Genomic DNA, 72,089 nt, shown 5'->3' on the forward strand with positions numbered 1-72,089 from the left:
GTATATATATATATATATATATATATATATATATATATAGGTAAACAGTAAAATTAAATACAGACATGGACAAGAACATGAAACACCACAGAGACGACACAAGAACCACAGGACGGGACATTCGAAGCCCTCAGTCATCAGTCAAGAACCAGATCATCTTAGCAATTTCGGCTGATTAATCTTGAGATTGCTCCGATATGGCCAGCCCGCCAAGGGAAATCTAAGCCAAGCGCATTAGATCCCCTGGAAGAAAGCTTCGAATGTATACAACGAAAGGACGGAAAACGATCGAAGTACACAAACAAAAATACAGAATACGTGACACCAATAAGAATACAAGAACGTAAAAACAATAACGGTAAAAATAAAAAATAAACAACAAAACAAAACCAGGACGTAGGACAAAGGTCTTTCGACAGGACGATTTGAGTAGGGGCTGGCTTGTGAGGTTGTGCCTAAAGGCCACGGGGAGACGAACAAATCCGTGTTGCTTCTGAGGCTGCTGAAAACGAAAAGAGCGCTCAACAGCGGCTAGCTGTCACGTGAGAACAAAAGACAGGAGAAAGGGACAGATGAAAAGGGAGAGAAGGTGGACGAGGGAGGAGAAGAAAGAGACAGATCGAGGGGGCTGGAGGTGAGAGAGATAGAGAAACGTAGAAAGGGGGGGGGACGGATGGAGAGGGAAAGAACGGAAGTGGAATAAGGGAGGAGGGAGAGAGAGAGAAAAAGAGACAGATTAAGAGTCGTATCAAAGCTTGAGAAAAAAATATACTTATCGTATAAGGACAATTGTGGATACGTAGCCGCCGATTATATAGGTAAACAGTAAAATTAAATACAGACATGGACAAGAACATGAAACACCACAGAGACGACACAAGAACCACAGGACGGGACATTCGAAGCCCTCAGTCATCAGTCAAGAACCAGATCATCTTAGCAATTTCGGCTGATTAATCTTGATTGATTGCTCCGATATGGCCAGCCCGCCAAGGGAAATCTAAGCCAAGCGCATTAGATCCCCTGGAAGAAAGCTTCGAATGTATACAACGAAAGGACGGAAAACGATCGAAGTACACAAACAAAAATACAGAATACGTGACACCAATAAGAATACAAAAACGTAAAAACAATAACGGTAAAAATAAAAAATAAACAACAAAACAAAACCAGGACGTAGGACAAAGGTCTTTCGACAGGACGATTTGAGTAGGGGCTGATAGCCTCAGGCCAACCAAAGCCATGTGTATATTTGTGTGTGTGTTTGTACCCCACCATTGCTTGACAACCGATGTTGTTGTGTTTACATTCCCATAGCTTAGCAGTTCAGCAAAAGACTCTGATAGAATAAATACTAGGCTTACAAAGAATAAATCCTGTGGTCAATTTGTTCAACCAACAGCGGTGCTCCAGCATGGCTGCAGTCACAACTATGCCATTTTAATCCCAAGCAAGGCCAGGTATCTCTGCTAGTTTATTATAAAATAAAACTTGTAAACCCAGGGTCTCATAAAGGAGGTCCTTGTAAATTGAGATATTACTGTATATGAATTATGCATAAAACTGTGGCACTACATGGTACTGAGGTATGGGTATTGAATGAGAAAGATGTGGAAACAAAGAAATGGTGATTGAGGCTTGTCTGTGTGGTGTTAATCAACATAACAGAGCACAATAGCTTTAAGAGAGGCAGCTGAGCATTAAAAATATCAGCTGAAGTATACAAAAGTGACAATATCATTGGTTGGAGCTTGCAAATGTGAATATGCAAGCAGTGCTAAGTCAAAATTTGTCATTTACTGGCAGTAGAGGATTGAAGTGGAAAAGGAAAACTGAGAAAGAAGTGATGAGCTCAGATTCCAAGACTGAATATCACAGAAAAATGGGCCAAGAGAAGATATACTACATAGCAAATCTATCCAAACCATGCTAAAATACTGATGATGACGAAAATATTTCTACTAAAATACAATACTCTTTACTCATTTTTACTTGTTTCAGTCATTTGACTGCGGCCATGCTGGAGCACCATCTTTTTAGTCAAGCAAATTGACCCCAGGACTTATTCTTTGTAAGCCCAGTACTTATTCTATCGGTCTCTTTTGCCGAACCGCTAAGTGACGGGGACATAAACACACCAGCATCGGTTGTCAAGCAATGCTAGGGGGACAAACACAGACACACAAACATACATGCACACACATATATACATATATACGACGGGCTTCTTTCAGTTTCCGTCTACCAAATCCACTCACAAGGCTTTGGTCGACCCGAGGCAATAGTAGAAGACACTTGCCCAAGATGCCACGCAGTGGGACTAAACCCGGAACCATGTGGTTGGTAAGCAAGCTACTTACCACACAGCCAATTCAATAAAATGTGTTTCAGGTTAACACTGAAAAAATAAATGGATAATTTGTTCCATCTCATCCATGCAAATGATACTTCACTTTAAAATCACTTTCATTTCATCAATAGAGCTTGAAATTCTAGTAAATATGAATAGCAGAAAAATCCACAAAGAGCATGACATTCTGAAATGTAACAAACAGGTATGAGAGTAAAAAGAAGGAATACTTACGAGAAACGACTGACCAAAGATATTCAAGGTAATGTTTGTAAGATTTCAGCAATGATTCTTCAAAACTGTGTAAAACTTTAAATTCTTTTGACATCTAAAATGAATAACTTTGAAGTTAGTCATGGCCGTAGAAAACTAAATTAACAAATATCATGAATAAGGAAAAGCAGTCAATTTTGGATTTATATGTGTGAATTGTAGGAATAAATACATTTACAACTGGTAGTGTTTTCAACCAAGTTTTAGTTCTTGTTTCCTCTGTGTGTGTGTGTGTGTGTGTGTGGAGGCGCAATGGCCCAGTGGTTAGGGCAGCGGACTCGCGGTCGTAGGATCGCGGTTTCGATTCCCAGACCGGGCGTTGTGAGTGTTTATTGAGCGAAAACACCTAAAGCTCCACGAGGCTCCGGCAGGGGATGGTGGTGATCCCTGCTGTACTCTTTCACCACAACTTTCTCTCACTCTTTCTTCCTGTTTCTGTTGTACCTGTATTTCAAAGGGCCGGCCTTGTCACTCTCTGTGTCACGCTGAATATCCCCGAGAACTATGTTAAGGGTACACGTGTCTGTGGAGTACTCAGCCACTTACACGTTAATTTCACAAGCAGGCTGTTCCATTGGTCGGATCAACCGGAACCCTCATCGTCGTAACCGACGGAGTGCTTCCTACACATGTGCATGCATATGTATACATGCATTTGTGTTTGCATCTATGGGTCTTCACAGTGACATTGCTTCAGCAGTGATGTTTATGTCTCCTATGCACAAAATGTCCAGCAACAGTTCAGTGTGTGAAGACATGGAATAAAAGTACCTTACATGTAAAACATGTAAGGGTGACATCAATAATTCAGATCCAACCAACAACAGCATAAGAAAAAAGGAGACACAAAAACGAAACGATAAGATCCTACAATGGGTACTACACATCAGTAATTGCCTAACTTACAATTTTTTTTAAAAATCAGTTAAATTATAAACAAGTCAAAGGTCAAATTATGTCATACTTCTTAGTTTTAGGTTCAGTCTCACTGCATAGCACTTTGGGCAAGTGTCTTCTACTATAGCTCCAGGTCTACCACTACCTTGTGAATAGATTTAGTAGACAGAAACTGAAGCATATTGTATATAAGTTTATATTTCCTTCACTGTTGCTGGTTTACAAACATGGCTTCTTGACAGTGTCATTAGTTTGCAGTCCACCATGAAAGCAGGCTTCTTGACATGTTGGAGCAAATTTTGTCAGCAAAGAGCTCATTCATACTGTGTCCATAGTTTCCAGTTTTTTGCATAAAACTTGTCCAGGCTGTTAGTAGAAACTCTGCCTCGATGTACTCTCATCTGACCCATGCAAATATGGGAAAATGGACGTTTAAATGACAGGGATATAGTGGAATAAGAAAGTTGCAATTGATTACACTAATAAAATGACAAACAATTGACAGGACATTTGAAATTCACAATAACTTCCATCTAAGCTTAGCTCTCAATACGCTTGTATCTTTAGCCGTAATGATATATCATGATAAGATACAATTCAATTTAATTCAATGCATCTGGTAGTGGCCTGCTTCTGGAGTTCCAGGGTTTTGAGGAATATGGAACCACCCCTTAGCCCCACTTCTTCCTAGGTCTACTCTAACCTGGAATTGTGGCACTTATCAGGGTCCCAGCTACGAGTTAAATAACGTGTAACCCGGCATGAGCCAAGAAATGCTGAAATCATGAAATGCAGAATGATGAATATGAATTATTTCAGAAGATGAATTTATTGAGTAGTCAGTATTACTAGATGCTGAGCAGATGAACAGATAACAGTCAACAGCCAGGGTCAAAAAGTTCAGTTAGCAAACTACTACTATCATCTGTAGCTGTGGTGTGTGCAGATGAGATATTTCAGCTAGCAAAAGGCCAATATAACTTATTGGTTCAGGCATGTTGCCTGATCGGATGATGTTGATGAGAGTCCTGTATAACTAACCGATAAATGCAGATATTCCTATAGGTCGACGGTCCACTCTGATTTACCTCCCTTGACATAGAACATTAAAGAATCGTCAGTGACGAATGATAATAAAATATTAATGTTATATTTACAAAAATATATAGAGTATATTTAAAGAACATTTACCTTTTGTTGCTGTTCTTTTTCAGTTAACTTCCGTATCTTATAGCCAGGAACGATATCTTTGAATATCTCCATGAGAGTAATCATACCAAGTTTGTTGATGGCAACATCCACGTCAGAGGAGGTGGGGTTTTGCAACATAAGCAGTAATTCTCGCAGCCGGGATATCTGAAATGTATATAAGCCGACAACCGAAACTGAGTCCCTGTTAACTCGAATTTTACAAGATTATAACAATTCTGTAGAAATAGCAGAATTTTCTCCCATGGTTTTATGTCGAAGAAACCTGTCTAAATAGGTTTAGCGTGGTGTGTGTGTGTGTAGTTTACATCCATACAATCACTCCAAATCAAAGAAAGTTGTAGTAGCAGCAATCTGTGCAAGAATCAATTTTTAAGGAAGAACACACAAGAAACAAGTTCTGCACAGAGCCCTTCAGTGAGGGCTGATGCCCCAACGTAAGATTAAAAAAACTGATTTTATTAAATAAAGATACAAGCAAAAACATGCTGCTGTGATTTAGAGGTAAGTCTATACCTATCAGTGATATTAAAAATGATCACTTAACAATATTTACCAACAATTTTAATGATAATTTAATGAGCTAATCTGAATGTCAGAACCTATATATAGTTAAATATGTTTACATAAACATGAAATTATTTTGTAGTTGGTTTTAACAATATCTAACTGCCAATAACAATTGCAACATGGAAGGTGTTTATAAGCCATTTAAAAACACACAGCACAGAATTTTGTCAGTGAACAGGTTGCTGTTTCAGAGTGACAAAGATATTCTGACAAATTAAATTCAAATGTTGAAGTGAATCAAACGGTTTTCGTGTGTTTTGAAATAGCTTATAAATACCTTCCACACTGTAACTGTTTTTGTTTCAGTACATGATCTCAGATCAAGTCACTTGCTATGCAAGTACATTTCCATAACTACCGACAATATTATTTAAAATCAATAAAATGCAGAAAAGTATATGATGATTGATGTGAAAGTATATTTTATAGAAACAAGGGCAGCAAATACACAAGATCTGCAGTTTTGGACAGAAAGGAATTAACATGATCCATTAGATGTGTAATTCAAACTTATAAGGGAAAGCTGACCACAAGTGAGATGTGAAAACTGTTGATAATATAAATGTATAAAGAACCTGCCTTAACTCTTTCAACTCAGAATTTTTTCTCAAGATTTGCATGCATTTTCTCTAAAATTTTGGTAAAACTATAAAGTGTAGATGCTTGTTAGACAGTTTATAATGGTGCCAATTATGTAGACACTATTTTTAGTCTGGTACATATTTGTATCATTTGGGTTTTCTAATCTACCATGCATGTACCATTGTATTTCGATGAAGTACTATGTATGTATCAGTTGTATCAAAATACTGCAGAAAAAAAAAATGAAAATTTCGAATATTATGGAGTAATACGAAGGTTTATCAAAATATTGATTCACAACAAAAGAAGCTTCTCAATAGAACAGTTTTATAACACAACTGATACAATCTTAGCTATACAACAGACTACAATGATACAAGTGTATGCCTATACAAAACCACAACGGTACAGGAGTGTACCAGTCAAAATTATTTACTTTTAGAAATATGTATTGCAACATTGTTGCAAGAATATTACTATCCAATGCTTAAAAACTATGCACAATATGTTTATGATTAAGTAAATACATTTACAGTGAAGAAAATGTTATAAACAACTTATCAAAGCATGAGAACCAATAATAAACACTTAAAACCAGAGCGGTACTATACTGCATCACATAGAATGGGAATTCTAAAGATTTTGGTTGTAAAACTTTTGACTGATACAAATATGTACCAACCGGGCCAAAAGGGTTTTAAGCTAATGGTACCAGGTAACTATAACAAATGCATAGGAAGAAAGTAGATTAGATATCAGAATATTAAAATTCAGAGATGAACTGTTGCAGAATTAGGTTGCATGGAGAGATGTTGTATGATAGTCACTGACCAATATTTTGGTTTGAGTTCTTTTTAACCAGTACTTTCTGGTTAACTTTTTAATGCTTCTTGTATCCTATATATTAACGCTAACTTAAATATTGTCTAATTTATGTCAACAATAAAAACGAAGGTTGTAAAAATGCAGTAATGATAAATGTATTGTGTCAGAAGGGAGCATTAGTTATGGTGAGTTACAGAATTGTACATGACTGAAATCATTGAACTACAAAAATGCAACGTATGTGCAGTCTAATTTCTTAAAATTGCTTTGACAATAGGTATATAAGGTGAGTATAGCAAACAAAAGTGTTATGCAATTAGAAAGAAATAAAAATGAGAATTACATGTTCATTAGGATTTTCGATAATGGAAAGAGCAAACAGGGCCATCTTTTGCTTGGCTTTTGTCAAATGTTCTTCTTTTACTAGCATCTGTTCAGCAGCACTAAGATTTGTAAAATCATCATCTTGGTGGTTAAATGCAAATTCTTCATCATCTACATCTTCATTCTGACTCTCAGAATCAGATTTATCTTCCTCTTCTTTAGAATCGAAATAAAATAGAAAATATCATATCAATTCCAAATGCACTGAGACAAGTTCTTCAATGGGAAAAAAGCAAATCTTGAAGTAACAAACAAGAAACATAAAATTAACCTGAGGGACCAATTTAAATACAAGTCAAAATCAGCCATCACCAGAATTTAAATAATTACACCTAAAAATATTCTTCACTAGACTTTTAAATCTTTAGTGCCACTTATTTGCAGTTTTTATACAATCTAATGCTGCTTGAACATTATGAAACTAAGATGTTTAAATCCTGGGGATATAAAAATATCATGTGCCACATCATTTTGTCATACCTACTGTATTTGCCAGCATATAAGTCAAATTTTTCAGACCAAAACTTACAGTAAAAAAAAAAATAAGTTGACAAATACAGCAATACAATTTTAGAGGACTGAAATTTCATGTAAAAAGCAGCAAGATTTGGAAAGATAGTGACAATGTTTGAATGTTTAACACTATTTGTTACATTGATTTGTATGCCTGTTTTAAAGCCATGTGAAACCAACAATGCCAAATGGATTTTCTGTTAAGAAAATTATATACAACAACAGGTTCTCGTATTTATGTGGATGATTCAGATCCTAAGCTGAAAGTAAGTCAATTACATCAAACTAATAAATTACACTAATTTCATAATGAAATTATGTTCTTTGTCTTGTCTATGCAATTCAATGTTTTATAATGCCTACCATTCAGCTCAGTTTGGTTAGCAATACTGTTTGCATGCTAATGTGGCTAAATTGTTAATAAAGCCTGCTTAAATAAAGCAACTTAGCATAAAATCAATAGAGAGAACTGAATTTGAGAAATCTGATTTTAAGATTGTGACAGTCACGATCTATCTTGCTAGGGAATGACAGCCAAATATAGTGGAACATAACAAACCCAATTAGAAAAGTAGATTAAACTTGTAAACAAACCAGATTTTGGAATGATTTCACGAGACTGTGGTATTATTTTATTCTTCATTTTGACTGGCAAAAGACGTTTATAAACTTTCTCATCGCCAGCAAAACTATTTCGGGGAGCTTTCTCATACGAACTTTCATCTCCCTCTTGCCATTTTCGTTTCTTTGCTTTCTTATTGATACCCCTGTATAAAAGAAAATCACAGTATGTATTATACAATCATAGTTATATAAAACATTAATTACCTGAATGTTGCATTATATTTGACTCTAACAATTGTAGACTTTATATATCATATTCTATGCATCCAACAACCATTACTGCATCACATTTCTTGCAAAGAGATTATTTCAAATAAACTGTTATTCATAAGGAGCACATCCTTTACACAAATCTTACCTATTATAGCAAGCCAATGCCAAAATGTCAATCTCCAACACAAATAATGTTACCTAAGTGAACATACTTTAACTTACAATAAAACATTTAAGAAGTTATCGGTTACTGGCAACTTGCAATACCAAAAGCAATATTTTGGTCTGGTGTGTGTTTTTTAACACATAACTGTAGTTTATATACTCTGAAGAGACATAAAGGCTATTATAGCTTTACTCTTGTGAACATACAACAAGAAGAATATTTGGGCTGGATATGTACTGAATCACTGAGAATGAGCTCATAAGTTCAAACTTAGAAAGATCATTGTGCTGTACATCTGGTCATAATGACTTCTAAATGTGACACAAGACCATAAAATGTTAGGGAAGGGCATATAATTTCAATTGACACCAATACTTGATCGGTACTTATTTTATAACACAAGAAGGATGTATGTTAAAATCAACCTCAAAGGAATTGAACTCAGAATGTAAAGTACTGTAGCCTAATACTGCAAATCTGTCCTAGGTAGAACCTACTGCCATAGGCAAGGCATACAATAACTTTCTATTAAAGGCACAAAGCCAGAAAATTTTGGGGTAGGAGGTTAGTTCATTACATCACTCTGATGCTCCACTGCTACATATTTCAAAGACCTTGAAAGGATGAAAAACAAAGTGATACCATCACCAGTGCTTATTACAGGGTACCAGCACCCACATCAAAGCGTTTTATGTGGCACCTCAATTGTGAAAAGCTGATTCCACCCTTCATAACAAAGAAAAATAAAATGTATTTTACACAAGTATACATAAAAAGAAAAAGGTATATACTGTGTGGTATTTATACTGACTTTTCATTTTTAAGGAATGAAATATTTGACAAGTTGTCTTGATAATATTGAAGATCTTCAGCATCAAGAGTATCTTCACACTCCACTTCACTCTCAGGTTGCGATTCAACTTCTGGAACCTGTTCTTTAGCTTGTTTACGTAGTTGCTTAGTTTTCTCTTTCATTTTAGCTTTCTTTTTCAATTTTGCTTGGTTTTTATTTGCAATTTTTACATTACTTGTTTTCCCTTTTCCCTTCTTTCTCATATTCTTTTTCGACTGAAAAATTAGTTAGAAAATGTTGATTAGAAAAATACATTTTTTTTCAGTTACTATAATGTATGAAACATCATTTGAAAAATCAATTTCTGAATGTTAAGATATAAAAATCTGAATACAGACATTGTTTTGCATTTTTGAAATGTTTACATTATTTTACCAAAAGAACTAATAAGAAAACAACATACTTTACAAGAGAGTTATGCATTACCTGCTAGTCTTGCAGGTGAAGTGAACTTCCAACAGATATTTGCCATACTAGCAAGGTACACTAAGCAAAACCCTCTTCATTATACTGATTTTTGCAACAATAATTTGCTTGTGACATGTCCCAGGGAGGGACCACTTTATGCACAAGTCACCTCCAACCCTAGACTGATGTTGGGTTGTACTGAGCAGGAAAGCATACTTCAACAACATACCTTGTTAATTAATATTTGATATCAACCTACCTTGGACTACATAATACAAATATCTCACTTTTTAAAAACCATCCAGCCTTACAGTTCAATTTTATGGAAGAACCTTATGTTCCAAAAACAAGCTTAACTGAGTCATTTCTACATCGTGATTCTTAAAAGGAATATAATGAAAGGAATTTTCTTTTCTAACAAGGAAAACAAATAGAAATTACCAACATTTTGGACAGCACAGATAAGCTTGTGGATGTTATATGCATATATGAATATGAATGTATATCCATCTGATTCTTTCACATTTGATTTGATATCTGAGATGTTAAGGCATTCACACCTGGACCACAGGTAAAATGTGAAATGTAGAGGAATTCATACCTTGCCTATCACAATAAGTTATAAAGGCATATCTGTTCTAATCAGAAGTCAATATAAACATTAACCCTTGTTAAATGATATGATAATCCAGTTTTAGCCCTTTAATATTCAGATAACTATCAAACGTTATTTATTCACATTAGTTTGAATTAATCATGCATTGTCTCATAGCTTTGAGATTTCAATGATGTGCTCTTATATTTTTGGAATGACCTTGTACAGTAGGTGAGAGAGACCAGATCTAACCAGTTTGAACATAAAACAAGAAGAATATTTGGGCTGGATATGGCTGATTTAAATGCTACATTCTCTGTTGCTATGCATTTCAGAATTGGTTGGTCATTGCCATTTGGTTAATTATACATATAATATATAACTAATATTTACTAGCTTGTTTTCCGATCATACTGTGTAGTCAGAGCACTAATCTCAAACTGACTAAAAAGCCACATCAAATTAAGAACTTAATCAACATTTTTATTAAAATGTATAAGAAACCTGTATATCCCCCTGTCCTGAGTCTGAAGAGACATAAAGGCTATTATAGCTTTGCTCTTGTGACATTAAATTAATATATAAACCTCTCCTCATGATAAAGGAATACTTGTCTATTGCAAGCATCATTCCCAGGGCATTGTAGTCCCCTGGCAGTGACCACTAAACCAAAAAGTGCAAACAGAACCAATGCCTTTGACAGCTAAATGAACTAAGGAAATAGTAACCATATCTCCTTTAAATTATAACTGCTACCATCTTAAAACATAACACAATATATAATATACTATGTCAAAAGAAAAAATGTAATTCTTAATCAGGGCTAACTTAAGATTGAAGAATTTATCCACTGACATTCAGAAAAAGAGAAAGAAAGACCATCATAGTAGTATAAAGTTGTCAAAAATTCAATTTTTTTTTGAAAGGAAAAGTATTTGGCTGAATTTAAAGAACAGTATAGTAGAGAGAAGCCTGGCATATTTCTGAGAAATAGGAAGTGTATAAGTTTAAAAAAACAAAAAGGAACGAAAAACAACTGTTATATGAAATACTGAAACAAAAGTCAAGTATTGTTAACTTCTATTTTAAGAGATTTTAAAATGTAATGAGTTGATGATTTTAAGGCATACCTATACAAGTATGCACCCCACCCCCACAAACTTTGTTTCCTCATAATGTCCCGAAAATGGATATTTTTTAATGCAATTGTTTTTTTACAAACATATTAGAAATTCTGAGTATATAGTTGGGAAAAAATGTTTTGAGTGTGGGGAGGAAAGTTTCTGAAAATTCACAAAAGTCGGTTTTGTTTCCTCATAACTTTCAGGAAAATAAGTATCTTTTTTTTTAATGAAATTTTCTACACAAATATTTTTCACAGTGTTGATTACAATTATATCGGAATTTAATACGAAAAAAAAAAAACACAAACTAAAACAAACTGGTGGGCTTTCTTTTCTAACTGACACACATCACATTTATGTTCAAGATTTCAAATTTCATTTTAGACGTATGTGAATATATGTGTGCGAGCCTACCAAATTTTTTTTTTTTTTGTCATATTAAATTTCAAGGCTAATGTTTACAAGTACACCGGCACGAAAAAAATCGAATTTTATCTTTTTTTTTCAATCTACGTGGGAAAATATGGATATTGAGAATATGGGGGGTGGGGATAATTAATTTCAAATTTTCTGAGGAAACTCCAAAATTGATTCACACACTCCTCACCACTCTATCCCGATTGGGAAAAAAAAAATTCGAAAATAATTAAAACTTGAGGCGGAGAGGAGGGAATTTAAAATTTTGTAAACGTGGTTTTTGGCTTATTCGAAAACAGGATTCCGTTTCAAAAAAAAAAAGAAAGGAAAGAAAAAACGTCGATTTTTTCGTGCCGGTGTACTTGTAAACATTAACCAATTTCAATATATAATTGTAATATACACCATTCGAAAGGTATTTATAGGAAATTCCATTAAAAATATCCAGTTAATAGGAAAGCCAACCCGAGAGAATTTTACGAAGCACTCCCCACCCTCGGAAAAACCTCTTCACAACAAATTCCGATATAATCGGTATCTAGACCATCTGATGCATATTGACTCTTTTACTGGTTTCAGCCAGAAGCTGAAGTCATGCTGGAGCACCACCTTCGAGTAAAGAATTCAGGTTCTGTAGAAAATTTCATGGTCAATATACAGTTTCATTAAAAAACAAAATCGATGGAGGGCACAAATGTGTAGGTATACCGATTTTAAAACCAATTATATAACGAGAAGTAAAAAAAAAGCATCGAAGCATAAAACGTAGGTTGTATTGATGCATAACTGTGAACAGATATTAAGGAAAGTGCAAGTTCTTGGTAGCCGCTTCATTTCGTTGCGCGACAGATTTTGAAACATAAACGACTGAAACACTCGAGTATAAGACATTCTTTAAATTTTTCTTCATGCGATTCCAAAAATATTCTATATTCAATGTGTGAATTATTATCTGGATCGACAAAATTCTCATTATATATAACAATTGAATAACAATTTTCAAATTTGTGCTCACTTCCATTGCGTAGTAACTTAGTAACCACAATAAATAAGTTACATTATGTTATTTAGGTTCCCATATGCTTAGAGACATTCCGTAAAAAGTCATTTATAAACATCATTATGATAACAGCAATTAATCAAATTGCAAATTAATGAGATATTCTATGCAAGTATATAAAAAGGTAAAATTTGTTTCAATAAAACGACTCAAGAGAAAAACACGTGTTTACTAACCGAGGCCGCCATGTTGAATTATGGAAGGGAGATAATTCCCACTCGATATCGTGTACATTCACAGAAAGAGTAAATGTTCCTTCGGTCAAAAACCGAGGACTCGGCGATCCTTCGGTATAAGTACCAGAAGTGGCTTTGTTTACATTTCTGAGGATAACAGAAACCTTTTTCTCCCACCCCTAACACAAACCCTACCCCCCACCATATATATATTTAAAAAAACCACTTTCTTGAAATGTATCCGGTACCTATACCGAAGTTACGCCCAATATCTCTTATCAATACATGGGAAAGTGTTAGATATATCCGATATTTCCCGTTGTTTCTTTGGTTTTACTTTTTATTCTATTGAGGAGGAGGATTCTTAAAACTTTTTCCAGTATCGCTTGTCACCTTAAGTATTATTATTTCCTTCTACAAAGCCTGGAAATTTGGGAGAAGTGGGATGGTCGATTACAACGATCGAGCGCAAATGATTTTTATTTTATCGATTTCAGTAGGACGAGAAGCAAAGTCGACCTCAGTATAATTTGAACTTTAGACGTAGAGTCAAAAGAAATGCCGCTAAACATTTTGCCAAATGTGCTAACGTTTTTACCACCTCGCCGCTTTTTCTAACCAGCAGAAAGACCCAGACTGGAGTCTTTTCTGTTTTCCATAAGATATTGAATATTGATTATGTGCTCTTCTGATTGTTAGTTCGGAATTAAAGTCATCTATAGTGAGGACTCTACGATTTTTCATCTTTAAATTGCTTTTCTATTTATTAATTTGTTATAATGCATAAGTATATTTCTTTTCGGATCTATCATTCATCTGGATGATTGCTTAGACTGGCCTGAACCTGTACCGTTATTACATCATTCCCAGTAGTTCCTGGTCCAAGAATTTATGGTCTTCGCCCACAACACCGTAAAGTAACCAATGTCGGCTGGCCTCTATCTTCTGGTGTCTCACGTAGTTCGTGAACACATTTTCTTCCAAGAGTATCGTCCCCTACATATGTCCCTCGATCTTTGTGCAAACCTATTTGATTCTTTAAAAGACTAAGGACTATCTCCAACTCGTTCGAATTTGATATGCTTTGAGATGTTTTATAACGAAAATAAATTGTCATCGGTTTCCTATAGCATATATTCGGAGTTCTCACCCGTTTAACTCAAGGTTGGTACTGAACTGGAGTGTGAAGCAGTCGTCCACACCATGATGCTCTAGGGTGGTTCTCAAAGTTTACCTAAAAACACATTTAATTCAGTCAGACATGAAGGCTTGACAGTTCAACCACTCTGCTTAGCGAGTACATTGGGACTCAACTTATCTCCGATTTTCTTAATCTGTTAATTTTTTTCTGCCTCGAGAGTTGAGCGGAGTAACTCCATTGATACTACTGCACTGTTTGCATTGAATATCGATGGTATTCCTTGATTGAAAACCGGTGGGGTTGCTATTGCTATGTCTGAGACGAACTTTGATAGTTTACTTAACCTGGAAGAGCTCTATATCATCCTTTATAGTCTAACAAATGGGGTTATATGTGGAAGAGTGAGCTGACGATGTATAAAACTCCTTTGAATGCGGGTTCTACATGGATCACCATGCTGACTGAATGCGAGTGGCTTTGCTCATCATTCTGATATAAATTCAATATACTCCTTATTTTGGAGGCAGCTGGACTGAGAAAGACTTCCGCCCGCACCCCAACCATTTCCTCCCATATTTGTTTATTTAAATTTTTTTTCTTTTTGCCAAAAATTCCCGTTTTCAGATACGGAGGTTCCGAAAATTGCCGAAAATCGGCATTTTGAAAATTCCCCACCCCCTTCCCACCCACAACTTCTTCAATTTTTACTTTTTTCCGCAACACTAATCCGAAAACCCTAACCTTAAAACCGTAACCCTAAGTACAGAAATGTTTTGAAATTTTTATCCGAATCCTGATGTCCGTATTTTTCCGCATATTTTGAAAAGAAAAAATTCTTTAAAAATAATTTTAGAAAGACTTTTGGAAATTTCTTTTCAGAATCATAATCTCCGTATTTTTCCGCATATTTTGAGAAAAAAAAAATTCTGAAAAAAAAGTTTAAAATGAAGGAAATGGGGATGGGGTGGTAATTTAGAAATGTCGATTTTTGCCAATTTTTTTGCAGATTTGTATTCCCCGTAGTCGAAAAAGGGGGGGGGGAGATTTGTGTCGAGAAAAAAAGTTTTTAAAAAGGTTGGTTTTGGGGTGGGGACAAGCGAAATTTTGCCTTGGACTGTCCAGGAACGATGGGAGGAGAGACGATGGATGTACCCTTTTACCCCAAGCTTCGAATAGCCTTCCACTATAACTGACTCTTTCAACCTATCACTCATCCTAAATGCTACTGAGGAAAAGAGAGCTATTGCCTCCGTAACCAGATGGAATAAGGTTCTGAAATATATTTTCATGAGGATTTATATTTTTTAACCATGGCATTCAAGGCACAGTGTTGGTTGGATGATATCTGTTACATGATGACACTCAATTGTGTGCATATTCAGCCTTTCAAATTTTATAAAAAATTGGAAATATCATACTGAAGAGAGAAGTAAAATCAAATTACTTTACTCTCGAAACGTCGTGTTGATTCATTGTTTTTCTCTTTGCCTTCGTAAAAAAAGTATGTTTACCGTCATGGAGATTCTTATAGTAGCAGAAAAGGAATTTTTAACTCCTATTTCTAATTTCGGTATGTGGTGAAGCAGTTAGCTGAACCCTAATTACAATATATATATATATGTTGCTCCCCTTGGAGTGAACAGCTGGATTTATCATTGCTAAAAGCCAAGAATCACTTATTATTGACAAACTGACCAGCTGCAGAGATATCAACAAATTTTCTCTTCTCCCTTTCCTTCTTTTCTTTTATCACCCCTTTCAGATACAAACACACACACACACACACACACACACACACATTCTCCCTCACAAGACAATGATAAAAAGGAAATCCAGACAATTTTTTGAAAAGTGACATTTTGCCCCCCTTGGAGTGAACAGCTAGATTTGCCATTGCTAAAAGCCAAGAATCACTTTTTATTGACAAACTGACCAGCTACAAAGATATCAACAAAATTTTTTCTTCTTTCTTTCCTTCTTTTACTTTAACACCTATTTCAGATACAAACACACACACACACCCATGCTCCTCTCTCTCCCTTTCTCCCCATTCCTCACCCTCTTGTACTATCTTATATCTCTCCCCACCCCAACACACTCAATAATACTATAAAAAGAGTGAAAATTCCTGTAATACTTCAATTTGAAAACTCCACCAGAGTGGACAAAAGTGCTAATATATGATATATGATTTATAAAAACATGTAACAGACTAATAAATATCTGTAAATATAAAACCATCCAGATTTCTGAGTACCTCATTTCTTCTAACATAAATATATATATCCAAATTAAAACCCAGAAATATATAGCATTAAATTATATTAATGCTAATTCTTCATTTTCTGGATTTTAATTTGAATATCTATAAACCAAGACTTATATTTAAACTTATTATTTTAGGAACACTACTATTCACAACAAAATAATGGATAACAAACCAGTATTTCATTGGAATTTTCTATCCGTTAATGAGGCTACTTAAACCTCTTTTACTCTTTTACTTGTTTCAGTCATTAGACTGTGGCCATGCTGGAGCACCGCCTTTTGTCAAGCAAATCGACCCCAGGACTTATTCTTTGTAAGCCTAGTACTTATTCTATATGTCTCTTTTGCTGCACTGCTAAGTTACGGGGTCGTAAACGCACCAGCATCGGTTGTCAAGCAATGTTGGGGGGACAAGCACACACACATATATGTGTGAATATGTATGAGTGGGCAGTTTTAGATGTGTGCGTGTGTGCGGGCATAAGAATGCATATATATATAGACGTTTTTACTTAGTATTTTTCCATTTTTTAGTTTTTTTTTGGTGGGGGAGGGCATATGTATATTCATTTTTCGTATATGCGTGTGTATGTAAGCGTATATAAACATGTGCGGGTATGTACATATATGGGCGTGTGTGTGTATGAGTGCATAAGGGCATGTCCGTATATGAACGTGGTTTTTATGCTTTGTATACTTCCTTATGTTTTTTCTGTTACCTTTAACAATGGTTTTTCTTGTGCTTGTGCGTATATAGACGTATGTATGAACTTTTACAGTACGCATGTGTGTGTGTGTATGAGGTTGTATATATATGCGTATATATTTGGCGAAAAATGCGAGTGAAGATGTGTACGTTTTCATAGTGACGTATAAGTACGCACGTGGGTTCGCGAGCGCACATGTGAGCGTATGACTAGCCATGTTTACGTGTTTTACTATGAAATTTTAATCTTATTTTATACTGGCAGTATCGCCCGGCGTTGCTCGGGTTTGTAAGGGAAATAACTATATAAACATTTTTAGAGAGTTACTTCCCCTATATAAAACCGAGCGAAAAATGCATTAAAAATGCGGGAAAATGATGGTAAATTTTTTTTTAAATCGTAGACGCGCGCTAATACCAGAAGGGCTCGATATGAATCACGACTATAAGATACCCGCTTTTGGTTAAACTGCACCGCAAAATGTGGGAGTAGTTAGGAATCTAAATCGGAGTAGACAGACACACACACAACTACAATTTTATATATAAAGATAAGTAGCAGAATTATAACACAGTAATTTCCCTTTATATATCGGTATTTTTTCATAGCGTTTTTTCAGATGGCCAGATAACCGAATTTCCACTTCGGCATCTGAAACTCAGAGTTTTATCTTGACTATTGAGTAATTGTAACATATTATTTTATAGATAAATTTCCTCTATTTACATAATATTGATGTCTCTTTCTTTCTTTTGTTATCTTACCGTTTTTACCAATATATATATATATATATATATATATATATATATATATATATATATATATATATATATATATATATATATATATGCATACGTACATACAACACGCTTCTTTCAGTTTCCGTCTACCAAATCCACTCACAAGGCTTTGGTCGGCCCGAGGCTATAGTAGAAGAGACTTGCCCAAGGTGCATGCAGTGGGACTGAACCCAAAGCCATGTGGTTGGTAAGCAAGCTACTTACCACACAGCCACTCCTGCGGCTATATTTAAATACACACACACACACATACATATATAATATGAGGGGTTTATTTCACTGTGTGTAAGTGCTATAATTGGTCATCCGTTAAGTTCCAAGTTCACAGCTGAGGCTGGCGCTAGGGATCCGTAGTAGGCTTCTGAGTCAGCAGACAAGGAGAAGGAAAACAAAACCAAGGCAAAACGAGCATCTCAGGTAATTTAAAGTAGTTAATTAGAGTAAAGTGAATCAAAAAAGGAAAAGTAGAAGGAAAATTGAAAATAGGAGAAATAGAAGTAATTATTGGGTTGTCCGGAAAGTTCGTGCCGATTTATAGTAGCTTACCTTTCGACTTATTTTAGAACATGGTTGAGTCGATAAAATAAAATTTGACTACACCTCCATTTAGAGCACAGTTTAAGCTATCTTTTCGTGGAAGAAGATTTATGTTCCTATAACCTGTGTTAATTCTGTACCCTTTAAAATGGAAGATAAGCAAGTTCATTTTCGGTACTTGATGCTTTGGGAACCAGACAAAAATTGCTGTAGCTCGGCTGGGATGTTTTACCCCACCCTCAATATTCACCAGATATTGCTCCTTCGGATTTCCACTTATTCAGGTCTCTGTAGAATAGTCTTCATGGTAAAATTTTCAATTCCTTGGATGACGTAAAAAGATACCTTGATGAATTGTTTGCCATGAAACCACCTCAATTCTGGGAAGAGGGGATTTTCAAGTTGAAGGAAGGATGAAGACTCATTGTGCAACAAAATGGTTCATATTTGGTTGATTAAAAATGTAATGGCAAGTATTTATTGACCTTTTCATTTCCTTTAAAAATCGGCACGAACTTTCCGGACAACCCAATACTTCTGTTTCTCCCTTCTTGATTCACCTTACTCTAATTAAATATTCTAAACGCCCTTTCCTTTCCTTTAATGTGTGTGCGTGCATGTTTGTGTGTGTGTGTGTGTATACATATACATATTGAGTATCATAATTATAACAAATATTGGATATGCATTGAGGGATCTTTTCAGTTTGAACGGCAGTTTTTAACATAATTTCTAGGTAACTAAAAAATGTTAAACTTCGTATACTGGTAGAATGTGTTTATAAAACATCTTTTTCTCTTAGCTTTATTGAGAAAATTCTATACTTTGTAAGATATTTGTTGTTGTTTTTTTCTTCAATTTCTGCAATTTCAACCAATCACTGACGTCCATTGAGGTAAAAAAACATTCTGTGCCGTATGAATATGTCCCTCGTTTAAGAAACAGATTGGGTTTATTTACATTTGTGAAGAAAAAAAAGATACCCTCCCCCCACCCTAACCCTAAAACAGATTGAAATGCAATAGATCGATACTAGGGCCATAATTATGGGTGACAATTTCATATGACACCGCTAGAAAAAACTGCCGTTCAAACCGAAAAGATCCGCATTGAGTCCTTTAGTCAATGTTTATTCTTTGTATGTTTTTAAACTAGACATTCATACGCACGTGTGTGTGAGCGTGAGTATATCTGTGCATTAGTCTCTTGGCACTGACTAAAAGTTTTGTTATTTGCATGCTCATAAGAAAGCGGTTTGGTTGGAAGAAGGTGAAAGAATAAGTATTAGAGTCTAAAACAAATATAACTGCATCCAATGCCTGTAACAAGCAAAAAAGTAGGAATATACATGTGTGTGTTTGCGCCTATGAGTGGGTTTCTTTTTTTTTTTTACCCTTTCCTTCTTACAGTCATTGGACAGCAGCCACGGTATTTAAAGCAACTGCTATCGAATATTTTATGAGGTAGACGTCTCCTACTCAAACGCAAGGAAGTTATGTTGAAGCTAGGTCAATCTATTACACGAAATGCATATGTATGCATTAACACAGACACATACATGCACACACGCGCGCACACATACATACGTACATACATATCTATCTAGCTAGCTATCGCTCTCTCTCTCTCTATATATATATATGTATATACATATATATATATATCGCTATTGAATCAAAAGAAACAAAACTAATCCAACAAGTGGGAAAATAAATATTTTCTTTATACCAAGTGGGAAAATGAATAATGAATAACAAAAAGTAAAAGGTTCTATTCATTTGAAGAACAAGTTACTATGACAAGTTAAACTAACCGTAAAACTTTTGAGCGAGAGCAAAGCACATAATTTAAGCAGTCGCTCTCAGCTCCTACGACTCTTACTCCTCTAGTATTAGAGACCCAGACAGCTGCTATCCTCGCCCAATAGACTCGACTGCTAAAACCCACGTGATTTTGCAAACAAAACTTTTTAGAGTTTTAATTTAAACCACGTTGCATTTTCAATCTTGTGTACAATTTCTGTTCCGAAAAAACTTCTGTGTTTCAACGTCGTACTTGCATATTTGCATATATCTATCACTTTTTTTTCTTTTGCCATCGGTCTTTCTTATCTTTATCCTTATAATGTCTAATGCAAGAAAGATAAATTTTGGAGCTGGCCCTTCTATGATTTCACTTAAGGTGGGTACTGACATTTCTTCTTTTTTTTTTCTTCTTTTTGTAATCTTAGCGTGTTGGAGACAAACGGAGATTTTAAATTAATGTTTAACACTCATGCACAAATAACAACTTCAGGTGTGTTGAGATGCGCAGGCATGTGTGTGTGTGTGTAGTATATGTGTATCTATATGTGCGTGCGTGTAGGCATATCTTTATATATATATATACATATATATATATATATACATACGCACACACACACATATATATGTATGTATATATATGTGTTTGTGCGTAAGTGCATATCTTTATATATATATATATACACATACATATATATACGTACATATATACATGCATACATATATATACATGCATACATATATATATATACATGCATACAATATATATATACATGCATACAATATATACATACACACATACATATATATACATACATGTGTGTATATATATGTATGTATATATATGTATGTATATATATATGTATGTATATATGTGTATGTATATATGTGTATGTATATATATGTATGTATATATATATGTATGTATATATATATGTATGTATATATATGTATGTATATATATATATGCATATATATATGTATGTATATATATGTATGTATATATATGTATGTATATATATGTATATATATATATGTATGTATATATATATATATGTACGTATATACATATGTACGTATATATGTCTCTCTCTCTATATATATATATGTGTGAGTATATATATATATATATGTCTATATATATGTGTGTATATATACATGTGTATATATATGTATGTATATATGTGACTGCGTGTGTATCGTTGGCGATTTTTTTTCCTCTGTCTTCCCTCACTGGATCTTTCCTTTTCCTATGTTTCTGACGAAGAGCTCTGCTCGAAACGTTAAACCCTCCTTCTTCCCTTCCTTCCTGAGCATCCAATAATACTATATTTGTTCCACGTCCTCGCGTTGTTGTGTTTTCATGTTTGAATTAACTTTGTATGTATGTATATATATGTATATATATATGCATCATCATCATTTAACGTCTGCTCTCCATGCTAGCATGGGTTAGACGGTTCAACTGGGGTCTGGGAAGCCAGAAGGCTGCACCAGGCCCAGTCTGATCTGGCAGTGTTTCTACAGCTGGATGCTCTTCCTAACGCCAACCACTTCGTGAGTGTAGTGGGTGCTTTTTACGTGCCACCGGCACAGGTGCCAGATGAGGCTGGCAACGGCCATGATCGGCTGGTGCTTCTTACGTGCCACCGGCATGGAGGCCAGTTGGTGCGGCGCTGGCTACGGCCATGTTCGGATGGCTCTCTTACGTGCCACCGGCACTGGTATCACAGCTACAATTTCCATTGATGTTGATCGATTTCGAATTTGATTTTCACTTGCCTAAACAGGCCTTCACAAGTAGAGTTTTGTGTCCCAAGAAGGAAAGGTATGCATAAGTGGACTGGCTGCATCCCAGGTAGAGGCCACAGGTTATGGTCTCACTTGTCCTGCCGGGTCTTCTCACGCACAGCATACTTCCAAAGGTCTCAGTGAGACCTAAAGTTCGAAGGTCATGCTTCACCACCTTGTCCCAGGTTCTTCTGGGTCTACCTCTTCCACAGGTTCCCTCAACCGCTAGGGTGTGGCACTTTTTCACACAACTATCTTCATCCATTCTCGCCACATGACCATACCAGCGCAAATGTCTCTCTTGCACACCACAACTGATGCTTCTTAGGTCCAACTTTTCTCTCAAGGTACTTACACTCTGTCGAGTATGAACACTGACATTACACATCCATCGGAGCATACTGGCTTCATTTCTTGCGAGCTTACGCATATCCTCAGCAGTCACGGCCCATGTTTCACTGCCATGTAGCATGGCTGTTCGTACATATGTGTCATACAGTCTGCCTTTTACTCTGAGCAAGAGGCCTTTTGTCACCAGCAGAGGTAAGAGCTCTCTGAACTTTGCCCAGGCTATTCTTACTCTAGCAGTTACACTTTCAGCACACCCACCCCCTGCAACTGACTTGGTCACCTAGGTAACGGAAGCTATCAACTATTTTTAGTTTTTCTCCCTGGAATGTGGCGGAAATTGGTCTTTGTGCATTTTCAGTGTTTATTGCTCCTGAGCATCTGCCACATACAAAAACTATCTTCCTAGTTAGCCTTCCTTTGACATTGCTGCACCTCTTATGTGTCCATAGCTTACACTTGGTGCATCTTATAGAGTTTCTATCTACGCCTTTTCTACAGATCGAGCAGGGCCATCTACCTGAAGGCGTTTGTAATTTGTCTACCTTCCTACTTATTAGGACTTTGGTTTTAGCTAGGTTGACTCTAGGGCCCTTCGATTCTAATCCTTGCTTCCACACCTGAAACTTCTCCTCCAGTTCTGATAGTGACTCAGCAATTAGATCAAGGTCATCTGCATAGAGGAGCTCCCAGGGGCATCCTGTCTTGAATTCCTCCGTTATTGCCTGGAGGACTATGATATATAGGAGGGGGCTGAGGACTGAACCTTGGTGGACCCCAACCTCTACCCGGAATTCTTCACTGTACTCATTGCCAACCCTCACCTTACAAACAGCGTCCCTGTACATGGCTCGCACAGCTCTCACTAACCATTCATATATCCCTAGTTTCTTCATTGACCACCAGATAAGGGATCAGGGGACCCTGTCAAAGGCTTTCTCCATGTCAACGAAAGCCAGGTACAGAGGTTTATCTTTGGCTAGGTATTTCTCCTGCAGTTGTCTTACCAGGAATATAGCATCAGTGGTACTTTTCCCTGGCACGAACCCAAACTGCATCTCATCTAAACTAACTCTCTCTCTGATTAGTTGGGCTATGACCCTCTCTGTGACCTTCATTACTTAATCCAGCAACTTGATACCTCTGTAGCAGTTGACTATTATACTGCTACACCAGTCATTGGGTATGACTCCTTCATGTATCACCTGGTTAACTATACGGGTGACTAGGCTATAGCCAACACTGCCATATATGTTGAGCATCTCTGCAATGATTCGTGATGGGCCGGGGGCTTTCCCTGCCTTCATACTCTTGATTGCTTTAACTACCAAGGTACTGTCAATTTGGATAGCTGGTCCCTCTGGTGGGTCGACATTCGGCAAACTCTCTTTCTCCCATTCATTCTCTTATATATATATGTATATATGTGTGTGTATATATGCATGTATATGTATAATTAAATTTAATTTTGTAATTCTAAAATAGTGCATTTGACATCATTAACTGAGCACCTGTAGATTTTAAAGTCAATTTGAAATTCAAATGGAATATTATCAATGCAGCAGCACCTTATGGAGGTGAAGGGCATGACTATCAATTGTGCACCTTTGAGGTTCTTGGAATATTAGTGAATTATATTTATTAACCCTTTAGCATTTAAACCAGCCATACCCAACCAAAGTATTCTACCTGTTTTACATTCATATTGGACAGATCTGGCCTCTTGCACCTAACAAACAATGTCATTCTAAAAATAAACAATCACATCATTGAATTCCCTGAGCCACAAGATAGTGTACAATTAATTCAAACCATTCATCATCATCATTTAATGTCCGCATTCTATGCTGGCATGTGTTGGATGGTTTGACTGAAAACTAGTGAGCCAGGAGGCTGCACCAGGTTTCAGTATGATTTGGCATGGTTTCTACAGCTGGATGCCCTTCCTAATGCCAACCACTCCAAGAGAGTAGTGGGAACATTTTACGTGCCACCGGCACGGGTGCCATTGACCTGACACAAGCATGGTATATTGCCAAAGGTCTAGGTCACTTGTCATTGCCTCCATGAAGTGCAATGCTCGAACAGTGTTTGTTACATGCCACCAGCACAGGTGCCAGTCAGATAGCACTGGCATCAGCTACAACTACTTTACTCAGTTTGACAGGCCTTCACAAGCACAACATATCACCCAATGATTGAAGGATGCTTTTAATGAAGTCGCTAACAACTAACCTATGTTGTGGGGTGCATTCTTCACCTGGGAAAGTTTGGGCATTTATAAGCAGCCATCTTTCTCATTTCCTGGCGAGAATGTAGTCAAACTGATTAGTGTGCCCACCGGGCTTGTAGCTGAACAGGTGGCCTGCAGGTTTCCTGAAGTTAGTATTACAGATCTTAAGGTCATTTGCATTGTGAATAAATAAGCATTACATTTCACTGAGTAATCTGATGCTAAAGAGTTAAGCAAAAATAATTTATTGTAAACGCAAAATTTTATTGTATTTTTTAAGTATTAGATTTCACTTGACACTACTCTCATGAAAGTGAATTAATAACATTGATAGTAACTTTCTCATCAATCATTCTTGCACTATTTCATTCTTTTGAATAGCTTCACATTCCACACATTTTATATGTATTTTGTTTATTCTATTGTGTTTTTGAAATGCACAAGTAGTACACACATGTACATGGATGCATGTGCACACATACACACACAGAGTCAGGAGGTATAAAAAAACAACCTACAAAACCATTGACCTTTTGATATGTATCTCAGCTATAATATTACTGGTGTATCACGAAGAACTGCAGCCATGCAATCAAAATTCAAGTAGAAAGCCTGAACCAGCATGGGCACATAACTTAAAAAATAAAATTTTATTCCTGCGTAAAAGTATTTCACCAGATAATTGTAGTTGTGAAATGTAACACTGAGAACAACTTCATATGACGTCAAGAAGACCTCAGAAAAAAACTAGAGAGGTGATTTGGTGATACAGGATTCACAAACCTAAATTCCAAACTGCACCAGCTGAAACAACAACGCACAGCTACAGCACAAAAGCTACAAACGCTCAAGAGATCCCAAGTCAGTTTATCACAGCTTTAATGCAAAAGGCTCAGTCTTTGTAAAAGACACCCCTACAAAAGATCATGTTAAGGGCTACTGGAGACCTGTATGGAAAACAGATGATCAATTGAACAAACAAGCTGTATGGCTAAAATAATTGGAGCAGGACTATTGCAGACATGACCAGCAAAAGTAATATGAAATAGATGGTAAAATACTGGAAACAGTTCTACAGAAAATGTTAAACCATAAATGCCCAAACCCAGATCTTATAACAGGCTACTGACTGAAGAATCTAAAAAATTTCACCTTTTATTGGTGAGATTTCATGCAACTGTATGGAGAAAGTATCAAGGGCACACAAAAACTGCCTCAATGGCTATCAACTACAACTACTCACTTCATCCCACAAAATGACCAAACCTCCCTTGTATCTATGGATGCATCTATATATGGCTTAACTCAATGCAAACTCATTCTTCTAATAGATATTGTACTGAAGTAATAATACTGGATTTTCAGATAAATTTATTTATTTTATTCCAATTATGTTAATCTTTATTTTTCTTTGGCAAATCAGTCAATATATTTTCCTTCATTGTTCACAACTTCTTACCAATATTCCACAAATTTGTCAATGCCTTGATGGTAGACTCAACGTGTTGTTATTGAATGAAGGGCCTCATAGACTTTTGGAGAGCAACTGATAAAGAGGATAATCTGAAGGTGCTATAGGAGGAGAATATGAAGGGTGCTGAAAAGTTCCTGGTTTTAAGGGTATCATGAAAGGCTTGGTTGGAGGCCCAACCTTCCAAGTTCTCTTACAGGGCTTAGAAAAACTGAAGGACCACTGCAATAAATGTGTGAAGCTGAGAGGAGAATATGTTGAATAAAATCATAATTAACTGATCCTCCTGTATTTTCTTTTACTCAAAGCCAGCACCCCCTTGTACAGAACTCTTGAATAGCATTTTTGGTCAAATTAGTGATGTGTAGGTAAGTGCTGTCATGCTGAAGAAGCATGCCATTTCTGCTGGATTACCTTGTTGAGCTTGAGCAATTGCTGAAAATAAAGCTTTGCATTGGACCACGTGGTTGTTTTCAAGCATTTTGTAGTGGATTAGCCCTTCTCAATTCTATAAAACACAGACCACTGTCTCCACCCATGTCCATTCACTGTATTTCATTCCCATCTTCCACTCTCCTTTTGCATTTTCACAAAACCTACCTACTCACCCACCTTATCTAATTCTCTGTACCTCTTCATTCCTGACACATCTTCACCATTTTCCCCTGTCTGTCTCTCTCTCTCCTTATGCATGAATGGAAGAGTGATCATTAAACAAAGATGATGATGATACCCTCATGAAGCCAATTAACTAAACCCTCCCCTCGAAGAGCCAATAATAGAACCTCTAAGCTGACATTTAATCCGCTATGAATAGCAGCCAAATCTCAACCAAATCACAATCTAATGTATTACAAAAAACAGGACCACTAGAGAATGGCGTCCTAGATGCACTATGCCAGAATAAGACTGGATAGTCGCAGTGGAAACACATTTGAACATAAATTTGCTCAATCCAAGATGATCTGCAGGTTAGATGTCTTGCAAACAACTTGCACATGCAAATGCTACCAGTCAAAAACTCCGCATACCGGAAGCCAGCAAGTGTATGGAGTCATCAGGAGAGAATGCACGCCATTTTAGGGCCTACCTCTCAACGATATCAATGCGCACATGACCCCCTCACTGATATGCGGCCCTGTTTGCTAGATCAACTGGTTATCAAATAAAGCTCAATATTCTTCTAGCCATCGCTCATCGTCTCTTTTTGACCAAATCCAGTGGCTAGCCTTGTTGTCGTTGTTGCTTAGTCCCAGGTTAAGCCTGATTAAATATATCTACTATGAAAGGCATTCCAACTGTGACCATCACTTATTTTTCCTACATGCAGGGAACTCAGGATTACATGCAATGTGTCCTATTCTAAGACCGTGATGGTGTGATTTGGGGGAGATTTGACTACTATTTTTAGCAGTTTGAGAAACCTTATAATGGCTCTCTGTTGGCAATAACATGTGTAATATGATGTTATTTATCTTGAAGGTTTTGACTGAGCTTCAAAATGATCTGCTTAATTACGGACAAACTGGAATTGGTATATTGGGTAAGTTTCAGTTCTTTTTACTCATTTACTCTTTTTTTTTACTCTCTTTTACTTGTTTTAGTCATTTGACTGCAGCCATGCTGGAGCAACGCCTTTAGTCGAGCAAATCGACTCCGGGACTTATTCATTGTAAGCCCAGTACTTATTCTATCGGTCTCTTTTGCCGAACCGCTAAGTGACGGGGACGTAAACACACCAGCATCGGTTGTCAAGCAATACTAGGGGGACAAACACAAACACATACACACACACACATATATACGACAGGCTTCTTTCAGTTTCCGTCTACCAAATCCACTCACAAGGCATTGGTCGGCCCGGGGCTATAGCAGAAGACACTTGCCCAAGATGCCACGCAGTGGGACTGAACCCTGAACCATGTGGTTGGTTAGCAAGCTACTTACCACACAGCCACTCCTGCGCCTCTTTTTATCCTTTACTTGTTTCAGTCACTGAACCAAGGCCATGCTGGGGCACCACTTTCAAGGGTTTAGTCAAAACAAATTGATTTATCAGTCATTTTGCTGAAGTGCTAAGTTATAGGGATGTAAACAAACCAGCACTCGTCAAGCATTAGGAGGAAGTGTAGATGCAAACATGAAGACAACGTACACACACACACAAACAAAGACACACATACATCTCTTTTATTTCTTTTACTTGTTTCAATCATTAGATGGTGGCCATACTGGGGCAGCAGCACCTTGAATTTTTTTTTTTTTACTCAAATGACTTGACCCCAGTACTCATTCTGGTATTTATTCTATTGGCTTCTTTGCCAAACCACAAAGTTATGGGGACAAACACACCAACAGTGGCTATCAGGTCGTCAAGCGGTGGTGCGAGACAAACACAGACACATGCGCGCACACACACACACACATAATGGTATTCTTTCAGTTTCCGTCTACCAAATCCACTCTCAAGGGTTTGGTCGACCCGAGGCTATAGTAGAAGACACTTGCCCAAGGTGCCATGCAGTGGGAATGAACCCAGAACCATGTGGTTGGGAAGCAAACTTACCACACAGCCACACCTGCACCATAGTATATGGTGTTAGGAAGGGCATCCAGCTGTAGAAACATTGCCAGATAAGACTGGAGCCTGGTGCAGCCTTCTGGCTTCCCAGATCCCCGGTCGAACCGTCCAACCCATGCTAGCATGGAGAACGGACGTTAAACGATGATGATGATATATATATATATATAATAAAAAATAAACGCACCCTTTTAAAGCCTAGCCAGGCTCATGGGCCCGGTTTCCTGGTTTTCAATGGTGTATGTGTTCCCCAGCTGGACGGGACATCAGTCCATCACACCGTTACTCATTTTTGCCAGCTGAGTGGACTGGAGCAACGTGAAATGAAGTGTTTTGGTCAAGAACACAATGTGTTATCCGGTCCAGGAATCGAAACCACAATCTTATGATCCTGATGCTGACACCCTAACCACTAAGCCACATGCCTCCACATATATATATATATATTCCTGGCTTTCACTTAGTTTCTGTCTACAAAATCCGCTCACAAGGCAGTGGTCAGTCTGGGTTCTATAGTAGAAGACACTTGTCCAAGGTACCATGCCGTGGGACTGTACCTGAAATCACATGGTTTCAATGCAGTTCAGCAAAGGAGACTAATTAGATAAGTACCAGTCTTAAAAAAAATAAGCCCTGGGGTCAGTTTGTTCAACTAAACCCTTCAAGGTAGTGCTCAAGCATGACTGCAGTGCAATGACAAGGACAAGTAAAAGATATTTATTTACTTCATTTTTGCATCAAATTGCCATCCTACAAGTAAGATTTAATTCTATGTTACGATTATGACTGTGTTTTAATCCTTACTTTATAATGTTTGTTTCATTGTGCCTTTTGCTCTGCATTAATTGTTCCCATTATGTTGATATGTCTCAGAATTAAGCCACCGAAGTGAAGAATTCCGTCAAATCCTTCAGAAAATCAAGGATGACGTAAGAGATCTTTTGTAAGTTGATTAATGTTCTCTTTATTAATTTCAAGTGAATTCATTTTAAAAATCATTTCTTCTTTTATACAGTTTCACTATCATGTCTAAAAGGGTATAACTATTTTTTAGAGATACAATCTAATGCAGTTGACAACTTTTGAATTCGGGGCAGTCAAATAAATTCAGACATTCATTTTTCTGCCTGTTTCTCCATGCTAGCATGAGTTAGAAGAATATACTGAAGCATTGTTTTACAATTGGATATCCTTTCTGCCACTAACCTTCACCTGTTTTTCAAGTAAAGGATATCTTATTCCATATGTCTTTGGAGACATAAAGCTATCAGGTAACCAGTTGTCGGGGGAAATGTGACAGCAACATCACTGCCTGTGGCTGAGCAATTTTAAGAGAAGCACACACAAACACACTCACATTTGACAGGCCTTTTTGCAGTTTCTAGCTCCCGAATCCATTCACAAGGCCACAGTTCAATGAATGAAATAAGTAAAAGATAACAAAATAATCCTACCTTCTTTTAGTTAATGTCTTTATACTCCAGTGTTTTAAGATCGCCACAAAAGAAAAAAAAACAAAAACAAAAAAATTACCTATTTTTAACTGACTCCAATTCAGAACATTCAAGAGATTCAATTGTGATGGCCCCCAAGAAGGTGCAGGTAGACTTCCTTTTGTTTCTGTAGTATGAACAAAGTGTGATTCACCTATCTCTCAGGTTCCCTTGCAGCATTGACTATCCAACTGGATTACATTCAAAAAGTGCCCTACCCACCTAACCTACTGCCAGAACTTATTAGTAAATTCCTTCTCTAGCTCACACATCTGTCTCCCACAAATGCCCCGAAGCAAAGAGGGCCACAGTGGTTCTACTTCTGCTGACATGAACTCCCTCACACCTCTTCGGGTTGGGTCCATCAGGCTTTGATGTCACTGACCCTTTTCTCCCTGTTCACCTCATCCCCACAGTTTCTTATTAATGCTGATTATAACTTCTGGGTTCTCCTGATATCTGTACCATTTTCTACTATTTCCATTTTTTATACTCACTCTCTATACTTGTTTCAGTCATTTGACTGTGGTCATGCTGGAGCACCACCTTTAGTTGAGCAAATCAACCTCAGGACTTATTCTTTGTATGCCTAGTACTTATTCTGTCAGTCTGTTTTGCCGAACCACTAAGTTACGGGGACATAAATACACCAGCATCAGTTGTCAAGCGATGTTGGTGGGACAAACACAGACACACAAACACATATATATATATATACATATACACGACAGGCTTCTTTCAGTTTTCCGTCTACCAAATTCACTCATAAGGCTTTGGTTGGCCCGAGGCTATAGCAGAAGGCACTTGCTAAAGGTGCCATGCAATGGGACTGAACCCAGAACCATGTGGTTGGTAAGCAATCTACTTACCACACAGCCACTCCTGCGCATATACTGTACATCTTGTAACAAAATTCCTTTTTATTCTGTAAGAATAGTAAGAATAACTTGTCTTCATTTCAAATTTGTTAAAAAATTAATAAATAAATAAATTGCTGAATTTTTCTTGTAGGAATATTCCAGAGAATTATCATGTTTTGTTTCTGTCAGCGGGTGGTACAGGACAAACTGCAGGAATTGCATTAAATCTGATGCAGCTGAAACCTAACAAGTGTGCTGATTACTTTGTTACTGGTAAATGGTCAGAAAAGGCTGCAAAAGAAGCTTCAAAATTTGGAACAGTTCACAAGGTTTTACCTAAAATGGAGAGTTATTGCTGTAAGTTTTCTGACTTGCTTTGAGTATGCATAGTCGTGTGGTCAAGAAGTTCCGTTTACAGTCATGCAGTTTCAGGTTCTAATTCTACTAGATGTGACTGAGTTGTGCTATTAGTCTGCCAGGTCAGAAGAAATTCAGCAATTAATGTTGTTGACAGTCATCATCATCATCGTTTAATGTCCATTTTCCATGCTAGCATGGGTTGGACAGTTCGACCGGGGTCTGGGAAGCCAGGAGGCTGCACCAGGCTCCAGTCTGATCTGGCAGTGTTTCTACAGCTGGATTCCCTTCCTAACACCAACCACTCTGTGAGTGTAGTGGGTGCTTTTTACGTGCCACCAGCACAGGGGCCAGGGGAGGCTGGCAAATGGCCACGATCGGTTGGTGCTTTTACGTGTCACCGGCACGGGTAAAGCTACTGCTTTAAATCTGCCCATATTACTTCTCTTCAGTATTTCCCATTGAGAATGGCTAAAAAGCTAGAAATATTGCATCTGGGACACTAGCACAACTAGGGGATGTGCCGCCCAGAGTGGTCTTCCATTTTCCCCACTGGACGCCACAAAAAACAGATATTGCCTACAGCAGACCCAAAAGTTCCACCCTGGTTGGACCGTACCCCCACTTCCTCCAGCTACACTAATGATCTGGGAATTATAAGAGAAAATTTTTTCTCCATGGTAACTGTAGTAAATTTACCTTCATCATCATCATTTAGCGTCCGCTTTCCATGCTAGCATGGGTTGGACGGTTCAACTCTGGTCTGGGAAACCAGAAGGCTGCACCAGGCCCAGTCTGATCTGGCAATGTTTCTACGACTGGATGCCCTTCCTAACGCCAACCACTCCGTGAGTGTAGTGGGTGCTTTTTACGTGCTACCAGCACAGGTGCCAGACGGGGCTGGCAAACAGCCACGGTCGGATGGTGCTTTTTACGTGCCACCGGCATGGGGGCCAGGCGAGGCTGGCAACGGCCACGATCGGATGGTGCTTTTTACGTGCCACCGGCATGGAGGCCAGAAGTTAAAATATATCACAAACATATTTTAACTTATCTAAAGCTCACTTATGCCTAAACACTGCTTGGTGCAGATACTGCTAAAATTTTTTCAGCCCTGAGGGTCTAATAGCACAACTCAATCAATGTTGTTGACAGAGTGTTTGAGTTAAAGCTACAACTTTAAATCTGCTTTATTTTCTTGAATTTTATTTTAATTTAATAAATATCCTCAGTTTGAAAATTAGTATTTTTTAGTACATTCCATTTTGTGTGTGTGTGTGGCACCATGAAATTTGAAATCAGTAAAATTATAATTATTGTACTTTTGAACCATATATATTCCTCTAGGATATTTTCAGTTATGTATGAGTGTGTGTGTACAAAGCCTTAATTTGATGTTTAGAGTCATCTAACTTACACAGCCCTCATTTCACTTGAGATTTTTTTTTCTCTCATTTAAAGGAAAAGATATTAGTGTTTTAATAATACCCTGTGATAAATTATGCCCAAAGATGTGACCAATGAAAAAGAGACTAACATGCAGAGGCATGCGCAAATACATAAACATATACACAGTCCGTTTTATTTTTAATTATAAAAGGAAAATTAATAAAAAAAAGACTTATGTTGTTTCTTTTTCTTTTTACTTTCTCCAGCCATACCTTCTTCAGAGTCTTGGAACCTAAATGAAGATGCTTCTTATGTTTATTATTGTGACAATGAAACTATTGATGGTAAGTTTAGCAACAGAATTGAATTATATTTATCCTAGGGCCAATATAGTAGAACCAAAACATTGAATCATTAACCCTTTCATTATCATATTTCTTTTGAGATGCTCTGTGTTTCTTTCAATTACTTTAAATATAACAAAGAATTTAATAAAATAACTTAGTTATCATTAAGCTAGTGTTAGAAACAAATTGTGACTAAGGTTTGGTGAGAGATTTTAATTCAGAACTTATGAAAACAAAACATTTCTACTCAGATCCAGAACCGGTTTCAGCCAGGTTGATAACAAAAGCGTTAAATATGATTGCATCACTGATTATGTGAAGACATGGATGAGTGCTTAAGGAGTTCACTTGACAACTGATTAGTTCTGAGTTCAATTCCACAGAATGTCAACTTGGCCAATTGTCTTCTATCATATCCTTGACCAATACATAGTGAGTGGGGTTCAATAGCCAGAAACTGTGTGGAAGCCTATTACCAGTTTAGGGATCCACTGCTTTACAGTTATATATAGTTGATACACACTTGTACATTATACCTACACACATGCACGTGTGTCATCATCATCATCGTTTAACGTCCGTTCTCCATGCTAGCATGGGTTGGACGGTTCGACCAGGGATCTGGGAAGCCAGAAGGCTGCACCAGGCTCCGGTCTTATCTGGCAATGTTTCTACAGCTGGATGCCCTTCCTAACGCCAACCACTCCGCGAGTGTAGAGGGTGCTTTTTACGTGCCACCTGCACTGGAGCCAGGCGAGGCTGGTATCGGCCACGGTCGCGTTGGTGCAATTTACGTGCCACCGGCACGGAAGCCAGTCGAGGCGGCACTGGCATCGGCCACGATTTGGATAGTGCTTTTTACGTGTCTCCAGTCCAGGGGTCCGGCAACATTCATACATCATCATCATCACTATTTAACACCCATCTTCCATGCATGCATGAATAGGACGATTGACAGGAGCTGGCCAAGTAGATGATTATTCCAGGTTACTGTGTCTGTTTTGGTAGGGTTTTACAGCTGGTTGCCCTTCCTGACAGCAACCACTCTTCAGAGTGGACTGAGTACTTTTTACATGATACCAGCACAGACAAGGTCAGTTTTGGCATGATTTTTACAGCTGGATGCCCTTCCAAATGCCAACCACTTTACAGTGTGGATTGGATGGATCCATATATATATATATATATATCGATATATTATCTTTAAGGATATGAAGCAAAGAAAACAATTGGTTCATGAGTGTTAGATTCTGGAAATATCCAGCAAGGCAGGACACATGTTAGTCACTTGCATAGTCAATCAGGGAGTACAGAAAGGGTAATTTCCATTTCAGTATTATTATCAGTTGCTACAAAAGTAAAGATATTCTAGAAAGAAGCAACTACAGGGCTACCAAATTGTTGACCAAAATTATAAAAATAAGTAAAAAAAAAGCTACGATTTCACTAATTTGAAAGGAAATAAGAATAGGTGAGATAGGGTATGTGCCAGAGCAGGCTACCACTAATACCTTCTTCCTTGTGAAACAACTACAGGAGTTCTTAGCAAAGTTTATGGACCTAAAGAAAGTTTATGGACCTAAAGAAAATTTTTGACAGGGTGCCACTCTATAAGAGTGGTGGTCACTAGAAAGATTATGTATAGATAAATGATATGTGAGAGTGCAGAAAGCCATGTAGAGATGTTATCAACAAGGTGAGAGCAATGAGTTTAGTGAAAAAATTTTAAGTGTGGTGGCTGCTGCTGCTGTTATTGTTGTTACAGTAACAGCAGCTAATAGAGCAGCAACCACTGTGGAGGCACAATGGTCCAATGGTTAGGGCAGCGGACTCGCGGTCAGAGGATTGCGGTTTTGATTCCCAGACCGGACGTTGTGTGTGTTTATTGAGCGAAAACACCTAAAGCTCCACGAGGCTCCGGCTGGGGGTGGTGGTGACCCCTGCTGTACTCTTTCGCCACAACTTTCTCTCACTCTTTCTTCCTGTTTCTTGTCCCCGACTTCCTACGCAACCGCTGAGCCTGGATGCGCATTCATCCATCCGTTGATGGTGTCGGGGGCTGACCTGCTTTCTCTTCTACGGGTCTTACAAATAGCAAAGGACCATGTTGCGGACTTCTCCCACTGGGACGAAGACCGCTTCGCTCAACAAACATGCAGCAACCACTGGAAACATATTGTGAAGAGAATGCAATTTGCTACTCTATCAAACAAATCTGAGGCAGAATTCCTCTTGCCCAAGTTTTCCCCAGAGCTTTCAAATCTCAAGTCAGTTCAAGTTAAAATTTTTCTACCATTCCAACTCAAATTGCAATGCTGAATTTCTAGTTGGGGCATCTACAGCAACAGCAGTGGAGGCGCAATGGCCCAGTGGTTAGGGCAGCAGACTTGTGGTCATAAGAATGTGGTTTCGATTCCCAGACTGGGCATTGTGTGTGTTTATTGAGCAAAAACACCTAAGCTCCATGAGGCTTCGACGGGGGGAGGGGTGAACCCTGCTGTACTCTTTCACCACAACTTTCTCTCACTCTTTCTTCCTACTTCTGCCACAAAGCAGAGGAACCATGGTGAAACCCACTATGGTGTGGTGAAACTTTCAGACCCTAGTCTAGATTGCAAATCCTCTGTACCCCAGGATGGTTCTGCTCACCACCCATTAAAAACCACCATTTACGGAATGAGGATAGCAACATAGCTTTTGCACCCGTGCAGCCGCCAGTCTATGATGTGTGGTGGGTGGATCTTCAAGTTACCAAACGCATTCTTAGTAGCTAAGAGTAGGCTCGAATTAGAGATTATTCTTTGTGGCTAATGGCGTGAGTCCTGATTGGAAGAAGAAGAAGACAACAGCATAGTGATATTGGTGGTGGTGGTCATGATCATGGTGCTGTTGCTGATGGTGAAACTTACTACAAATTTTGAAAAATTTTCTTTTTTGTCATAGGGGTTGAATTTAAGGAAGTTCCAGATACCAATGGTGTCCCAATAGTGTGTGATATGTCCTCAAATATTATGTCAAGACCTGTGGACATTTCCAAGGTAAATCTCAATGCTTTTATAATTCATTTGTCTTTACTTCTTAGTTACTTTACTTTATTGCTGACATAATACCTGCTTCCTCTTAGCCAGAGTAAACATCCTAAAACACCTGCTATTATCTGTTAATATGTCGTGGTTTCTATATGTATGTATATATATATATATATATATATATATATATATATATATATATATGTATATATGTATATGTATATATGTATATATATATATGTATATATATCATCATCATCATCATTTAACGTCCGCTTTCCATGCTAGCATGGGTTATGTATATATATGTATATATATATATGTATATATATATATGTATATATATATGTATATATATATATATGTATATATATATATGTATATATATATATGTATATATATATATGTATATATATATATGTATATATATATATATGTATATATATATATGTATATATATATGTATATATATATATGTATATATATATATGTATATATATATATATGTATATATATATATATGTATATATATATATGTATATATATATATGTATATATATATATGTATATATATATATATGTATATATATATATGTATATATATATATGTATATATATATATGTATATATATATATATGTATATATATATATATGTATATATATATATATATGTATATATATATATATGTATATATATATATATGTATATATATATATATGTATATATATATATATGTATATATATATATATATGTATATATATATATATATGTATATATATATATGTATATATATATATATGTATATATATATATATGTATATATATATATATGTATATATATATATATGTATATATATATATATATATATATATATATATATATATATATATATATATATATGGGTACAGGACGTTACAAAACATAAACAACATGAAACACGAAGAAAAAACTTTGGTATGCAAACAACGAGAGAAACAAATGGAAAAGAGGACAAGTAACATAAAAAAGCGATCCTTCATCAGTTGTCAGCTGTCCATCTACTCCTCATTTCGAGCAATATTATATACATTGACAAGCCACTGTGTAACAACAAATGAAGTAGACCCTAATATCACTGGAAATAAAGGGCTAAATGTATTAAATGACACAGGCAAAGGAAAACTTTCATTCAGATCTCTGAGTATTCAATACTTGCTATTGTACTTCACCTGATGCAAGCACTATTTAATAAATATATACAGGCACAGGCATAACTGTGTGGTAAGAAGCTTGCTTTCCATGCACATGATCCCAAGTTCAGTCCCACTGCATGGCACCTTGGGCAAATGTCTCCTACTACAGACTCGGGTCAGCCAAAGCCTTGTGAATGGATTTGGTAGATGGAAACTGAAAGAAGCCCATCATATATCTATATATACTAGAAGAGTATGCTTGGGATTAAAAGGGCATAGTTTTTTTTTATTGTTTTACTTGTTTCAGTCATGTGACTGTGGCCATGCTGGAGCACCAATTTGGTCAAAAAAATCGACCACATGATTTATTCTTTGCTGAACTGCTAAGTCATGGGAACGTAAACACAGCAACATTGGTTATCTAGCAATGATTGGGGTACAGACACACACACACACACACAAATATACAACAATCTTCTTTCTACACACCTATATATGTATATATACATATGCCTTCGATGTGATTGGTATTGTTATACGGCGCTGTAAATAATAATAATGATATTTTATATAAGCTTAGAGCTTATGGCGATCACCGTGCAATAGCTAAGGAAAATAGCCTAATAACGGGGCATATATGCCCTCGACAGAAAAAAAGAAGGCTTTCCTATATGCATGGGACTCAAACCCACATCTCTTTGTTAACACGACTATATATATATATATACACACACACACACACGTACATACATATACAAACACGTATATAAATACATATTGAAAATCATAGAAATGAAACTAATATATATATAGATGCATAATGAAAGTACCGTATTTGACGGCATATAGGATGCACTTTTTTCCAAAAAATTTGGCTCAAAAAATCGCCCTGCGTCTAATAAGCGAAGTCAAGACCCTCCCATAGGCTAATCTTCTCCCAGACGCTCACTAACCTAGCTTACGATAAGTATTTCTACCTACGCTAACGCCTTAATGATATTTTTCGTACTCATGCATCATTATTTTATTGCTAGTATTATTATTATTACCAGTATTATTACTTTAAAATACGAATTATCATAAAAATCAAAGCAATCTACCGTAAATTGTTAGGCTGCAACCCATGACACACGTTTACTAATATCAGCTGATCGGAACCCTAACTCGATGCCATCTGACGGTGAGGAGTAAAACTACGGAATGCACATGATCGTTGCAAGTTCGTGTATATACGGAGGTAGGTTGGATATCTTGGTACAACAAAGTTTATGATCATAACAAAACACACTACAACAGTACAAGCACCCTCACGGCTATGGCAGCAAAAAGATCAAGCTACAAAATCTACAAACTACGAGTGGTAGATTATGCCAAGGAGTATGGAAATAGAGCAGCAGCAAGGGTTTTTGGGCCACCACCTACAGAAAAATGATATGTGTCTGGCGAAAGCAAGAAGAGCAGCTGATGATAGCACAGAAAGGTAAACATAACCATCGTTGCCCAGCCCCACATTGGCCAGAACTTGAGGATGATATAAAAACGTGGGTGCTTGATGAGAGAAACTCAGGGAGAAGTGTATCTACCAAAATGATAATTCATGAGGCCATGAGAGTAGCAGAACAACGAGGGATACAGAACTTTGCAGGAACAGAAGGTTGCTGTTACAGGTTTATGAAACGAAAGGGTTTATCAATGCGTACAAAAACATCCATTGCACAAAAAATGCCTGCTGATTATGAAGAAAAAATATTAGATTTTCATAGATTTGTTATAAATGCAAGAAAGAAAACTTGTTTTGAACTGGGCCAAATAGGGAATATGGACGAAGTTCCACTCACATTTGATGTACCATCGAACAGGACTGTGAGTGTCAAAGGGTCTAAAACGATTTCGATAAAAACCACTGGCCACGAAAAGACCCACTATACAGTAGCTCTGGCCTGTTGTGCTGATGGCATAAAACTGCCACCTCTTTTGATATTTAAGAGAAAAACTCAGCCTAAGGATAAAATTCCAAGAGGTGTACTAGTTCATGTTCACGAAAAAGGCTGGATGGACGAAAATGGAATGAAACTGTGGTTACAAAATATATGGTCAAGGCGTCCTGGTGGACTATTAAGAAAACCTTCTCTTCTGGTTTGGGATCAGTTTAGAGCACATAGAACTGAAGCCATTAAAAAAAGGGTGGGAGAATTGAAAACGCAGTTAGCTGTCATTCCTGGTGGACTGACGAGCCAATTGCAGCTTTTAGATGTGTCTGTGAATAAGCCATTTAAGCAGAACATGCGTGAACATTGGAACAAGTGGATGGCAGAGCCACATCATGCCCTCACACCCACAGGAAGAATGAAGCGGCCCACCATTGCTGAAGTGTGTGAGTGGGTGAAGAAATCTTGGGGTGATGTTAGGCCTGAAATCATTGTGAAGGCTTTTAAGAAGTGTGGCATTAGCAATTCCCTTGATGGCACAGAAGATGATGCATTATTTGAAGACAGTGATTTCAGCAGTAGTGATGAAGATGTTCCTTGTTTTGAAGATGATGAAGACTTTTCTGGTGTAGAAGATGATGAAGAGTTTTCTGGTTAAAAAGATGATTACTATTGTAATTTGTATGCTTGCTTTTATACAGCAATGTTTTTTGCTTTTGTAATGTGCTGCTAGACTGCTTTCAACAATATATGCTTAAATACACTTAAAACTTTTTTTCCTGAATTTGACCTGCTGAAATGAGGGTGCGTCTAATATGCCGTCAAATACGGTAATTGAAATTGAAACCATATGATAGTGAAAGTATTGATAGCAATGTTATTGTTTCATTTTTGACATGTAATATAGACACAGTGTAAAAGATAAGAGATTGCTCCAGACTCGCATTAGGCAAGAAGTTGAAAATGTTTTTGGCCCATGACACTGCATGGACCCTAAGTAAGGCATGTGTAAAATTTGAATGAAATCTGTAGTTCTTGAGTTTTAGTGATGCACACACACAGACGGTCAGACAGACAGAGACACACACACATTCTCAGTTTTATATATATATATATAAGGTCTTAATATTTTCGCAGATGGCTGGTATGTAATTGTACATTTGTTTCCATGTATTGTGTGTAAAAACATCCTGATGAGGGGAGTGTCAGTTTCAAAAGTATGAAATGTATCATTTTAATTGGCATGTCTCCAAAATGGCCCATAGATGAAAAATTTTGTAATTTTTGTAGTTTTTCTGTATTTTATTTCTAGAATTTTAATGTCATTTTAATGTGTCCTTTTTATGTTTTATTATCCCAAATTTTTAATTTACCAATGTTTTATAACTTTAAGCATAAATTCACTGTTTTGTATGTAACACTGATTCTTATATATTTATATATATTTGATTTTTATCTATTTATATATATTATTATATTTATATATCTCAGATTTTATATCCATTCTGTAGATATAAATGAATATTTGTATGTATTTGATCTTTGTGTGTGGATCTTAGTAATGTTCCTTTAGTTCCTGCTCGCATTGCCTCTGCTCAAATTAAGAAGTGCAATATAGCTCATTTGGAGCACTACAACTCCAGTCTGTATTATATTTTGAGTATCGTTATTACTAGCTATCTCAAGATATAACTGTATTTTGTATTTTATATGTATGTATATATCTGTCTTTGTGTACGTGTTTGTCTCCCCATCACTGCTTGACAACCAATGTTGGTGTGTTTACGTCCGCATAAAAGAGACCACTAGGTACTAGGTTTACAAAGGATAAGTCCTGGGGTTTATTTCTTCGACTAAAAAGCTCTTTAATGTGGTGCTCTAGCATGGCCACAATCAAATGACTGAAACGAGTAAAAGAATGAAAGAATATATACATGAACACTTTTCTTACTCTTCCTTTCAGTTTGGTGTAATATATGCTGGAGCCCAGAAAAACCTCGGTTGTGCTGGTGTCACACTGGTCATTGTACGTGATGACCTAACCAATGTAGCTTCACCATTATGTCCAGCTGTCATTGAGTACAAGGCAATGGTTAACAACAACTCCTGCTTGAATACTCCTCCAGTTTTTAGGTATTTCTTATTTACTTTGTTATTGGTTGTTTTATCAAATAATTTGTTTTACCATATAATTTCAATGAGTTAACCCTTTAGCTTTCAGATTATTCTCTCAAATGTAATTTATATTTATTCACATTGTTTTGAATTAACCATGCATTATCTCTTAGCTTTGCGATTTTCATGATATTTTTGCTTATTTTTAGAACAGCATTGTAGGGTATGTTTAAGAGGTTGGATCTGGGTGGTTTGAACATACAACTGGTAAAATATTTTAGGCCAGATATGGCTGCTTTGAATGCTGAAAGGTTAAAGAAAGTGTTAATGTTGATTTTCTATGATAAACTTAACTCTTTGTATTATCATTTGTATTAGAGGGCCTTGTGCCTAGAGTATAAATGAATATCGTTTGTATTAGATTGTTCATGTTTAAATTTAAATATTAACGACATCATTAGTTTGCAGTTATTGTAGAATAAACCAGTATCATCATCATCATCGTTTAACGTCCGTTTTCCATGCTAGCATGGGTCGGACAGTTTGACTGGGGTCTGGGAAGCCAGGAGGCTGCACCAAGCTCCAGTCTGATCTGGCAGTGTTTCTACAGCTTGATGCCCTTCCTAACACCAACCACTCTGTGAGTGTAGTGGGTGCTTTTTACGTGCCACCTGCACAGGGGCCAGTGGAGGCTGGCAACAGCCATGATCAGTCGGTGCTTTTTATGTGCCACCGGCACGGAAGTCAGTCAAGGCGGTACTGGCATCAAACAAGTTATTGAGGGAGCCTTTGTGTGGTCGTTTGACCTGCCAGAAATATCAGCCAAATCTTCTTCAAATCACACTCACTGTCTGGGAAAAGAGTACATTGGATTATGTGATCCTAGGTTCCCTGCACACTGTGAAAAAAACAAGATGGTCACAGCTGGAATGCCTTTTATCATCAGTTTGCTTGATCAAAGCTAACTTCAAGCTAAACAATAAAAATGAATGTGTGAACAACCAGTAAAGACACCTCTATGTGGTCACTCAACCTGTGGAGAATAGCAACCAAATCTCTCACCCTTTTGTCTTCAGAAATGTCACATTAAACAATCTAGTTCCTGATGTACACAATGATGGGATTATGAGAGCTGAAACACTTTTGGCCATATGTCTGCTTGGTTGGGATTCACCTAGAGCTAAGCAACAACTCCAGTTTATATATTCTTATGACCTTATGCAATATACAGAGCCTGCCAAAAATATGTATACACACTTCAGGAAAGGAAAAATCTGTACAGAAATTTTAATTCAGTGTCATCACAATCTGATAAAACATTGAAAGGGGTATCTATATTTATAGAGGCACTTATACAAGTTAAATATTTATACAAGAATTTTCCTTTCCTCAAGTGTTGTATACATTTTTACGGTGGACTCTGTATAATGTATATTTTAACTCTAACACTGTTACTGTGCATTTTGTGTTGTTTACAGGATGACAGATGAAAGAGAAGTGAGTTGCTTAGCTTTAGGAGAATGGGCATCAACTAAAAAACATTAAGAATGTACTGTCTGTGGTTAACATACTGACCTATTATCTATTTGAGATTGTAAGCTTAGTGCCTTCTCAACTACGATATACCTGTAGCACAAGGTGCATTAATCTGTCTTTGTTTACTTGACTGAAAAATAAGTTCTACCCTTAAATCAACAAGGGCACCTCTACTTGGTAATTCAACTTGCTAGAAATAGCAACCAAATTTCTCTTAACTCATACCTACTGTCTTAAAAGAGTAAAGACACATTGAATACTGTCATGCTGGATACACACTACCTGGAGAAAAAACAGGTTTGGTCACAGCTGGAAGGGTTTTGATCATAGCTTTGCTCCTTCAGGGCAAAACAACTTAAGTTCCATTCTTATATCACAATTGAGTGATTATCAATAGTAAGCTGACTATAAAATTACTCGCTCCAATGATATTTTCAGGTTGATTAAGAATACCATAATAATCTGGAAGATAGACACAAAACTACTTAGAATTTGAATTATCTCTCTGTACTTCATTTGCTGGGTAACCTTGTATCTCCTCTATAGCAGCACACCTGTTTCTCTGCCCTCATTCTTGATCACTCTCTCTCCTTTCCTTGCTCTTCATTCTGGCTAGGTAACCAAATATCTCTTTTATAACAGCACCTGTTTCTGTACTTTTTCTTGTTAACTCTCACTCTCTTCCTTCCTACCACTCACTCTCTAGCTGGGTAACCATATACCTCCTCTCTAGCAAGACACCTGTTTCTGCCTCTCTGTCTGTTACTCTCTAACCTTTCATCATCTTATACAAGATCATCTCCTCCAAAGACCCCTCCTTTCTCAAAAATTCCTTGTGTCGCATGTTATTTTGGTGACCCTGCTGGTACTGGTGCCACATAAAAAGCACCCAGTCCACACTGGGCATCCAGCTGTAAAAAAAGAAATTTCAAAACTGACCTTGCCTGTGCTGGTGCCACGTAAAAAGCACTCAGTCCACTCTGCAGTGTGGTTAGTGTTAAGAAGGGCAACCAGCCACAAAAACCATGCCAAAACAGACACAGAAGCCTGGTGTAGTCTTCTACCTGGCTGGCTCCTGTCAAACTGTCCAACCCATGCCCGCATGGAAGGTGGACGTTGTTGTTGATGATGATGACGAGAATGTCGATGCTGCAGCAGCAACAGGTGAGACCGTACATTGCTTAGAAGCTTTTTAAAATGTCAATATGTTTCTGTAGAAACACAATTAGAAAAAAACAAAAATTTGATTTTTTTAAAAACTGCTCTGCAACCTATGAGATACCCTTTTTATTGAAATGTTTGCCTATTGCAAAGAGTCACTGTTTAGAGTGAAATGTTTCAATGTCTTGTTTTTTTTTCTTATGCGAATTATACAGTATCTATGTTTTGGGAGCAGTATTGAAAAACCTGAAGGAAGAAGGTGGCTTGGCAGTTACGTATCAGAGATGTAAAATTAAATCTGAAGCGCTATACAAAGTAATTGATGAATCAAATGGATTTTATGTGTAAGTTATCCATAAGAATTTCTATGTTTGCCTACCTGTCTATCTGTCTCTATTCACACATATGCTTATCTCTCTCTCTCTCATTTCACTTTGTCCAACAATCTCCCATTTGGTCTTACCTTATTTTTATAGGCAAAATTAATTTCATGTATTAAAACACCTACACACATTCGAGTCTCCTCATTGTCTTGTCCACATACACATATAAATAAACAATAAAATTATACTTACATATGCACGCACATGATTAAATACACATGCACAAATTCATGCAAATATACACAAATGCTCATGTGCACAGTTTACCATTCTCTAAGTAATTCTTCATTTTTTATTTTACATTACCCAGAAAAATAGATCACACATTATCTTTCTGATTTTGGCATAAGGCCAGTAATTTTGAGCGGAATGGGTAAGTTGAATACATTGACACCAGTACTTGCCTGGTACTTATTTTTATTGATCCTGAAAGAACGAAAGACAAAGTTGACCTTGGTGAAATCGGAACTCAGAATGTACAGAACCAGAAAAAATGTCTCTATGCATTTTGTCTGACATGCTAACAGTGTTGCCAGTTGGCCACCTTAGCATTATATAAAATAAGAAGAACGGAAATTTCTAAGAGATACTATAAAACCAATATCCTTAGAAATGCTTTCACACTCATAACACAGAAACATCTAATGCTCTAAGGTAAAAAAAAAAAAGAAATACGACAATTACAACATTCTATTTCCTCATTCCAGTTTAAAGCATTCTCTTCACACCTATATGAAATGTAATGAAAAATATTGGAAAAATTTACCATTGTAAAAATTTAAAATTAATTTTGTCATTTATTACTTTAAAGATGTCCTGTTGACAAAAGTGTTCGCAGTCGCACAAACATCATCTTCAAATTTGGCTCTGACAATAGGAGGAGTGAAATGGAGAAGAAATTCCTCAAAGAAGCGGCGGAAAGAAACCTAGTTGGTTTATCTGGCCATAGGTAAGAGTGTGTGTGCATGTATGTATGTTTGAATATATGCTTATACATGAAATTTTAATTAATTAAAAGTTCACCCATAGTAAGGATGAAAAGATAAGAGAGAAATATAGATCAAATGAACATAGAAGTTTAATATATTCAAATCTAGGCTACACAGTAATAACTACAGCTATATATGTTTTAGAGTTATAATAAAATATGTCAGGATTCTGTAGCAATATTTTGTAGAAAGAAATCTGGATGAGAAATTAAATAACTTTCTCTCAAAATTCTACTGTTTTCAGATTTTTAATTTCAACTGAAGAAATGCACATGCAAGATGTTATTGAAAAGGGATTTAATTCAAATGATTTATTTTTACTAACTTGGGCCCTAAACACATTCATCTCTTAGATTCAAAAACCTTGTAGGGGGATAAAAAATGTTTTTTTTTCTGCAAGTTCCACTTTCATGCTCAATTGTAATCATCTTCACTTGAAAAAAAATCATGTTTTTTTTTCTTTTCTATTTTGTGCAGGTCGATTGGTGGTTTCCGTGCTTCACTTTATAATGCAGTTACTATTGAAGATGTTGAGAAACTCATTTGTTTCATGCAAGATTTTGCTTCAAAAAATCATTTTGAGAAAGAAGATTAAATAAATAGAATAATAAACATGCTAATTGCATACAATATTGTTTTGTATTTCTATTAAATTGTATTTAGATTCACTTTCACAATTGGCATTATATAACCCTAAGAAAGGCTCTTGTGATAAAATTTTATTTGAACTTTATTTATGTCCTTTTAGATCTTCTCACAGAAATGGTTTATAGAACAGTGTATTTCACTTTAAACTGATAATTTGAGGTGTAAAAACTATAGGCTTTTCATCATCGTTTAACGTCTGCTTTCCATGCTAGCATGGGTTGGACGGTGTGACTGAGGTCTGGAGAACCAGATGACTGCACCAGGCTCCAATCTGATTTGGCAGAGTTTCTACAGCTGGATTCCCTTCCTAATGCCAACCACTCCGAGAGTGTAGTGGTGTTTTTATGTGTCACCGGCACGGGGGCCAGTCAGGCGGTACTGGCAATGACCTCGCTTGAATCTTTTTACACATGCCACTGGCACAGGTGCCAGTAAGGCAATGCCGGTAACAATCACGTTTGAATGGTGCCTTTTACATGCCACCAGCACGGAAGCCAGTTAGCCGCTCTGGCAACAATCACGCTCGGATGGTGCTCTTAGCACCCTACTAGCATGGGGCACAAGTGCCAGTAAGGCAACGCTGGTAACAATCACACTCGAATGGTGCCTTTTATGTGCCACTGGCACGGAAGCCAGTTAGCCGCTCTGGCAATGATCGCACTCGTATGTTGCTCTTTGCACCCCACTAGCACAGGTGCCAGTCATCGAATTTAACATCAATTCTGTTATTTGTAGGTTGTGTGAAGAATATTTTAAAAGTGGGATGTGGTTTGGCAAGATAACTGTTAGTGAATTGGAAAATGCAAAGTTGTTATGATTTTCTATTTTTCCAGTCATTGTAACTGCTATTGGATTAGGAGATCTAGGATCTGAAAGGAAAATCAAGAATTTTGAATAGCTTTTATCAGAAATTTCTTCCTCCAAATTTTCAACACTGTTTTCCAAGAGTAGCCATTAAATTCATTGCAGGTAATTAGTCATGATAAATTTCTCACAAGATAATGTACATTACAAGATGATATATTGTTGGTAAATTCATCATTGGGCATTTTATCCACAGAATATATTACATATTGTGCAAATCTCCCCAAAGCCTACATAGGTGAAACCTCTAGGAGTATTTGCAAAAGATTCAAAGAACATTGGAACAAGGCCTAACTCTGTTTTCTAACAGCATACATTTGATTGCAATGGCTCCTTAGGTGACTTGTATTAGATATCTTGTATACAGATACTTCTAATAAAATGTTGAGACAAATCACTGAATCTGTCTGTAATACAAATCCACCCTCAACTGCAAGTCTGAATGGGATGACATCCATGTTTCTCCTTAACTCCATCTTTTTTATCTTTAATTTTTAACCCTTCTATATATCTAATTTTTTATTATTCTTAATTAGTTTATTTATTTTTATTCCTTCCACCTAATTCTTCTTATGCCTCCCCTTTGTTATTCCCCCTCCTTCTTCTAATGCCCTCTTTTTTCTCTTCTTCCTCCTCTCCTCATTCTTTATTATTAATGGTGAGCTGGCAGAATTGTTAGCACACTGGACGAAATGTTTATCGTTATTTTGCCCGTCACTATGTTCTGAGTTCAAATTCCGCAAAGGCCAACTTTACCTTTCATCCTTTCAGGGTTGATAAAATAAGTACCAGTTGAACACTGGGGTTGATGTAATCGACTCATCCCCTCTCCCAGAATTGCTGCCCCCATGGCAAAATTTGAAACCATTATTATTATTATTATTAGTGTCTTTACCATTTTATTTGTGTTATGCTGATGACTTTGCTCTCATAGCTGAATCACTACCTGAGCTAGAGAAGTTCTAGGTATGGAAACAAGGTCTAGAATCAAAGGACCTTAGAGTTAACCTAGCAAAAACCAAAGTCATAGTAAGTAGGAAGGCAGACAGATCACAAATCTGCTCAGGTAGATTGCTCTGCTCAATCTATAGAAAAGGTGTAGGTAGAAACTCCATAAGATGCACCCAGTGTAAGATTTGGACACACAAAAGATGCAGTAACATCAAAGGAAGGTTAACAGAGAAAGTAACTTCTATATGTGGAAGGTGCACAGGCATAATAAATACTGAACATATGTGGAAAATAGACTCCATCAACTTCTGAGGGGGGGGGGTCAAGCTAGAGGTAGTAGATAGCTTCTGGTATCTAGGTGGCCAGAATAGTAGTAGAGATGGTTGTTCCGAGAGAATAGCTATGAGAATAAGATTAGGCTGGGCTAAGTTCAGGGAGCTCCTACCTCTGCTGGCAACAAAGGGCCTCTCGATCAGAGTGAAAGGCAAATTGTTTGATGCCTGTGTGCAAATAGCTATGTTGCATGGCAGTGAAACATGGGTTATAACAGCCAAGGACATGTGTAGGATTGAGAGAAATGAAGCAAGTATGCTTCGCTGGATGTGCATGTTCGGCAGTGTAAGCATCTTGAGAGAAAAGTTAGGCATAAGAGGAATCAGATGTGATGTGCCAGAGAGACGACTGTGCTGGTATGATCATGTGATGCATATGGACGAGGACAGTTGTGTAAAGAAGTGTTGATCTCTAACTGTGGAGGGAACCTATAGTAGAGGTAGATCCAGGAAGACATGGGATGAGGTGGTGAAGCATGACCTTCAAACTTTGAACCTCACAGAGGCAATGACTAATGACCGAGACCTTTGGCAATGTCCTCTGCTTAAGAGGACTCATTGAGCTAAGTGCACCCATGCTGGTGGCATGTAAAAAGATCAACCTTTGAATATTGGGCCTGACAGAGGCAAAATGGCTGAGTTGCTTTTGAGCAGGCCTCACAGAGGTGAAGTGGCTGAGTTTCTTCCAAGTGTTGGGCCTCATGGAGACAAAATGGCCAAGCTCCTTTTGAGTGGGCCTCGTGGAAGCAATGACCAAGGCCTATGGCATTATGTCATGCTTGAGAAGAAGACCCATCAAACCAAGTAAAATCGCAGTCATGGCAGATACCAGTAGCATGTAAAAGTACCCATTACATGCTTAGAGTGGTTGGCGTTAGGAAGGGCATCCAGCTGAAGAAAACCATGCCAAATCACACTGGATCCTGGCACAGCCTTCCAGCATGCCAGCCCAGTTAAACTGTCCAATCCATGCCAGCATGGGCAATGGATGTTAAATGATGATGATGATTCGTATTGTCATTTAGGCAGCATTTCATCTTTACATTCTGGGTTCAAATTCCGCTGATGTCAACCTTGCTTTTCATCCTGATAGGGTTGGTAAAATAAGTACCAGTTGATCACTGGGGTCCAAGTAATTTCCTTAGCCCCTCTCCTGACCTTGCCTTTCATCCTGATAGGGTTGGTAAAATAAGTACCAGTTGATCACTGGGGTCCAAGTAATTTCCTTAGCCCCTCTCCTGAAATTGCTGGCCTTGTGCCAAAATTTGAAACCATCATTATTATCGTCATTGTTATTATTTTAGTGTTCTAATTATTAAGGCAGAATTGTGACCATGTGGGGCGAAATGCCCACAAGCATTTTGTCATTACATTCTGAGTTCAAATTCCACCACCACTGACTTTTCCTTATATCCTTTCAGGGTCCATAAAATAAGTACCAGAGTTGATATAATTGACTTCTTCCCCTCAAAACTCTTGGCCCTGTACCAAAATTCGAAACTTTTATTATTATAATTATAAGCATTGTTAGTGCATATAAGTACTATTTTACTACAACCACTGCCATTATTGCTGCTTTTTCTCCTACTATTACTACTCTTAATACTACTACTACTGCCACTACCACCAGCACCACCACTACTACTACTACAACTACCACTACTGCTACTGTTACCACCATCACAACTATTATTACAACACCTACTGTCACTACTATTACTACTACTTCAGCTCAAACTTGTCCCCCCCCCCCGTCCAGAACACCACTCCTTGAAACCTTCAATGTTCTGACTGACATTGTCACATTGTATTCCTTCTAAATATGATGACAAAGGAAGAGAAGAAGGAATAACACAAGAGGCAGCTAAATATCAAAAATCAATGATGACTGACCAGCTCTGAACACCCAACCAGAACAAATGATGACCTTTGCCAAAAATAAAGAAACAAAGAATGAAGAAAACATCCCAGAATCTTACAAACTATGTATGTGTCACCTTATAATCTTTTATCTTTTAGTTGTTTCATTCGTTTGACTGGGACCATGCTGGGGCACCATCATGAAGGGTTATTTTGTCGATTAGATTGTCCCCCATGACTTACGATATTTAAAGCCTAGTATTTATTCTATCAGTCTTTTTTGCCGAACTGCTAAGTTAGGGGATGTTAACTTACCACCACCAGTAGTCAAGCAGGGGGGGAGGAGGATGGGACAAACACAGTAGTCAAGCAGGGGGAGGAGGCTGGGACAAACACAGTAGTCAAGCAGGGGGGGGCAGAAGGATGGGACAAACACAATAGTCAAGCAGGGGGAGGAGGATGGGACAAACACAGTAGACAAGCAAGGGGAGGAGGATGGGACAAACACAATAGTCAAGCAGGGGGAGGAGGATGGGACAAACACAGTAGTCAAGCAAGGGGAGGAGGATGGGACAAACACAGTAGTCAAGCAGGGGGAGGAGGATGGGACAAACATAATAGTCAAGCAGGGCGGGGATGGGACAAACACAGTAGTCAAGCAGGGGGGAGGAGGATGGGACAAACACAGTAGTCAAGCACGGGGGAGGAGGATGGGACAAACACAGATGCAAAGACAGACAGACAGACGCATAATAAGTTGAAAAACATAATAAATGCACTAACAAACGTAAAACAGACACACAGAAGGCCATCAACTCCTCATCAATTATTGGCCGGAGGGTCAAATGCAATTTTGTGCCTTACGATAATATTACTTCACTTCTTGGTGGCACCAACAAGAAGAAGCTGCTGGAAAATGAACCAAAACATAAAAGAATGAGAACAAAAAGAAGTGGATAAACATGCAATAGAGAAGTTGTTATAGGCGCAGGAGTGGCTGTGTGGTAAGTAGCTTGCTAACCAACCACATGGTTCCGGGTTCAGTCCCACTGCGTGGCATCTTGGGCAAGTGTCTTCTGCTATAGCCCCGGGCCGACCAATGTCTTGTGAGTGGATTTGGTAGACGGAAACTGAAAGAAGCCTGTCGTATATATGTTTGTGTGTATGTGTTTGTCCCCCTAGCATTGCTTGACAACCGATGCTGGTGTGTTTACGTCCCCGTAACTTAGCGGTTCGGCAAAAGAGACCGATAGAATAAGTACTGGGCTTACAAAGAATAAGTCCCGGGGTCAATTTGCTCAACTAAAGGTGGTGCTCCAGCATGGCCGCAGTCAAATGACTGAAACAAGTAAAAGAGTATACGAACATGAATAAATGTGATTCAAGACGAGGATCTTCTGTGACTGCTTTCTGCTTGTTTATACATTTATTATATGTTTTTTAACTTATTAATTAATGGGGACAGTGCTGTCTGACTGGTACCATGCCGGTGGCACGTAAAAGCACCATTCAAGCGTGGTCGTTGCCAGTACTGCCTCACTGGCTCCTATTCCGGTGAAACGTAAAAAGCACCATTCAAGAGTCGGTCGTTGCGAGTGCCGCCTGTCTGGCTCCAGTGCTGGTGACATGTAAAAAGCACCATTCAAGCGTAGTCGTTGCTTAGTGCCACCTGACTGGCTCCCGTGCCAGTGGTACGTAAAAAGCACCATTCAAGCATGGTCGATAAAAGTACCACCTGACTGGCCCTCGTGCCAGTGGAAAATAAAAAGCACCCACTACACTCTCAGAGTGGTTGGCATAAGGAAGGGCATCCAGCTGGGGAAACCTTGCCAGATCATATTGGAGCCTGGTACAGCCTTCTGGCTTGCCATTCCTCAGTGAAACCATCCAACCCATGCCAGTATGGAAAGCGGACGTTAAACAGCGATGATGATGGAACACTACATACTCTTGATTTTTTTTATTATATATATAGAACAATGAAGAAATAAATTATATGGGTATCCACTTTATACAGTTCAACTGATTAGTGCTTTGATAGAGCTTCAGGAATATAAAATGAAGGAGAGGAGAAAACAAATTCAAAGGCCGATTATATATTCATTCAATACATATTAACGAAATTCTCCATGGTATACAAAGTACACACATAGATGCATTCATCTATATGATATATGAAAAATTTCCAAGAATCTATAAATACATACACACGAAAATTTATAAATATATAAAATTTCATACACATAAAAATTTACAAACACATAAAAATTTATAAATATACAAAAAGTGTAAGTACATTAATGTACTTGCGACAGGATGATAAAGTGGATGTAAAATAATTCATAAGTTGTCTGGAACATGTATAAAGTCTTACGGCCGTTTTGAAAAGATATATGTTGCTATGGGCGAGCTAACCCCAACCATATTCTATTTTTCCAATACTCCCGGAATCATTGGATTTTTTTTTTTTTTGCGTTGAATGAATTCCTGTGACTTCCTAATATGCTACAAAACCCTTTTTGGGGGTCCGAAAAACGGGGTGGGTGAGGTGGAAGCCTCGGAAATTTCTCCCCCACCCCCTTTTGCCCGCACAATTTTCACTAAGGAAAAAAAATCGGACCTCCTAATATGCTGCAAATCCCTTATTTGGGTTCGGAAAGAAAGGTAAGGCCGGTCCCCGCTTTTTTTCGTGCGGGTGAAAAGATCAATGGGGTGGGGGTGAAATTTCTGCGGCTTCCACCTCATCCCACCCCGTTTTTTCGAACCCCAAAAAGGGTTTTGAAGCATATTAGGAGGTCACAGGAATTCATTCAACGAAAAAAAAAATTCCAATGATTCCGGGATGGGCCCTCCACTCCTTTTCCTGAACCAAAATAAGGGATTTGCAGCATATTAAGTCAGGGTACTTGATTCCCGGCAAAAAAATCCGAGTTTTGTTGTTTTTTTCTTTTTTTTTTGTGAAAATTGTGCAGGTGTTAATACAGAAATTTACCGAAAATTCAATTTATGTCGGTGTCCTGATCCGAAACTCCACCGAATCTTTTCTGTAGAATTTCATTTTCTTTTTATATTTTGTGCACCCAAATTCACCCCCCTTTTCTATGAAGTACTGATTGCTATTCTGAAACTACAACCTGCTCTCCCATTAAAACAAGAGCGATTCCTTAGAAACCTTAATCGCAATAAGCAACACTGGACCAATAACCCGACAAGCTTGGGGAACGGAAGTGTAACGGATTTCTGAATTTTCCGGTTTTCTGAAGATATTTTAATATATACTTAAAATTCATAATAAACTATGAAAAATAAAGAACGAAGTTCTGTTTCACAGAATCAAATTATCACACCTCTAAAGCAGGGTTTGTTTGATATTTATTAATACACTTAAAATACATCATATTGTATGTATGTCATATACAGTATAATGTTTGTTGGATTAAAATTAAATGAAGAACACGATTTTATTTTATTTTATTTTTTTTGTTTTTGGATTTGGTTTGCAAGATTCTTTATATGAGTTCGTGGTGAGTGTGTTACATTATAAGGCACAAAAAGAAAATGACTCTCCCCAGACACGATTTTATTTAACAGATATAAATACAAATTGATAAACTTGTAAAGTAGAGTGTTTAAATCTTCATCAATCCACTTAAACATGTGAAGAATAAAACAACTACTTTTAACACACCGTATGCAAGTTAAGCGATTTAAGAAACAGGGTCCGTTCGCTCAATGCAGATTATAGAATGCTGCTCAATATTGCCGGATTTCTGGAAGCCAGTACGAAATTGTGGCTCGTCAATAACATTTCCTATGAAAATATTTGAAGGGAGATAATAAAAGGTAACCAAATGTGATGTGGCACAGGAAATATTTCTGTTCAGATTTTGTTTACTGTCATCTATGAGAACAATTCCAGAACTGCTTTAGAAGAACAAATCTCCGTCAACAAAATGATTTCAGATATCATCTTGTTTAGGTCAGTATCCCAGTCTGTTTATAATTCATCATATCTTATGTCGCAGGGGGGAAAATATCGTTATTATTACAGATTATTATTAAATGACGTTTTCTATGTTGACACTATTTGTAAACTTCTCTTTTGCTGTTGTTTACTGATTTCTTATGTTGACATTTTTGTAATGACATACATCGGTACTATTTACTACACTGAGACTGTTTAATAACTTTTAAGTTCGTGTGCCTTCAGAGTAAGACTGACGTTTCGGGTGACGCCCGTCTTCGATGAAATACAAAACAAAAAAGAAAAAAAAAGCACAACTCAGATCTCTTCACGGTGCATGAACTTAATATTTTTACCTGCTCTTTTCTTTTCCTCGGGTTCTAGTTATTTTACTTCGTTAATGACTTGCTTCCGAGATAGCACTTTTTAGCTACAGTGGACACCGCTTTCGTTAAATATTACCTATAAAATTTAATCTCTGTTACGTACATATTGTAGTTGGCTTGGGGCTAAACTAACTAGTACTCGTCGAAGTCACTAAAATATTTACGCAACAGAGATTAAATTTTATAGGTAATATTTAACGAAAGCGGTGTCCACTGTAGCTACAAAGTGCTATCTCGGAAGCAAGTCATTAACGAAGAACTAGAACCCGAGGAAAAGAAAAGAGCAGGTAAAAATATAAGTTCGTGCACCGTGAAGAGATCTGAGTTGTGCTTTTTTTTTCTTTTTTGTAAAAATGATTGAAAATGGTCTCTTTCACTTAGTCATTTTGCAGCTACTAGTTACCATTGGATCAAACTAGTTCACTTGTTTTATAGAACCATCATAACATATTCATGGCCCTTTTAATAAATCATTTCCTTACACACGCCAAACATATAAAGTCGCTTCAGCTCACCCCAAAACATGTTTCCACAGAGGATTGGAAACATAGAATAGCACTTGAATGCGTCAGTGTCATCTAAGCAGTGTTCCAGGTTTCCAACCCTTTATGAAAATGATCTGACCATGGAGAAATGCTACCTTGCTTGGAAATAGGGTTGGTGACAGAAAGGGTGTCTGACCATAGAAAAATCTGTCTTAACAAATCCCATCTGATCCATGCAAGCATTAAAGAGATGATGCTGATGATGATGATAATGAATCAGTGTAACACAGTTATGACAAGGCTGAATCTTTAAATTATAAGTACAGCCCATCCAATGAACTTTTATACAGCTTTTGCCTTCCAATTTTTACTCACAAGGCTTGGGTCAACCTGAGGTTGTAATTACCAAACTTGCCTAAGATATTGTGATGTGGGTTTGAACCCAGTACTTCATACAAACTTCTTAACCACAGGTATGGTACCTTGTGGTAGCCTAATAACATCTTTACAATGTCCTTTTTGGTATGGCACACTAGCTGGCTCTGTGCTATACTTAGATAAAAAACAACACTTTTTTTTTTCACTGAAATAATAGCTACCATTGAAAAATACAATGGTTTCTTGGAAAAATCATTTTTCTTGATGTATCCACATGATACAGATAAGGATTCCATCCCACTGGAGAACTAATATGAGAAACACGGTTCAAGCTCACAGGAATCTTCCAGTTCAAAATACTGTGTCAGTCTTTAGATTAGTAGTAATAACAGTGATCCACTGAGATAATCCCTATGTGGGATTCCCTCACTGGATATATCTAGCTTAATCTGCTAGATATAACAGCCAAATGTCTCTGAAATCACAGCTAACTGTATTAAAAGAAGAGGACACACTGAATAATATAATACTGGATACAGCTAAAATAAAAGGAAGATGTGATGGTAATGCTTTTGCTCATGATTATTGGTCTACTTGATTAAGATTGACTCAAGGCTGAACAACATTGTAATAGCTGAGAAAGACAGATTTAAAGAAGCTTTAATTCTGCTTGCGTTAATGTTTTATAAGTAATAAGAAAAAACAGGGAATATGTATGTATGATAGTGTATTTAGTGTGTGACAGCTTGCTATTGAGTTTATGTGCGTAGCAGCTGCACTATTCTGGATACAAGAGTAGGACTCTGATTTGTATATGAGATTGATAAAATAAGTAGCAGCCAGTTAATGGAGTTGCTTAAAATAACTGTTCCCTAAATAAAAATGTGTGGCCTAATGAAATTGTAGTGCGTCAGGAAGCTATTTTTGTTGTCATGGCATAGCACAGTTGTGCTATGGCATACTTCAACCCATCAGGGCTGGGTGCCTGAATATCAAAGGCAGTTCTCTGCCCAAGGTGAGAAGTGGAAGTTTTAAACAGTTGGCAAAATGACCATACACCAGCAACATTCCTTCTTTCAACATAAAACAGCTTTTGGTTATTTTGCCACCAACTTCATGCAACTAACTCCGAGTTATGTCGGCTCTCAACTTGTTACCTCCTGAACAGCCTATTTCATTTCTGCTAACTTCACTCCGTGAAATTCTGGATAACATCAGCCCCAACTTTCCCTCATAATGAACTGTATATTTTTGTTTAAGCTAGCTCCATTCCTATTCGCTTATAACCACTTCCAACTGAATATATTGTTCAAATGTAAATTATAATGCTTTCTCTGACTCACATACACATAGGCTACACTCTTTTTACTTGTTAGCTGTTGTAATGATTTAATAAATTAAATTATTTGTCTAAAAATTGTCTTCTGATATTCCATTACATGTGCTTCTCAAAAGCGCATTTACTGGACTTTTCTACAAACACTTTTATACTTTAAATTAGTGACCACTCTCACTAAAAAATCAGTATTAATTAAATACAATGCAGTAGAGTTTCAGAAATGGTAAAGGGTCAGAGTAAATAAATGCTTCACAATTTTTAATGGCCTTCTTTTATAGCCTGAGTTCAGATCCTTTTATAACTGGCTTTGCTCTTCATTCCTATTGGAGATGATAGAATAATTGTACCATACTAGTTGATTCAGTTGACTGTACCCCTACTTTAAAATGACAGGCTTTAGTCTAATATGAGAAACCTATGCAAAGTTTTTTAGCTAACACATAAATACATTTTGATCTCAGGTTATTGTTGATTGATTATTATTTATTGATTTAACATTGATATCTGTTATTTCCTTCTTTTCAGTACTCTTCTTGTCAATGCATGTGCTGTTGTTAACTTCAATTTGTGAGTATAACATTCTTCATATATATATATATATATATAAATGTATACATTCATACATTTTTACATGCATACACAGAGGAATAAATATATAAACTCCATACACTATGAACACAAAAGATGTATATTGGAATCACAGGCAAACTAACAGAGATTGTAAGCTTCATATGTGATAGATGCACTGAGGTAATACTATGGAATACTGGAGACAGATTCCCCTAAATGCCTGGATGGTTCTGTAGAAGTAGTAGAGAGCGTTTGTTATCCAAGAGATGTAATTAACAGGGGAATTGGTTGCTCTAGACGTATAGCAGCCAGAGTAAGAACAGGTTGGAGAGAGTTCAGGAACCTACGACCACTGCTAACAATGAAGGTCTTCTCCCCCAGAGTGAAGTGCAGATCACACAAGGCTTTTGTTAGAATTGTGATGGTGTATGGTAGTAAGACATGAGCCATGAATGTAGAGGACTTGAGTTACAATGTAAGTGTGCATGAACAACATGGTACAACTGTGCTGAAAGAAAAACTGGGCATAAGAAGTATCAGATGTAGTTGTACAAGAAAGAAGACATTTGATATGTATGGGTGAAAATGGCTGTATAAAGAAATGCTGATTACTTAATGTGGATGGAGTTTGCAAAAGAGAGAACCCCTAGAAGACATTGGCTGAAGTAGTGAAGACTGATCTCAGGACCTTGAACCTTATGGAGATGACAAAGGATTGGGATAACTGATGCTATACAGTTCTCAAGAAGACCCACCCAACTTGGTGAAACTAAGTTCTGGAAGCATTTTGTGTGTGTGTGTGTGTGTGTATGCACAGCTGAGCCCTTCACCTAATTTCTTCTTCAAGATACCTCCACCATCCATTACCTCTCTAACTATAACTTTTTCTTGATACCTCTGATCTTTCTCACTGCTTGAAACCATTTCACTTGATTTCCATTATTCATTCTTAAGACTGTCTTTTCCAGCCACATTGGACAATGATCATCTCTCTGAGCTATCGAAGCACCTCTCTTTCTCCATCACACTTGCACTCACACTCACAGTTCTGTCGCTGTGCACTTTCACTCTTTTTGTGCTTTGAGGGTCCACTCAGTCATCTCATCACTATCTTATTTTTATCTCTTCTCAACTCTACACCGGTCACCCACCACCCTCTCTTCTATAATGTGAACAACCATATTCTTCCTCTACAATTAGAATCCTGCTTTACACTGGTCTTTTCTCTCATATTTTGAACCCTCATCTCCTAGCATAATGCTGCCTTTCTTAGGGTCTGTAAGACAGTGAAGCAGTTGTTGAACCCGTCAGAATGTCCTGTCTATACCTGCACAGGAGATGGTCTTTAAATGACGACAATATGTATGTGTTTGTCTCTTTGTGTGGTCTTTTGACAGTCATTTGAGTGTCAGATGGAAAGCATTGATATTTGCTACCGAGGTCATCTTTGCCTTTTACTGTTTTGGGCTTCATAACTGAATTGCTGGCCCATTACTGCTGCAGCCCTCTCTCTCTCTCCCACTAGCACATCTAAGACATTCAGCTGGGTCAAAGACAAGAGGGCTGAGAGGGCTAAGCAGCCTCATAAAACGTTTATCTTTAATGCGCAGTGCTGCCAGTGCGTCCTCGGCCTCGGAGCACCATGCGCCGCAGGCCCCTATCGGGCAGCCGAACACTCGTACCGGTACACCCAGCTCCCCGCGAAGGAGCGGGATCATAAATCTCTAATGATTCCATCTCTAATGATTCGCAACTACATCAGCAACTAGAGCAATTATTGAAAGAATGTTACATGTTACCAACACACTCTCACTTGCTGGTGACTGCAATGGTTTACACACACACACTCGCTCTCTCTTTGTCTGACTGTCTCTCACACAGATTAAAATAATGATTATTATTTGATTTGACTACTATGACATTTTAGCAGTCCTCCTCCTCATCAATATTTAACATCCATTTCCCATGCTAGTATGTGTTGGATTGCTTTACAAGAACTGGCAAGGCCAGGAGCCACACCAGGTTCCATAGTCTGTTTTGGTTTGGTTTCTATGGCTGATTGTCCTTCTTAACGCCAACCACTTTACAGAGGGTACTGGGTGCTTTTTACATGGCACCTGGGTTTTAGGATCTCAATTCTTTTGTAGTGAGCGGGTTTTCTTGAGTACAGCAATGCATCTTATATCTCAGTCTTCTGTTGTCTCCTTTGTAAGGCTCAGGGATCGACCTTCAGTATTTCATCCCATGTCTTCCTGGGATTGCACATACAAAGTTACCATCAGAGGCACAAATCCAGGCAAGGTTGTTTATGGAAGACCAGCAGTCACCTATGCATACCAGTCTCCTCTCTCCATGCCACCAATGTTATCCAAGGGAAAGGCAAAGGCTAATACAGCTTGGCACCAGTGATGTTGCAACTCATTTCTAAAGGTGAATGAACTGGAACAATGTGAAATAAAGTGTCTTGTTCAAGAACACAATGCACAGCGCAGCCCAGCACAGGAATTGAACTCACTACCTCATAATTGTGAGCCTGACACTCTAACCACTGAGCCAGTAGTCAAATTTAACTATTGTAACAAATACTTATACTTTTTTTGGTGTTGTTTCTTTCATCATAGTACAACTTGCAAACAATATACATATGTATTCTCAGACAGGAAATGATGATGATGATGATATATATATATCTCATGTGAACACATCACCAACCAGACTATCAGACGTTATTACACATCACTGGTAACAATGTGCTTTCACATTGTTTTACCCTTCGAATGACACCACCCCTCTGGCCAGGTGTGCAGGCCAACAATCCCCGCTGATTGAAGGGGGAATGGAGCAATGTGAAATGAAGTGTTTTGCTCAAGAACACAACACACTGCCCAGTCAAGGAATCGAACCCACAATCTAATGATTGTGAGTGCAACAGCTTAACCACTAGGTCACACACCTTCACTATATCTAATATATATGTGTGTGTGTGTGTGTGTGTGTGTGTATATATATATATATATATATATATATATATATATATAATTTAATGTCTGTATTCTATGTTGGCATGGGTTAGACTGTTGTGTTCTTGGGCATGACACTCCATTTCAAGTTGCTCCAGTTCACTCAACTGTAGAAATTAGTTGTGGCATCACTGGTGCTAAGCTGTCTCAGCCTTTTCCTTTCCCTTGGTTTAACATTGGTGGCATGGCATGAAGAGGAGTGGCCAGTATGCATGGGCGACCACTGGTTTTATATAAACAACCTTGCTCAGACTTGTGCCTCGGAGGGGAACTTTCTAGGTGCAATCTCATGGTCATTCATAACCCTTCACCCTTTTTATCCCTGATGGGCAGTGTGTTGTGTTCTTGAGCAAAACACTTCATGTTGCTCCAGCGCACTCAGCTGAAAAAAATTAACCCTGCAACAAACTGGCATTCTGTTCAGGGGAAAATATTGGCCTGCTCATGCAGAGCAGCAGCATTCAAAAGTTACAAATGTGCAAGGATATACACTGTGACCAGCAGTGCAAAATGACATCTGATAGTTTTGTTGATACAGTGATATTTGTATGTGTGTGTGTGTGTGTGTGCGCGCATGTGTGAGAGGGAGAGAGTGAATGAATGATTAAAAAAATTATTTACAATATAATAGTCTCTTTTAACAGTTTGGGAAGTTTTCAACATGCAAGGACAGGGAGAAAGTACAGGGAAATGAGGTGAACTTCTTGAACATACAGCCATACCTGTGCCTATAAGCAATACCTGGACCTAAGCAAACCTACCCTAAGTCAAAATTCACTATATTCAACTGAATATTTCTGGTTATGTATTGACTTTAGAAATGACTAACACTGACTAGATGTAACTGACTTAAGTCATTAGCTGTAACTAGTGCTACAAATTCTTGTCGTTTAGAATAAGTGTTATGTTGTTTAACTTCACTTTTCGTTTTTCTGTTTTTAATTGACTTCAATTTTATTTTCTAGGAAAAAGAATAAAGATGACCTCTTTGGAGCCTCACCAGAACCAACAGTTGGTAATTGTAATATTTCTTTGGTTTTACTGTGATAACAATGAAGATTTTCACATTGTAAACATAACTACATTATCAATTGACTTGAAATCAGCCAGTTGATCCTAGCAGATTTTGAACTCAGTATATAAAAGGATGTAACTAAACCCGAAAAGACTTTGTCCACAGTTAAACCAATACTGTTATCCGTTGTTCTTTCCATTTATTATTTATTTCTCTCCTCCACTGCAAGAGCCCCATTTTTACTTCTCTCTCATACTCTAACATCTCACCATCTGGCACAAAGCCACCTCCCTCAATATCACTCCCTCCTCTCTAGTTAAGAAGTCTTGCCTTGCAAATTATTTGGTGACTTTGCTGATGTTGGTACCATATAAAAAGCACCCATACACTTTGTAAGGTGGTTGGCATTAGAAAGGATATCCAACCATAGAAAACCAAGCCAAAGCAGACAGTGATGCTTGACACACTCCTTAGGCTTACCAGCTCCTATCAAATCACCCAACCCATTCCAGCATGGAAAACTGATGTTAAATGACAAGGAAGAGGAGGATGAACATAATTAACAAAGAGAAGTAGGAAGGTAGATAAACAATTAGGCTTGATATACATATTTATATGGAGCACAAAATATAGAATAAAAATTTTTTAGATATATATATATAAAGAAATTATGTAATGTCTTATCTCAACAGCTGTTTCAGGAAGTCACGAGTTATATAATAATCACAATTTACAGATAATATATGTTTAAGTTGTGTTGCTGAGAGCCACTCTCAGTTTTATGCCAAAATAACACCTTGTTACTCGATAGCTTTTTGAAAACTAAGTTTTGTGCACATTTGCTCGTTATGTAAAATCATTATAATTTCTCCCCATTCATGGCTAAGCTTCTTTACTCATTTTGTAATAAGCAAAATTTCTCCTCATAGCAAACATTCTTTTTTTTCCTCACCACACACTCCTTCTCTCCTACAATCTACACTCCCTTACATTTTGGGAGAAAAAACCCTGCGTCCACATACTCCCTCCACAACACTGATATCAAGAAATCCTCTTGCGAGCGTGACCTAGGCATCACTGTCAGCAGTGATTTGCATTGGACAAAGCATATCTCTAAAATTGTCAAGAAGGCCGAGGGTGTCTTGGCATCACTCAGCAAGACTTTTGTTAGCCGCTCTCCAGCCATCTATTTAAAACTGTATACAGCTATGGTACGACCGCACTTGGAATTCGCATCATCAGTTTGGAATCCCTATCTTGCTCAGAACATTGACCTCCTGGAATCTGTCCAGAGACGTGCAACCAAACGCATACCCTCCATCAGACACCTACCATATTCTGAGCGCCTTGTTTCCCTGGGCATGGATTCACTGAAGCTCCGGCGTCTGGCGACGGACTTGGTAAACACCCACAAGGTTATCAACCACCTCACCAACAACAACACTGAACACCTTTTTGATCTCCATGTGTCTAACACACGTGGACATGCCTACAAAGTCAGAAAACAACACAGCTCCCATGACTTTCGGAAACATTTTTTCACGCTCAGAGTTGCTGAAGCATGGAATAAACTGCCTGCGTCAGTTGTTGACTGCCATGACACTGCATCCTTTAAGGCCCTTATGCTTTCCGAAATCCGCCGAAACTACACCTGATTATATATACACTTTAGATGAGTTGTAGTGCACCTGAGCACTGTACACAATTATTATTATTATTACCTCGATGCTTATCTCCCCTACGTCTCTTTGTCTGGACCATTAACATTCTCAACTACTTTATTGTTTGTGAATGAGTATTTTCACCACTCATGAGGCATGCTTTCATCAGGCTGGCTTTTAACCCTATCTTCTCTCTCTGTTCTTTCTATTTTGTGTTTGGGGTTGTTTCTTCTCCCTCTTATCTTGTCTGTTAACTACCCTCTCTTCTCACTCTTTTGATCCACCTCCTCCCTTTTATATTTGTAAGCACTGCTATATGACTATCATTTGCCAATATTCTCTTGGAAACAGAATTGGACTTACTGTTATAGCTTCATCTGACTGATCACCAGTTACATACCTATGACTTTTCACATATATCACCTGCAAATTATGATTGTTATGTAACTCTTGGCTTCCTGAAACAGCTGTCAAGATAAGACTTTGCATAATTTCTTTATATAGTTATATTTTCTTTATTTTTATTCCATATCAAGCCTTATTGTGTTTATCTATCTTACGACCTCTATATCAGTTTGATTTGGATTTCTCTTATAGTCACCCTTGATTCCATGGGCTTTGCCTTGGATGAAAATGTCAGAACTTAAGTTCAAATTCATTCAAACATTACTATGTATTTTCTATACTGAGCTTATTTAGCTCTCACCTACTAACTATATAACAAGGGGAAGTGTAATCAATTTTGATTTTCCCACTACTACTAGTTTTACTAGTCTCTGCCCTTGATATTTCATTTAATATTAGAAACATGGAAAAATAAATTAAAAACATAAGAAAAAAAATAAAAATTTCCATATGATATATTGCTATATTGTCATTTTATTATTGTTTGCAGGAGATAAAATCCGGGAATTCTTGTTAAGTTTACGCTACTTTCGGATTTTTATTGGTTTATGGAATGTGTTAATCATGTTTTGTATGATCGTGTAAGTACCTTTGCTTGTTTGCTTTATTTCTTCATTCAACCTCCAAATTAATACAAAAAAGAAAACTTTGAAATTTATCCCTTAATTTACTATAATTGGCACTTTTTATAATAGCTGACTACCTGTATACTGTAAAATCTCTCTTGGTGTGTGCCCTTGTGCCTCTATTAAAAATTCATATTGTTCTCAAATTTTGGCACAGGGCCAGCAATTTCACGGGAGGGGTTAAGTCCATTACATTGACCAGTGCTCAACTGGTACTTATTTTATTGACCTTGAAAGGAAGACAGATAAAGTGTAACACAGTGGAATTTGAACTCAGAACATGAAGGTGCACGAATGCATTGTTACTCAGTAGTTCCCTGATGTAATCACGGCCTATATTAAAAACTAATATATTAATAGAAGGTTGTTTTACAGATTCCCATCCATTTTAGTTTTCATGTTTACATAGATCAGATGGTATATATTTTTGTCCATGTTATTATATCCGTCGCTTTCACACTGCTTTCTAACCACTTAACCTTGAAATAGATGAGAAATCTTAATTGTTATCCCCAGTTAGACAATGGAGAGTAAGCAGAGTTATGTACCGTGCTCAAAGGTGATAAACTCTAACAACTAAAGTAAAAATTTTTGGTGCTACTTTAGCGTGCAGTCTGCTGCAGTATCCATAGTCAACACTGTGAAATGTCTTGATCTGGGTTAAGATTAGGGCTAAGTGTTGGTGTTTAGGATAAGAGTTTAGGCTTAGGACTGGAGTAATTGATTGCATGCTAAAGTTGTATCTATTTTTATGTAGTCACTATGTGTGACACCTTACCTTCACAACTGTTTTACTACATTTCATTAGGCATGTTAGCAGGATTATTTCATGCTTCACTGACTGGACACTGGCAATATAAATTATACGCAAGCACAATGGAAGTGGGGACAAATTTTGTATGAAGTGGTTCAATTTGCTCTTGAGAGTTTGAACACCCTGCTTGACAAAAACCAGTCAAAACAGATAAACTCAGTAGAGTCAATGGCCATCATTAGAAGAAGGAAATCTCTAATGTAGCAGCTGCAACTAAGATTTGCAGAAAAAATAATAACACTCTCCATTTCCAGAGTCCTATGGAAATATTTACCTTCTTAGCAGTAGAAGTTTCCCAGGTTGAAAAACGAGAGTGTTTTCCAAAGCAAAAAGTCAAATGTGATGGAGACTGTAATCTTGTAGAAAAATTATTGTGTCTCTTGTATAATCATTCAATAGACTTGGATGAAGGTGCATGGCTCAGTAGTTAGAGCCATGAGGTAGTGAGTTCGATTCCTGGATCATGTTGTGTTCTTGAGCAAGACACTTTACTTCACATTGCTCCAGTTCATTCAGCTGTAATAATGAGTTGCAATATCACTGGTGTCAAACGGTATCAATCTTTGCCTTTCCTTTGGATAACATCAGTGGAATGGAGAGGGGAGGCTGGTACACATGGGTGACTGTTGGTCATCCATAAACAACCTTGCCCAGATTTGTGCCTCTGATGGTAACTGCAGGTGCAATACCATGTTGTTCATGACCAAAGTGAGTCTTTACCCTTTACACTTGGATAGTTAACTGCTATACTTTGCTAACATTAATTAGGATGTAATTGACTTAACTACTCCTTGGTATGAATATTTTAAAACATATTTAAAATAAAAACTGCATCCCTCTTTCAAGCCATATCGAATCAGTGTGGAAGAATAGGCTCATCAAACCAGTATAATCTTGAGCTCAAATTCATGGCCTCCACATTAGACCATGGTTGGTAGAAATAACATGCTGAGGCCTTTGTCCTGCAGCGGACTGAACATCTAGTCTTATCCATTTTCAGCACTTGATGCTTTGGGAACTAGACAAAAATTGCTGCAGCTCGGCTGGGATGTGTTACCCCACCCTCCGTATTCACCAGATATTGCTCCTTCAGATTTCCACTTATTCAGGTTTCTGCAGAATAGTCTTCATGGTAAAAATTTCAATTCTTTGGATGACATAAAAAGGTACCTTGATGAATTGTTTGCTATGAAACCACCTCAATTCTGGGAAGAGGGTATTTTCAAGTTAAAGGAAAGATGGAGACTCATTGTGCAACAAAATGGTTCATATGTGGTTGATTAAAAATGTAATGGCAAGTATTTATTGACCTTTTTCTTTCCTTTAAAAATCGGCACAAACTTTCCGGACAACCCAATACAATTCTATCTACCTCTGTTCAAGTAGTTATTGGGAAGAAGTAACATCTTTGAGGAATTTTAACTGATGAAATACTACCATCTTTCCTGTGGGGAAGGAAATTTCTTTCTCATCTGCTTAATATAAAACTGGATCTCATAACGGAGGCTTACAGCATTTTTTCTTTTTAATCCTTTTACAATTAGATGCTTTATTTCCCTTACTAAAACGGATGAATTTTAAACTAGCTACTAGACTAACTGTTATGAATTATTTAGTTTATTTAACTCTATTTTTAATAGGTTATTTGGCAACTGATCCTTGTGGAGGTGTTCTTCAAATGCAGCAAGTCCGGAGTGGAATTTTGTAATTCATATGGTTTGGGATTTTCAATGAAAACTGGTGTCAAAGAATTGAATTGTGGTTTATACTCATACTTGATTTATATACATATACAATTATAAATGGGAATGAATGAACATTGTGTGTATGATGTGTGTGTGTGTATGATGTGTGTGTGTGTATGATGTGTGTGTGTGTGTCAGTGTTGTGTGCATGTGTATGATCTATGAATGTTTATGCATTTTGAAATGTGTGTGAGTAATATCTGTATGTTTGAATATATGTGCATGTACATATTCATAAACATTGAGCCTATGAATTAATGTATTTGAGTTTTGAAATATGTAAATAAAATTTCAGAAAATATTATGCACAGACAAATGTATTAGGAAAAAAATAAATGTTTCCTATGTGTTTTTTGACTTTGTTAATACTGAAAATTTTCTTATGTACCATTCTGTATACTAGCAAATCTACCCATTTACGATGGAAGCATAAAATGAAGGAGGGAAGTCATAACAGTAGTATGTATTGAGAAATGTGTAAATGGACTTGATAGATTACTGGGTGATGTCTTAGAGAAATCACATTATTGTTGGTGATACAGCATTCTATTGCAGTTATATGGCATGTGTTTGCGATTAAGTGACATGTGATGACAATTCACTCCCGAACTGAAATATGCTCCCAGCCTCTGTATCATGAATGGTTATGTGGACCACTCCTAATGAAAGCCAGAACATCCTCCGATCACTACATAAAAAGTATTAAGCAAAAATGTTATTTAGATATACTTTTATTTTAGTTGTTTACACTATTTTACACTTGTTTATACCCTTATGCATTCAAAGTTCCCAAATTTCCTTATTTGAATTATGAATCCTATTCCTTTCGATAATATCAATATGATTATAAAACTTCTTTGTAGACGATATTTTCTGTTTGGTCGACACTGATTTTTTAAATTACTCATAGCGACGTATAACTGGCTGTGTGTAAACATTAGAGTGGGTAAAAATACACCTACACAATCTAAAGTCTGGCCCTGTGCCTTGTTTGCTGAGAATGTATGAGCGGAACCTGTAGGGTTACAAAAAAAATCAAACTAAGACTTACCTCTCGCTGTTCTATGTGAATAATGTCTGGATGTTCTAGTACCATGGGTTATTTTGATTGGCAAAACTGAGATATAAATAACGGCTGCTTCAAAAAGCCATTTTGAATCCCGTTCGAGACTGACTCACCTCAATAACCACTAAATAATCACGCACACTTTTTCCATTTTATTTTCGCTATTACCTATTTCTTTACTACCCACAAGGGGCTAAACACAGAGAGGACAAACAAGGAAAGACAAACGGATTAAGTCGGTTATATTGACCCCAGTGCGTAACTGGTACTTATTTTATCGACCCCGAAAGGATGAAAGGCAAAGTCGACCTCGGCGGAATTTGAACTCACAACGTAACGGCAGATGAAATACCTCTTAGCATTTCACCCGGCGTGCTAACGATTCTGCCAGTTCCTCGCTATTACCATCCACATGACCCCTTTGTATCTACAATGGGGCCACGAACTATTCAATAAAAATCCAGATTTGTGGTCTGTGAATTTTTAATAAAAATGCAGAGGTGGTTTATTGATTCAAAAATCAATATCCACAAAATAATAATACTTTCTGATTTTTTAATGCTAAAAACCTTCCTGACGACTGGCTTTGTAATCCCGAAAAATTTCACCATTTGTCCAGCCATCTGGCCATGAAGGGGGAATGAAGAGATCGATATAACACCCATTATAGTAAGATAGCAAATCTGCCCAACTACGATGGGAAATAAAGGGATAGTATTGCAAATCTAAACCCTCTAAATTCACAAACTATACATGAGTGAAATCCAGAGTTAATTCTTGTTGCTGGAATTTTAACAAAAAAAAAAATCAAAGGTGATTTATTAATACAAAACTCAATATCTACTAAATAATCATACTTTTACACATAATTTTTTGCTAAAAACCTTCCTAATTACCTCCTTCAAAAAACATCATCACCATTGGTCCAGCCATTTGACCATGAAGAGGGAACAGACAGATAGATGGACATAACACCCATTATAGTAAGATTTTATTTGATGTGGGTACATCTCAAGGCAGCATCTCATAGACGTATAGTACCAAAAAGCACAGAAGATCAATAGCTAGAAAGAAGCATCCAGCAGCAACAGTGGAATTGCTGAATCTAGATTTCTGCTTCTTTGAGAATTAGCAGCTGAAGTATCCACTTAACAACCACATGTTGAGACAAATTTAGCTTCCACTTATATAGAAAAATAGTACACCAATTATGACATCTTTAAACAAGTTAAAAATATATTTCTTTACTACCCACAAGGGGCTAAACATAGAGGGAACAAACAAGGACAAAGGGATTAAGTCTATTACATTGACCCCAGTGCGAAACTGGTACTTTATTTATCGACCTCGAAAGGATGAAAGGCAAAGTCGACCTCGGCGGAATTTGAACTCAGAACGTAACCGCAGCTGAAATACCGCTAAGCATTTCGCCCGACGTGCTAACGATTCTGCCAGTTCGCCGCCACAAACAAGTTAAAAATAGTTTTGGCTATGACATCTTGGTGGTGATGCACAATGCTCACCAATAAATGAAAGAGTTTTCTTAGTTGTGAATGCAATAAACCCAGATTCTGCTCTGGGCAATGCTGGTTCCCCAGCTTGGCAATTATGCCCCCTGTACACCATATTTTGCAAAGTAATAATAAAATAATAATAATGAAATTATTGTATATAGTGCTCAGGTGCACCACAACTTGTCAGACAGTGCATATAAAGCACATGCAGTAAAGCGAACAATGCATGAGTCAGATACATGCTTGTGTGTGTATGGAGGGGAGAAAATCAGGTGTAGTGTTGGCGAATCTCAGAAAGCATGGAAGTTTTGAAGGATGCAGTGCTCCGACAACTAACAACTGATGCCGGCAGTTTGTTCCATGCTTCAGCAACTCTCAACATGAAAAAATGTTTCCTAAAATAGGTTGTTACCAGACCAGAAATACCTTGTGATGTAGTTTTTGTTTCAAGAGAACAAATACTCATCCTTCACCTGAACATCAACAATATAGCAACCAAAGCTGATCAATTATATACAATTAGAAACACTAGTTTTGGCATTCAGCTAAATGGTAAACTTATGTGCTGATTCTTTGATTTCAGTAGTAACTTACATTAAAAGTTCTCTGCCATGTTATCTACTCAATTACTGAAAGGTGTTGGAGACACAAACTTGATAGTTTCATTTTTTCTTTCATCACACAGGTGTTGTACAAAACGAGGTATAATCCAATATACCTCTAAATTATTGTTATTCCAACTTTACAGAAACAGTTGTTGAGTTTAATAATAATGAACTTATTGTATATTGCTCAGGTGCTCTACAATTTAAGATACATTGAATTTTGTGATTGGTCGACTCTATACATCAGGAACATTTTATTAAAACTTCAGCTGGGGCACTGCTTTGAAGGGGTTTAGTTGAATGAATTGACTCCAATACTTTTTTTTTTAAGCCTGGTACTTGTTCTATTCGTTTCTTATGCTAAACTGCTTAGCTACAGGGACGTAAACAAACTAACACTGGTTGTCAAGCAATGTTGGTGATGAACACTGTACCTGGAACCATGTGGTTGGGAAGTAAATGTCTTATGACACCTACAATAGCTCTTTTACTCGTTTCAGTCATTTGACTCTGGCCATGCTGGAGCACCGCCTTTAGTTGAACAAATCGACCTCAGGACTTATTCTATCGGTCTCTTTTGCTGAATTGCTAAGTTACGGGGATGTAAACCGAACCCGACTCCTCATGATATGCCAAAGCATTCATTTTGAGTATATTTTGATTTTTAAAAGAGTGAAAAACATCAGATAAACACCTCCACTTATGTGCTGGTAAGTCTCTAGTATAGTAAGACAACAGAATAACACTGTTAGTGGGAGAGGTTAGGAAGGTAAAGGACAAGGATGAAATAATGGGATCATACTCTTACTATACTGTTTTATAACCATGTTGCCTGAAATACATCAGAACATTATCCTCATCAGCCCCCACCAGGACATGTATCTCCTGCATAGGGACTATTATAACCATGTTGATAAACGTAAAAGAACATTTTGGCAGGGTCAATTCCTAAAGATTTACAGTATTTCATCCTTCTTTTTACCTTACATTCTTATTGATTCCTTGTTTTTCTGGCAGAATGCTTATTGCTGCTGCTGCATGTTCTTATTCGATGGGGCTGGGGGGTCATCTCAGGTTAGTGGTCATTATGAGCAGAGCCAACCAAGTCCAACAGTGCTTTCCATTGCTGGTGGTCCCATGTCATCCCTTCTACACTCTCCAAAGTGACGTTATGCCTCTGGAGATCTTCCTTAATCACACCCAGCCACGAGGCTTGTTCCAGCATTCAAAAACAACTTAGACCAAAAAATTGGAGTAGACTAGTGTTTTTTTTCTTCTTTTCTTTTTGTATTTCGCAAAAGACTTGCTCCCTTTTGTGAAATGTAATGATTCATCACACATCAAAGAGTGAGGAAATGAGATTTCTGACTCCTCTTGCTGTGCCACTGATGTGGATGGAAGCACTCCGTCGGTTACGACAATGAGGGTTCCGGTTGATCCGATCAACGGAACAGCCTGCTTGTGAAATTAACGTGTAAGTGGCTGAGCACTCCACAGACACGTGTACCCTTAACGTAGTTCTCAGGGATATTCAGCGTGACATAGAGAGTGACAAGGCCGGCCCTTTGAAATACAGGTACAACAGAAACAGGAAGTAAGAGAGAGAAAGTTGTGGTGAAAGAGTACAGCAGGGATCACCACCATCCCTGCCGGAGCCTCGTGGAGCTTTAGGTGTTTTCGCTCAATAAACACTCACAACGCCCAGTCTGGGAATAGAAACCGCAATCCTACGACCGCGAGTCCACTGCCCTAACCACTGGGCCATTGTGCCTCCACGCCACTGACGTATTACTCCAATCAAATGCAGTTTTATCCCGACTGGACTAATTATCCTGAGTTAAGGAACTGTTTACCTAGGTGGACAGAGGTTTTGAATGGTAAATGTCCTCAATAGGAAAACAGAATCAGTGACAAGAGACAAGTAAATATGGACAGTCATCAATTAACCCACATGACAAAGGACCTCATTTACATCTTCAAATATAATAGAAAGAAAAAAAACATAACAAAACAATTAAATCAAAAATTCTTTATTTCACTTTATCATGAAACAAAAATGTTTTTCATCTGATTATTTGTAAAAAAATATGTACTTACAATAAATAATCAGAAGAATATTCTGTACATACTGCTTTTAATTAATTCATATGAAATATATAT

General features: G+C 37.3%; 3 protein-coding genes across 3 annotated transcripts in view; 2 read left to right on the top strand and 1 right to left on the bottom strand.

Moving 5' to 3' along the window:
• The window catches only part of LOC115219973 (nucleolar complex protein 3 homolog), a 43,486-nt gene extending 33,813 nt beyond the window's left edge, over positions 1 to 9,673 (bottom strand). Inside the window, exons 1-5 of the mRNA XM_029790276.2 lie at positions 9,418 to 9,673; positions 8,198 to 8,370; positions 7,050 to 7,246; positions 4,712 to 4,876; positions 2,585 to 2,678 (exon numbers count right to left, since the gene is read on the bottom strand). Coding sequence (XP_029646136.1) covers positions 2,585 to 2,678; positions 4,712 to 4,876; positions 7,050 to 7,246; positions 8,198 to 8,370; positions 9,418 to 9,662 — 874 coding nt within the window. The 5' untranslated portion in view covers positions 9,663 to 9,673. The remainder of the gene's footprint in view (positions 1 to 2,584; positions 2,679 to 4,711; positions 4,877 to 7,049; positions 7,247 to 8,197; positions 8,371 to 9,417) is intronic.
• Positions 9,674 to 20,500: 10,827 nt separating this feature from the next.
• Positions 20,501 to 46,308, top strand: LOC115219760 (phosphoserine aminotransferase). Its single transcript, XM_029790003.2, has 10 exons — positions 20,501 to 20,873; positions 27,820 to 27,880; positions 29,792 to 29,861; positions 31,423 to 31,628; positions 33,284 to 33,361; positions 36,308 to 36,402; positions 41,461 to 41,630; positions 44,525 to 44,653; positions 45,504 to 45,641; positions 46,159 to 46,308. The coding sequence occupies exons 1-10, from the start codon at positions 20,817 to 20,819 to the stop codon at positions 46,274 to 46,276; spliced, it is 1,122 nt and encodes a 373-aa protein (XP_029645863.1). The 5' UTR covers positions 20,501 to 20,816; the 3' UTR covers positions 46,277 to 46,308.
• Positions 46,309 to 54,066: 7,758 nt separating this feature from the next.
• Positions 54,067 to 66,724, top strand: LOC115219791 (small integral membrane protein 7). The gene is made up of 5 exons (XM_029790052.2): positions 54,067 to 54,315; positions 57,414 to 57,455; positions 61,444 to 61,493; positions 64,050 to 64,140; positions 66,640 to 66,724. Exons 1-5 carry the CDS (start codon positions 54,290 to 54,292, stop codon positions 66,653 to 66,655), a joined length of 225 nt encoding a protein of 74 aa, XP_029645912.1. The 5' UTR covers positions 54,067 to 54,289; the 3' UTR covers positions 66,656 to 66,724.
• The last annotated feature ends 5,365 nt before the right edge of the window (positions 66,725 to 72,089 follow it).

The sequence above is a fragment of the Octopus sinensis genome, linkage group LG15, assembly GCF_006345805.1.
Source record: "Octopus sinensis linkage group LG15, ASM634580v1, whole genome shotgun sequence".
Classification (NCBI taxonomy): Eukaryota; Metazoa; Mollusca; class Cephalopoda; order Octopoda; family Octopodidae; genus Octopus; species Octopus sinensis.

What these genes read in the sequence shown, in the direction of transcription:
- LOC115219760 (XM_029790003.2), top strand. Translation starts at nt 20,817, where the DNA reads ATGTCTAATGCAAGAAAGATAAATTTTGGAGCTGGCCCTTCTATGATT. An exon ending in TGACAATGAAACTATTGATG is followed by an intron (nt 33,362 to 36,307) that starts GTAAGTTTAGCA and finishes TTTTTGTCATAG; the next exon opens with GGGTTGAATTTAAGGAAGTT. An exon ending in GAATCAAATGGATTTTATGT is followed by an intron (nt 44,654 to 45,503) that starts GTAAGTTATCCA and finishes ATTACTTTAAAG; the next exon opens with ATGTCCTGTTGACAAAAGTG.
- LOC115219791 (XM_029790052.2), top strand. Translation starts at nt 54,290, where the DNA reads ATGATTTCAGATATCATCTTGTTTAG. An exon ending in GCTGTTGTTAACTTCAATTT is followed by an intron (nt 57,456 to 61,443) that starts GTGAGTATAACA and finishes TTTATTTTCTAG; the next exon opens with GAAAAAGAATAAAGATGACC. An exon ending in CTCACCAGAACCAACAGTTG is followed by an intron (nt 61,494 to 64,049) that starts GTAATTGTAATA and finishes TATTGTTTGCAG; the next exon opens with GAGATAAAATCCGGGAATTC.